Raw genomic sequence first — 72089 nt, 5'->3', positions numbered from 1 at the left:
ATAGGAATGGTTATCGTTGTAGGATGTGTACTGGAGTCCTGCTTGGCTGTTATAGATGTCTTCCATGGTTGTGTCGAGGTAGGTTTTCCTACTCAGTACCGTTAATTGATTGTGAGTGTTACTGTTTCATATCTTTTGTTATCTGCTGATCATCGGAGGTTGGGTGTTGTAGTGACGGTGTTGGTGTGGTTGTGTTGTGACGGTTGTGGTGTTGTGACAGCTGTGATGCTGTGTGTGTGTGATTGTGGTGGAGTCACTTGCGGGAGTAGCTTCACACCCTAGTTCACCCTCCGTGGAACCCGTCACGGGAGGGGATGTGCATATTAAGGGTCAGGGATTGTTAGTCGCTCGTTGATGAGCTGGAATAGGTGGGATGGGTTGCGGTCACCCACTGGCGGCGAGGATTACCTGTTGCGATGGGTAATCTGGCAGGGCTACACACTTTGGTGGGTAGTCGGTTACTGAGCGAGATTGGAAGACTGGGTTAGAGGATGATCAGCTGGTTACATTGCTTATCTGTTTTACATTCGATTAGTTGGTACTGACCCTGTGTTGTTTTGTGGTATCTGCGGTGATCCATTCGGGGATGGTGAGCAGTTGGCTTAGCAGGTACTGTTGACTGTGGCTGCTAGGATTGGAGGGATCGAGTCGTCACGCAACCAGTCTAGAAGAGTTGTGTCAAGAGTTGTTGTAGTTTTACTTTTGGTCAAAAGAGTTTGTATTTAGACGTATTGTATAAGGTACATTAATATTTTATAATCGTTCTTCTATTGTCTAATGTGATCTACTTCCTCGGGAAACCGAGATGGTGACACCGTCATATACTGGGATGGTCCTTGGTAAGGCGTCCTGGTGTGCGGGGGTGTTACACCTAATACTGCGCCCGACCAGACACAGGCATAGCCGGTTTTCCGGCTAATTTTGTACCTCCTCCACCCTTTGAGGCGTCCTCAGTCATGGACCAAGGACGCCATGACAGTTTGTTGCTTGAGCTTGTAGAGAGACAGGCTTGTATGGAGAGGGACATAGCTCTTACTTTGTTCCCTCTATACGAGTATCACATGAGGCGACACCGTCCTCTTCCAGAGGGTTGGCCACACCCGTCCTTCTACCGGTACCCAGCAGAGGGGTACCCTGAGTCAGCTAGTGAGGAGGAGGAGGAAGAGGACCCAGCAGCGGCGGCAGCGAGAGCTCAGGCTGAGGAGAGGAGGAGAGAGAGAGCAGGAGGAGGACCCGGACTTCACGGTGACGGTGGAGGACGTGACAGAGGAGGCTGACGAGTAGTTACTGGTCTACTCACTTCCCAGTTTTTAGGCTGGTTTGGGGAAGTTCGTGTTTTGTATGTACATTCTCGTTCTTTTATTTTCTTTTGTCTCCTTTTTATTTTATTGTTTTTTCATTCATTTATTGGTTGTGTATTCCCGTTCCCCTGTATATATCTGCTGGTGTATGCTGGAGGACAACGAGGGCGTTGTCCGTTTTGGTTTGGGGAGAATAATGCATCCTTTGAGTCTGCATTTGCATTTGTTTTGCATTCACGTTTCTATTTTCAGCTTGCATTGTATTTATTTGTTTAAAAAATCATAAAATCCAAAAAAAAATAGAAAATTTCAAAAATTAATAAAAAAATTCACGTTTATTTTTGCATATAGGTTGAGTCGGAACGGTTGATTTCCGTGATGATATTGCACTTTAACTTGTCATTTTACTTGAGCCTTGCACTTTCATTGACGGTTATTAGCTAAGTCTTACGCATAATCTACGAGTTTTTGTTCGAATTTAGCTGACTGTGTAGACTTGACCTGATAAATTGGTAACCTACTTTACAATTTCTGAGTTTTAGAGCCTTATAACTGGCGACATTCATGACCGGTTTACATAGGAATTGATAGTAGTACTCCTTGCATAGCATGTTCATCATTTTTGCACTTTTATGACATTCGATTTCTTGTCAATTGCATACATTCGGGTTTGTGGTCAGTGTCACATGCAGGGAGGTGCTTGCAAATTTCCCTTTTCTTACATTTTTCACCCATTTAGCTCCACTTAAGCCAAATTTATCCTTTTTGACCCATTAGCTACATCCAAAACTAAGTCTGTCCAGTCAAGCTAGTTTAGCGTGTCTTTTATGGTATGTTTTTCCGTCTGCAAGTTTGGCCCGTGTGATTTTGATGGAGTTGGTGGAAAATGAAGGAAGGGAAGATGAAAAAAAAATGAAAAAAAAAAAAGAAATTGAAAAAAAAAAAAGAGAAAACTTGAAGAATGAAAAAAAAAAAAGAGGTTGATTCACGTATGATCAGAAGAAAAGAAATAAAGAAAAGAATGAAAAATTATTATTTGATTTGTATTAGTTGTCTAATCAAGACCGTATTAAAAAGGGAAGTTTGTGACGGTCTTCTCCTTGTTCTTATTCATACATTTTTTTTGAGGATATAGTGTATTTGGTTAGTGAGATGTGTGCCAATGAAGGGCACTTGTGTTTATTTTTCAGTCAGTTGAGATTCGGACCTTATATGGTCCTGTTTAGGAACTAGCTTGACGCTTTTACCTCCACATTTTCCATAATTTATTTTGCCTTTTCTCACCTGAACCTCACTTTCCTATACTATTTGTAAGCCCTCGGCTGTGACAGACATTGTTGGTTGGAATGTGTGCATAGTACTTGAATCGTCTTTCATTTTTGTTGCATGCATGCATGTTATGTAGGTCGCAGTTTAGGTGAGTGACTGTTCTCTTTCTCTCTTATACATATACAATTCACCCTTTGCTTCATGAGAAAAGCGTGACCACGTGAGAGTCCGATTTTGTTGGTCTCGCAAGGTCGATAGGTCAGCTTTATTTCTGAACATCTTATAATTTGTTTGCGTATTGACTGCTGTAGCTGTAACTGTTGATTTCTGTTGCATTAAATTGGTTCAAGTAGACGAGTTATAGCTAACTCTGAGTTATCATTTCCGTTTCATTAGTTTCCAATTAAAACAACAAAGCAACAAGTGTATCCCTTGTTTCCAATTAAAACAACAAAGCAACAAGTATAGGCATAAATGAAAGTGTCCCAAGGATTGAACTTCCACATTAGTACATTACACATTCCAAGTATTCAAAAATCAAGGTGTCCCACGGATTGAACCTTTCAACGCATATTGAATACATGAAGATAACATACACATAGACTCAATAAACTCTTAAAGTTACAAACTTGACACTATTGACCGCCTTGTGTCCATATCTTTTCATGAGAGTATAGGAAGCCAAGTCCAAGCTTCTTGAAGCGGCTACACTTCACACTAAAATAGGTGAATCTTTCATTGTGCACCTGCAAAATGCACTTTGTCAAAGATTTCATTAAGAAGTACGGAGTATTAAACTTCAACCTCTTGTCATGCAGGTCATGCACATACCTTTCGGGATTATAACATGTGCCTCAATCTTCCACAATAAGCCTTCCACATTGAACTTAGCCTCTAAAATTTGTTAGAGGGAAGTTGGGTATCTTATCATAAAGATCTAGACGGACTTTAAACCCATCCCAATTACCGACTTTATAACCAAGTCTTTAGCTAATCCCTTCGTCAAGTGATCAGCCAAATTATGATGTGTTCTCACGAAATCAACGAAAATAACTCCTTGAGTAATCAACTCACGAACCGCGCTATGTCTAACACCAAGGTGTCTAGACTTTCCGTATTAAACTTCACTATAAGCCCTAGCAAAGGTCGCCGAACTATCACAATGGATAGAAATAGGAGGAATAGGTTTTGGCCAAACCGAAATTTCATAAACCAAATTCCTTAACCATTCCGCCTCTTTACCGGCAACAGCTAAAGCAATGAATTCCGACTCCATAGTCGAACTTGTTATACAAGTTTGCTTCTTAGAAGCCCATGAGATAGCTCCTCCACCAAGCAAGAAGACCCATCCACTAGTAGATGAATGATCCTCCATGTTGGTGATCCAACTAGCATCGGAATACCCTTCTAAAACCGAAGCAAATCCGACATAGTTCAAACCATAATCCTGATCGGGACCATTTGGTGTTCACAATTAAGCATATGTGGTCGTTGGTCAATGGTCAATACAAAACACAATTTATACTTCACAAACAACTCTACAATTAGTAAAGAGGTAAGTAAAGGTCGGATCCCAAGGGACGGGTATTGAAATGAAGATTCTATTGTAACTAGTGGTGTCTAGGGGTGTCACAAATTGGGTTGATGTAGAAGGTTACTAAACTAAAATAGCAATGAAAATAAATTAACAAAGTAAATGAAATAAGGGATGTAAACAATTGATTAAAAGCACTAGGGTGTCATGGGTTCATAGGGGAATCATGGGATATGATCATACAAACATGTTCTCAAATTATAAGCAAGCAATTATTGTTGTGATGGATTGAGTTGGGTTATATCTTACAATCCTAGGAAAGTTTGGGTCCCGGAGCCGAATCTCTTGGATTGTACAACACCTACAAGTCGACTTAATCTTCCCTACTTAACACATGCATGGTCTAACAAGACTCGAGTTGGGTTATGTCTTACAAGTCAAGTTGAAAGGATAGAAGATGATAGTAAATGCAAGGATTCATAGGCTTAGCATTTCATCAAATATAACATGTGCATGTATTAAGATCAAAACAAGCAAGCAAATAAGATATGAAAGCATATTAATTTAAGCATGAATCATTCCCCATGTTGTTTTCCCTAATCACCCATTAAACCCTAGCTAAGAGACTACTCACTCATTATCATATTGATCATGCTAGAGAGGTTGTCAATCATACTAACATAATGAAACATGATGAATAAATGAAAGTAATTAGCAATAATTAAAAAGAGATTAAGAGATTATACCTACTAATGATTCCAATAATAAAGCAAGAATAATAGAAGTACTTGAATCCTAGATTGAGAGGTTGTCAATCTCCCAATAATAACCCAAATAATCTTCAATTACCCAAAATAAAGTAAGAACAAGAGAGAGATTAAAGAACTAGAACTTGGATTAAAACTTGATTAATATTTGATTACAATATTGAAGAGAGATTTGATTGATATTAACTACACTAATTATTGATAAGAAGAACATGCTCCTCTAATTAGACTAATGGGGTATTTATAGTGAAAATTAGGGAGGATGCATTAGGGTTAACTAAGGGCTAAACTAGTAATTACACTTTTAAGTTGAGCAAGGAGCCTCCGGGATTATCCGAGAGAAGGGCTTCTCCATTTCGTAGCTTGAAGAACGAAAGCTGTCTTTGTCTTTGTGATCCGTGCGGCTGGGAGTCGGGACGGCCGGATCTGGGATGGACAATCCGAGCGGATCAAGGAACAAGACGTTCGGACTGGGCATGGGGAATCCGAGCGGATTCCTGGTAAGGACGCTCGGACTGGCAAGGACGGACGGATTCTCTACAATCCGTTCGGATTGTAGTTCAGCAGCTTTCCTTCTTCTTTTTCTTCCCTTTTCTTCATGAATTCCTTGGGGATTTCCTTGGGGACTCAAGGATCCTTTTCTCAACAATGCTCTTCTACTATGCTATGTACAAAGGCCTTCTAGTCTTGTCTCTCCTTGATGCTTGGTCATTGAATATGATCAATTTAGCCTTGTTTTGCCATGAAAATGCAAGATTCTTACTCCTTTCCTACCAAGGGATCAAAATCTCAAAGAATATGCAAAACAAAGAACTAAAGATAAGAAATGGCCCAAATAGGCACTAAAAAGCATAGAAACAATGGTAATTCGGGGGCTAAATATGCGCCAATTATGGTCGCATCAAATATCCCCAAACCGAACCTTTGCTCGTCCCGAGCAAAGAGGTGACAAAGACTAGGGCCAATACTAAACTAACCTAATAATAATAGCCGATATGAGACAATTAGCGGGTCTCACTCCGCCCCTTCAACTCACAACAAGACAACCATGAGGTAGGATGCCTTCTTGCAAGGCAAGGTGGGTCTTGCCAAAATGGCGACACATCCAAACTTTAAAGCACACAAAAACACATAATGGATGCATCTACAAAAGAATAGCCACTTTCCTCATCTAAGTGGCGGAAATTATCTACAAGGGAAGCAATTCAAGGGTACACAATCCTTCATAGATGCAATTTGTTCAAACTACTAAGCCTAGAAGGATACCAATAAATCACCTCCAAGTTGTGTCAAGCTAGGGTACCTTTGTCCTCAATCGTTAAATGCTTTTGTCAAGAATAGACTCCCTATGGTGTTAGAAACACTGGAGGATCGCGGAATTCCCCCTCTTGCCTAGACAAGAAGAAGGGTCGTCCCCTCTCTACCATGCACAAAAATGGATATGATGGATAAAGGGATCAATAGATATTTGAGTTTCTTTTTGGGAGTTTGCTTTTGTTTTTGTTTTTCCCCCCAATTTCTTGTGGCATTTGACATTTGAGAACACTTTCTTTGCCATTCTTTTTGATTTTTGGCATTTCAATACTTGACAACTTTTATTTCTTTTTGAACATTTTCAAAGTCACCCCAATTAGTAACGAGGGTGCCTTGTTTTTGAAGCTTTAGGAGTCTATTTTTGCTCCTCTTTTCTTTTGATGCATTTTTGCAAACTTTCTTTCACTTTTCATTTCATTGAACTCAAATTGATTTCTTTTTGTGCCCATTCCCTTTGATGACAAAAATGTGGTAGAACATGGATGAATGATAGATGGATGCATGGTTTCAAGGGTCACCTTGGAATAAACGGTAGCCAAGGAGTTATCACACCACAAGGTACTCTTGACTCGGCCTTAAACCATGGGTCAAAGGATACTAGCATGACACATCCTAGGGTGTTTTACAAGTATTCTAACAAGCAAAGTCTTAAGAAGAAAAAGCATCTACTAGGGCCTATATACACTTGTCAAGCTTCCCAAGTAGACGGTTTCGCAAAGTTTTTCTAACATGCAAACTACATGCCATGATGCAACTATCATATAAACATCCTAATGCAAATGATTCTACCAACTAGTATTCCAAATAAACTAGATGCAATCCTAAGTTCACATTGTTTTACCGCATCAATCAAAATAAAGCCACATAGTCATTAACATAAAGAGGAAAAAGGAGATTGGAAAGATCATACCATGCGGTCTTCAATATCCTCATGTCTCGGATGTGGCGTAGTCAATCAAAGTGAACAAGGATAAACAAACACAATATATACAAGACAATATATACAAGGGAAATGAACTTGTTTTTGGATTTTTTCAATTTTTCAAATTTTTATGATTTTTGAAATTTTTTCAATTTTTATGGTTTTTGAATAAAAGTTAAGTGTTAGAATTCCCATCCCCACACTAATATGGGCATTGTCCTCAATGGCCAAAATGATGGAAATTATGCAAAGATGATGCATGATTTCTATACTAAATGCAATTCTACACTAAGCTATACTACATGATGCATGGTTTTTGTTATGACGGAGAGGATAATTTAAATTACCTCCCGTTGCGTATGCATTAACTTCCCCAAACCAAGTAAGACACTATTGCTAATGTCAAAGCATGGGGGAGTTCATGCACATGCTATGCTATGCATGAAACTAGATTGTCATTTTGGATTTTCAAAAATGGGAACAATAAGAGAACACCTCAAAGGAACCGAGGTGTGAGTCCTTTGATGTTGCTAGGACTAAACCAACAATGATCAAAATGAAAATAGAATACAAAGAGATATAGACAAACCGTGGGAGAGTAGGAATCTCCAAGGCTAGTCTTCCATCATGCTACTATCACCATCACTTCCCTCATGAGAAGTGGTCACATTGCCACTTTCCTTGGCACTTTCTTCTTTGCTTTCCTCATCACTATCTTCACCATCTTCATTATCTCCTTCTTCATCATCTTCACTTGCTTCTTCCTCAATGTTATCATCAAATTCCTCATCATTTCCAACAACCTCATTGCCTTCCACCATGTCCCTTGATGCACCCGGAAATAAGGCTTCTCTATCCGCCCAACTAGGCAAAGGACAAGATGGATCAAGGAGTCCTTGCCTAGCTAGATGTAGGAGGGGAGGATATTGAGCCAAATAAGCATTCTTCCGATCTTCATAAGCTTGCTTGTGCATGGCTTGCATGAGAAGAGTTACATAGTCTTTCCCAATTTCAACTCCTTGCGGTTTGAACTCTTCATAAACATAGGGGTAAGGTGGTATAACAATGGAAGAGGAGGGAGTTTCATGATCACCCTTTTGTTGTTGAATGATGTACTCGGCTTCCGTGGATAGGGGAAGTAAATAGTTGGTCCGGTGGACACTAAGACGGCAAATCTTTGCGGGTAGAGTGAATGATCGAGCCTCACTTGTAAGCCACCCATACTTGGTATCAAGGGGATTGTGAGCAACCCACTTAAACTTGTTGATCAAGGTGGACATATCAATAAGATGGCCACCATCCTTAGCTTTGTACTTGCTATCCTTATTGAAATTAGGATCAAAGTGCTTGGCTAGGACCGTGACAAGGCCGCCATTAACAATTACGGTTTGACCCTTCTTCCCACTATCTACATGGAGCCATCTATCAACCAATAGCCTCAAAGAATTGTAAGGCTTGGTGTGAATTCTTCCAATATTCAAAGTTGATTCAAGGAGGATAAAATCGAGTCCCGTGAAATGATTGGTGTCTTTCCTAGCAATGATGGTATTTCCCACAACTTTGTGCCATATTCTTATGCCCGGATGATGGACCAAAAGAGCACGACAAGCTTTAAAATCCTCAAATTTCTTCCCGGAGATTGCCTCCCAAAGAGGCTCGGGATCATACTTCCCATATTGCTTATAAAATTTATGTTCATCACTAATACCCAAAATTTTACCCAATTCCGGAAAGGTAATGCGTCTACTAGTGTTAGCTAGACGAAACTCAATATTTTCCCTATTCTCAACTTTTGTCACCTTTAAAGAACTTAAGAATTCTAAGACAAGGGAGGGGTATGTTATTTCCTTCATTTCAAACAATTTCTTTAAACCCATGGCATTGAAAAAGACTCTTGTTTGTTCAAGAACACCCAACTTCTCTAAAGTATCTTGGCATATGAATTTGGTGGATTGAATTTGTTTCATAGCAAACTTGACAAATGTATTTCTATGGGAATCGGAAATGAATGTTACCTCCGGATAATGCAAGAGTTGATTAATTACCGGAGTAGAGGGTGATGCTTCCATAGGAATTTGTTGAGGTGGTTGCACTTCCAAGCTTGGTGTTGATACCACCATTGCCAAAGCTTTCTTCATTTGTAAAGCTTTTTGCCTTTGAGAGAGAGTTGTAGTCTTTGGTGCCTTTGTTGCCTTTGCCTTTGCTTTTGTTGCTCCCTTTGTTCTTGCCATTTGATGAGTTAACCAAGAAAAAGATCAAAAATCTTCAATTTGTGGAATGCTCAAATCGATTTTGAAGGTAAAAGGCTTTGCCTTTATGAGAACAAAAATCAATTCAAAGGTGAAGATTTTGTGCTTGGTTTTGATTGTTAATGAAGATGGAGTGATTGATTTGTTATTTGAAAGATGGTTTGATTTGATTTTGGTGAGTTTTGTTGAGGGTTTTTGTTTTTGAGATGGAGAGGATGAGGGTTTTGATGTTATGGGTAGTGTTTATGAGTGAATGAATGAATGAATGAAGGTGGGGTGGGTATTTAAAGAACTCGACATTTTCGAATTGCAGGGACAATCCGTGCGGATTAGACGCAATCCGCTCGGATTCTTCAGCTTCAAATTTTCAAAAATCCCGCCTAGAGACGGGCGGATTTTGAGAAATCCGTTCGGATTCTGCTGAGATGAGACGGGCGGATTTCGTGCAAGACGGACGGATTCTTGTCCAGAGATTTTTCTTTGTTTTTCTTCAGCTGCAAGACGGGCGGATTGATCACAAGACGGACGGATTCTGAGAGACGGGCGTCTTTCCAGGAATCCGCTCGGATTCTTTGACAGTCAAGAATTTGCAGTTTTCAGCTCAGCCCAAGACGGGCGTCTTCTCAGCAGGACGCTCGGATTCTGCAGACGGGCGGATTCTCAGGAATCCGCTCGGATTGGTCCTTGTGCACACGGATTCAGGTCCATCCGTGTACCAACGCATTCCCTTATCATTCTTTCTTTCTTTCAAATCTTGTGTTCTTCATTGCGGGGGCACTACTAAGGCATGAATAGCCTAGGCAATTGCCATCCCCACACTAAGGTAAAGCACTACACATCAATTAAAATCATTAGTCCCTCCCTCACTTCTCTCTTTTCATGACAATTATTTTGATCAAAGTAAAAATAAATCCAAAAATGACAAAAATGCAATACAAAAATTAAATGTAAGTTAGGGAGTTAGAAATATTTACAAGTGGTGGTTTAGGGAGGACTCCACCAAACTCTCATTCTTGATGAGATGTCAAGGGGGCATGTTCAAGGTGTTGTTGATGTTGCTCAACACCTCGAAGAAGTAATTAAAAGCTTGTTCATTGTTGTGGTAGAGGTCCTCAATAGACCTTGGCCCTTGTTGTTGATCATGATCGATGGCATGCCCAATGTAGGGATTAAAGATCCCTTCAAATTCGTTGTCCCAAAGACCACAAACTTCATTGAGTTGATCATTGAAAATCTTTTGCTTGGATGGAGACAACTCTCCCAATTTCTTCTCTTGGCCAATGAGGCCATCTTCTTCTTCCTTGGTTGATTTTGATGAGCTTTGCAAGCTCTCCTTGTCAAAATTTACTTGCTCTTTGAATGGAGCATCTTCAACTTTCTTCCTCCATTGGAGTTCCGATTTCTTCTTTTCATCTTTTCGGCTATAATGATCAATCATGAAACATGGCTCATGCAAACGAGGAGCTCTCATGGTCTTGTCAAGATTAAAAGTTATGCTTTCATCTCCCACTTCTAGAGTGAGCTCTCCATGTTTCACATCAATCACCGCACCCGCGGTGTGTAGGAAAGGTCTTCCTAAGATGATTGGAATGTTGGAATCTTCCTCCATATCAACAATGACAAAGTCCACCGGGATGAAAAACTTCCCAATTCGCACGGGGACATCTTCCCATATCCCTAATGGTGTCTTCGTCGATCTATCGGCCATTTGAAGAGTGATATTGGTACATTTAAGCTCTCCCATTCCCAACCTTTTACTTACCGAGTACGGCATGACACTCACACTAGCCCCTAGATCACATAAGGCTTTGTTGATCGTTGTGTCGCCAATGGTACACGGTATTGAGAAGCTTCCCGGATCCTTTAATTTTGGAGGTGAACTCCCTTGAAGTATTGCACTACTCACCTTGGTGAAGGCGATAGTCTCAAGTTTCCGGATCGACTTCTTCTTTGTGACGATATCTTTCATGTACTTCGCATAGGCCGGAACGTGATTGATTAATTCCGTGAAAGGAATTGAGACTTCTAAGTTCTTCACAATTTCCATGAACTTTCCAAGTTGATCATCAAATTTAGGCTTGGCTTGACGACTTGGAAAAGGAAGTCTAATCACAATGGGCTCCTTTTCTTTGGCTTTGTCTTCATTTTTCTTTGAGCTTTCTTCTTTTGATGATTCCCCTTCTTTGGGACTTTGCACCACAACTTCATTCTCACTAGCTCTCACAACTTCATCCTCAACTTGCTCCTTCGGTGCTTCATACCTTGTACCACTTCTCAAGTGAATGGCACTAACCGTTTCATGTCTAGGGGGATTACCTTGAGGTGGTAATTGCCCCTTTTATCTTTGTGAGCTCGAAGATGCTAGTTGGGTCAATTGTGTTTCCAACATCTTGGTGTGAGCTAGAATGTTGTTGATGGTGGTATCCTTTACTTGGCTATCTTTTTGCATTTGGGTGAAAAATTCTTGTTGATTCTTTTGCATTTGAAGGACCGCTTTTTGGACATCAAAACTTTGGTCATTGTGGTGATTGTATGGATTTTGATTTTGGTAGCCTTGGTTTTGATTGAAAAAGGGTCTTTGATTTTGATTTCTCATGGGTGGTGGAGTGTATGTTGTTTGAGGGTTTTGGACATTTTGGCTTTTGTATGAGAGATTTGGATGGAACTTGGTGTTTTCATTGTAAAAATTTGAATAAGGGGTGCCACTTTTGTAAGCTTGGAAAGCATTGACTTGTTCGGTCGTTCCCCTACATTCACTTGAGTCATGACCCAAGGTTCCACAATTCTCACATATCCCGCTTGGGATTGATGAGGATGCCGTCATGGCATTGACATGATGCTTTGATGATTTTGAGTTTTCCTCAAGTCTAGCCATAGCTTGTTCAAACTTCAAGTTGATTGTGTCAATGTGAGCAATAAGTTGAGCACCCAATTGAGTAACGGTGTCCACTTCATACTTTCCTCCTCTAGTAGCCTTGCGAGGCCTACTATATTGCGAATTATGGACCGCCATTTCCTCAATCTTGTTCCATGTTTGATTGTCATCAACTTCGGTGAACATTCCATTTGATCCCATATTGAGAATGTTCCTTGAATCTTCATATAAACCATTCCAAAATTGTTGCACTAAAAACCATTCGCTAAGTCCATGGTGAGGACATGAGCGACAAATACCTTTGAACCGCTCCCAAGCTTCATACAAAGATTCTTCATCCCTTTGCTTAAAACCCGTAATTTGAGCTCTTAGCATATTGGTCTTTTCCGGTGGGTAGAATTTTTTGTAGAAAGCTAGAGCTAGCTTCTTCCAAGAATCTATTTCAAGGGTGGCCTTATCAAGGCCCTTCAACCATTGCTTTGCGGTGCCGATTAACGAAAAAGGAAATAAGACCCATCTTATTTGGTCTTGAGTCACGCCCGTTTGAGAGATAGCTTCACAATAATCACAAAATGTTTCCATATGAGAATGAGGGTCCTCACTAGGCATTCCCCCGAATTGGCTCCTCTCAACTAGTTGGATGAAGGCGGACTTGGCAATAAAGTTTCCGGTAAGATGTTGTGGGGTAGGAGTACCATTTGGTAAATCCTCCTCGGTGGGTATAGAGTGTGACGAGAATTTAGGCATTGTAGGTGGATTTTGTGTGGTATTGTTTAATGGGTTCTCTTCTCCTTCTATTGCGAAAGGATTGACAAACTCACTAGTGGGTTGAATAACTTCACCAACACCTCCCAAATTCCTCCTAACAAGTCTCCTATTATTCGTCAAGGTTCTTTCGATTTCACGGTCAAAAGGTAACAAATCTCTTTGTAACCTTCTAGACATGCAAAATATCAAACAACTCGAAAACAATTAGAACAAACCTTGAGGAGTTTTACTTCCCCAAGGTGAAAAAGACACAACTAAAAACAATAAAAGAAATCTTAAATCAATTAAACACCGTCCCCGGCAACGGCGCCATTTTTGATCGGGACCATTTGGTGTTCACAATTAAGCATATGTGGTCGTTGGTCAATGGTCGATACAAAACACAATTTATACTTCACAAACAACTCTACAATTAGTAAAGAGGTAAGTAAAGGTCGGATCCCAAGGGACGGGTATTGAAATGAAGATTCTATTGTAACTAGTGGTGTCTAGGGGTGTCACAAATTGGGTTGATGTAGAAGGTTACTAAACTAAAATAGCAATGAAAATAAATTAACAAAGTAAATGAAATAAGGGATGTAAACAATTGATTAAAAGCACTAGGGTGTCATGGGTTCATAGGGGAATCATGGGATATGATCATACAAACATGTTCTCAAATTATAAGAAAGCAATTATTGTTGTGATGGATTGAGTTGGGTTATATCTTACAATCCTAGGAAAGTTTGGGTCCCGAGAGCGAATCTCTTGGATTGTACAACACCTACAAGTCGACTTAATCTTCCCTACTTAACACATGCATGGTCTAACAAGACTCGAGTTGGGTTATGTCTTACAAGTCAAGTTGAAAGGATAGAAGATGATAGTAAATGCAAGGATTCATAGGCTTAGCATTTCATCAAATATAACATGTGCATGTATTAAGATCAAAACAAGCAAGCAAATAAGATATGAAAGCATATTAATTTAAGCATGAATCATTCCCCATGTTGGTTTCCCCTAATCACCCATTAAACCCTAGCTAAGAGACTACTCACTCATTATCATATTGATCATGCTAGAGAGGTTGTCAATCATACTAACATAATGAAACATGATGAATAAATGAAAGTAATTAGCAATAATTAAAAAGAGATTAAGAGATTATACCTACTAATGATTCCAATAATAAAGCAAGAATAATAGAAGTACTTGAATCCTAGATTGAGAGGTTGTCAATCTCCCAATAATAACCCAAATAATCTTCAATTACCCAAAATAAAGTAAGAACAAGAGAGAGATTAAAGAACTAGAACTTGGATTAAAACTTGATTAATATTTGATTACAATATTGAAGAGAGATTTGATTGATATTAACTACACTAATTATTGATAAGAAGAACATGCTCCTCTAATTAGACTAATGGGGTATTTATAGTGAAAATTAGGGAGGATGCATTAGGGTTAACTAAGGGCTAAACTAGTAATTACACTTTTTAAGTTGAGCAAGGAGCCTCCGGGATTATCCGAGAGAAGGGCTTCTCCATTTCGTAGCTTGAAGAACGAAACTGTGCTGTGCTGTGATCCTTGCGGCTGGGAGTCGGGACGGCCGGATCTGGGATGGACAATCCGAGCGGATCAAGGAACAAGACGTTCGGACTGGGCATGGGGAATCCGAGCGGATTCCTGGTAAGGACGCTCGGACTGGCGAGGACGGACGGATTCTCTACAATCCGTTCGGATTGTAGTTCAGCAGCTTTCCTTCTTCTTTTTCTTCCCTTTTCTTCATGAATTCCTTGGGGATTTCCTTGGGGACTCAAGGATCCTTTTCTCAACAATGCTCTTCTACTATGCTATGTACAAAGGCCTTCTAGTCTTGTCTCTCCTTGATGCTTGGTCATTGAATATGATCAATTTAGCCTTGTTTTGCCATGAAAATGCAAGATTCTTACTCCTTTCCTACCAAGGGATCAAAATCTCAAAGAATATGCAAAACAAAGAACTAAAGATAAGAAATGACCCAAATAGGCACTAAAAAGCATAGAAACAATGGTAATTCGGGGGCTAAATATGCGCCAATTATGGTCGCATCAAATCCATGGTTTGCTTCAAGTATCTCAATACACGTTTTACCACAGCCCAATGTTTAAGACTAGGATTACTTGTGTATCTACTCAACTTGCCAACGGCAAAGGCGATGTCGGGTCTTGTGCTTGTCATAGCATACATCAAACACCCAATCACTTGAGAGTACTCAAGTTGTGAAATAGCTTCACCTTTATTAGGCATAAGCTTAACACTAGGATCCATTGGAGTGTTAACCGGAGAATAATTTCCATGATTGAATTTCTGTAACACTTTCTCAATGTAATGAGATTGTGTCAAAGAGAATCCCTTGTTCTCACGCTTGATCTTTATACCAAGTATCACATCCACCTCACCCATGTCTTTCATGGCAAAACTTGATGACAAGAAGGCCTTAGTAAGGTCTACTTGAATTTGGTCGGTACCAAAAATCAACATGTCATCAACATATAGACAAATAATGACTCCATTACCGTTGTCATCAAATTTGCTATACACACATTTATCCGACTGATTTAGTCTATACCCATTAGATAAAATAACCTCATCAAACTTGTGATGCCATTGTTTAGGAGATTGTTTAAGTCCATACAATGGTTTAATTAATTTACAAACCTTATGCTCATTACCGGGCATAATAAATCCTTCCGGTTGTTTCATATACACCTCCTCTTTAAGCTCACCATTCAAGAACGCCGTCTTGACATCCATTTGATGGATCACTAGATTATGAATTGCAGCAAGTGCAATCAACAACCTAATAGTAGTAATGCGAGCTACGGGAGCATAGGTATCGAAATAATCAATCCCTTCCTTTTGTCTAAAGCCTTGGATAACCAATCTAGCTTTAAACTTGTCGATAGAACCATCAACTTTCATCTTCTTTTTAAAGATCCATGATACGTGCATTTTATATAGTCTTTTTAGCCTTATTTTGCACGTATTTCTATGCACGTTTGCACTGTTTTGTATTGCATTATGCCCCGAATTGGCTACTTTGGTTTGTTTTGTCTGTTTTGTAGGAATGAACCTGAAAGTGGTGGAACCGTACTCTTTTCGTCCTATTTTGCATGCATTTTGAGGAGACGGGGATTTTAGAGCGAGATACTACATTGGGATGCGTGAAGGAATGGTCAACGAAGCAGTCGGCGACAAGTTTGAAGCTGATTTGGAGGAAGAACACTCGATCGAATGGTTTACTTGGTCGATCGAGTGATTTCATATGCTGAAGAGGTCGATCGAGTGTTTTATTTCACTCGATCGAAAGGCTGTTTTGAGGCTTTCCTCGATCGAGTAACAATTTTGCTCGATCTAGAGGATTTTCTGCGGAAGTCCTCGATCGAGTAGTTTTATACTGCTCGATCGAGAGGTTATTAGTTTTCATGGGCTTAATTAACCCGTGTTACCTTATTTTCGTTAGTGGACTTTGTTTTTCTATTTAAGCATCGAGTAATTAGGTTATTAAGATCTCCTTTACACTTCTTTTACTCTTAATTACGTTTTACACTACTTAGAACGCAGCTTTTACTCTCTTAATCTTTCCCTAAAACTTTCTACTGTAACTTTGCTCTTGGATTACTTTGCTTGGATTTTTGGTTGTTCTTTACGCTAGATAGCTTGTTATTGTATTCTCTCTTCTCTATTAATCTTAATCTCATCATTTGTTGCTTTAATTACTTGTTTCTCTTATCATTAATTTCTGCCCTAATTTAGTTTATGCCATATTTTAATTATTTCATCATGCATTATATTAGTTCATTCATCATTGTTATTATTGACAACATTAACGATATGAGTAGCTAAATCCTTTCATGTTGGGATTAGGGGATCTATGGTAGAATTGTGACGATGTAGCGAATAGGCTAGATGATTTATTTGTGAGAATCTGTACCCATGGCAATATAATTATAATACCGACTTAGTTGAGTGCACGCTTCTAAGTTACCCATTAATCTGGTTAAATTTATTCCTGGATCGGAAGATTGGACTAAATAGACCTGTTATGAATAGTAGACTACCCTGACGAGGACGGAAGTTAAGTTAGTGGAAATCTAGGATAGAAAGTGGACCGGAAGGACCTTTCCAGTATCCGTCTCACAGTAAATTATCTAGGTTGTTTGCAGTTGAGTCATTAGACTACCATAGTGAACCGAAATCCTGACATGCGCTCTCTTTATTGATCATCTTTATTACATTTTCTGCCTTTTACTACTCTTTCTTTACTACACTTTCCTTTAAGCCTTATTAGTTTAGAAAACCAATTTTAAACCCCCACCCCCACCCATTTGTGATCAAATAAGCGGACCTCTAACAGATATCTTGCCTCCCTGTGGAGATCGACCCGACTTCCCTAGCTATATTAGTTAGTGCCAGTTGGTTATTTTTTGTAGGTACACGTCTAGCCTGTCAATCCACTTGCAACCCAATGGTTTACAACCACGAGGTAAATCCGCAAGCACCCAAGTGTTATTGCCCATTATGGAGTCCATCTCATCATTCACCGCCTATTTCCAAAAGGAAGAGTCATGAGACCTCATCGCCTCATCAAATGTCTTAGGGTCCTCATCAATGTGAAAACAATATGGATAATAGTTTTCACATCCATCCCTTGAACCTTCAACCAAATAGGTATGAAAATCGGGACCAAAGGATTTAGCAATCCTTTTTCTCTTACTCCTACGAATTTCAGGTGTTGCTTCTTGAGTTGTGACATTGTCACTTCCTTCAATAGATCCACTAGAACTAGGTACTAGATACCTTGGCTTCGGCATTGATGAGAAACGACTCTCATCAAATATCGCATCCTTGACTCAATTACGGTGTGAACCGAAACAGAATCATTAGGTTCAATTACATAGAACCTATAAGCCTTTGAATGCGCAGCATATCCAATGAATATGCAATTGATGCCCCTTTCCCCCAAGGTTTTAATCTTGGGATCGGGTAGTCTTACAACAACCCGACAACCCCAAACTCGAAGATAATTCAAGCTAGGTTTCTTTTTGTACCAAAGTTCATATGGAGTGTCTTTATTCCTTTTGTTAGGAATCCTATTTAATAAATAGCAAGCCGTCAACATGGCTTCACCCCCAAAATCCGTCACTCAAACCCGAGTAAGACAACATGGAATTAATCATTTCTTTTAGGACTCTATTTTTCCTTTCCGCTACACCATTTAATTGTGGTGTATAGGGAGGAGTTACTTCATGAATGATACCACTTGACTCAAAATACAATGGGTCATAATATTCACCACCTCTATCGGAACGCAACCTTTTAATCAAAACCGATTGTTGCAATTCCACTTCATTTTTAAAGACCTTAAACTTATCAATTGCCTCATCTTTAGTGTGAAGTAAATATATGTAACAAAACCGACTAAAATCGTCAATAAAAGTCACTACATATTTTTTACCACCTAAAGACGGATAATTGTGAAAATCACATAAATCACTATGACATGTGAGATTCTAGACACATTACCAAATGATTGCCTTGTGATTTTTGTCAACATACAAGTATTACACTTATTAATGTTCATGTTAAATGATGGAATTAAACCATCTTTAGACATAGTTTCCAATCTTTTATAATGTACATGTCCTAATCTCACATGTCAAAGATATGAAGTACTCCCTCCGTACCACACCAAAGGTAACGTAGGGAAAAATGGAGTATTTAAGAAAAGGTGGAAAAAATAAGGGTAAAGAGGGAAAAAATAGGTGGGGTATATAATTGTGGGTTGATAGGTGGGGTATGTAATGGCATTTTGTGTAAATATCAAATGGGTATAAGGATAACTTGGTAATGTTGTGGGCCAAATAAGGAATGTTACCTTTGGTGTGGTACGTCCGTTTATAGTAAGTGTTACCTTTGGTCTGGTACGGAGGGAGTATCATTCATAGAGGAAGCAATAAATATGGAACTTTCATTTGGAACAACATTCAACATAAACATGCCATTACAATAATAACCAAATCCAATCAATATACCATGTTTAGATAAAACATACTTATTAGATTCATATACTTGTTTATAACCAAGTTTACTTAAACAACTACCGGGATACAAGGTTCTTTCTAATTCCGGGTACATGTAATACATTATTTAATTTTACAACATTTCCGGAACTAAATTTCAACACCACCATGCCACGGCCAACAATAGGAGTGGTAGACTCGTTCCCCATAAATAGAACGGATCCATCCTTCACTAGTTCATAATCCTTGAACCAATGTCGATCCTTGCAAACATGATTGGTTGCACCCGAGTCTATCCACCATGCCACTACATCATCTTGCACATAAAATGCCTCAGAAATTAATGGTAGATAATTCACAACCGAATTAAAACCAATGTCTAAAATCTGACCTTGATTAGTGGGCAGACCTTGGTCATTAGACCCTTGTCCTCCTTGGCTAGTACTTGCACCCTTTTTCTTTTTTTGCTTTCCAACCTTGCAATTTGCTTTCAAATGCCCGGTCTTTCCATAAATCCAACAAGCACCTTTTGGTGTCTTGTTAGACTCGTCATTGGTGTTGTTAAAAGGGCGTTTTTTCCCCTTAAATTTGTTCTTGAAACCCTCTCCCTTTTCCATCATATTGACGGAAGAGGATCCCATGACATCCTTACCTTTTCCTTTACCACCATCTTGCGCCCTTAGAGATTCCTCTATGTGCAAGTGGCTACCAAGTTGAACAAGACTCAACTCTTCCTTTTTGTGTTTAAGCATATGTTTAAAATCCTTCCAAGAGGGAGGCAATTTGTCTATTATACTAGACACCGAGATAGATTCATCCATCTCCATCTTATGTTGTGCAAATTGTCCCAAAATCCGGAGCAATTCATTGTATTGTTCCATTACCGGTCTAGAATCAACCATTTTATAATTCATGAAATTTCCAACAAGGAACTTCTTACTAGAAGCATCCTCATCCATATATTTAGATTCAAGTTGATCCCATAATTCTTTAGCGGACTCAACATTTTGATAAATGTCAAAAAGAGAGTCGGACATACCATTCAAGATGTGACCGCGACATATGTAGTCATCATTCTCCCACTTGTTTCTCTTTCGTTGAATTTCCGCAAGAGTTTCATCCCCCGCAATCTCCGGCATAGGAGTACTCAACACATACACAACCTTCAAAGCGGTGAGAAGGAAGTGCATCTTCTTTTGCCAACGACGGAGATCGACACCCTCAAATTTCTCCAACTATCCAAACTTGGTAGTCATATCCTTGATTGAATCCATTTCCAAATGCAGAAAATACTCTAAGAATGTTGTTTTTGTATTACAAAAGTTTACAAACAAGTAACTACTATAAACAAAGGCACTAAAACAGAAATGAAAACAATATAAGACGGTTTATTACACCAAATCGAATCGTGTTGAACACACTTTCCTTAGAGTATTTCGACCCTATAGTCTTTGGGTTACACGAAATCTCTATAAGATAAGACGATTCTTTTGTCTAAGGCAAGAACAATGAACAATGAACAATAAGAGAGTTTAGATTTTACTTTGTAAAATGTCAAAAGCACGAAAATGCAAAATCAGTGTGTTCGTCTAACTCCCTCACACACTATATATATATATATATATATATATATAGTATTAGGATCATGTAAGTCCTACTCTTACATGTGAGTCCATAAGTCTCATCATGAGCCTTTGTAAGTCCTACTCTTATATATATGCATGCATGTTAAATTCACATACAAAATATAATAGGGTTATTTAATAGGAATACTCTGAACTATTGAAGTGCTGCTCAAAATACTACATACTCTTTTTTAACTACCAATAAACTCAACTATTACCCTTTTTACTTTTATTACAATATGGTGACCGGCTACCTCCTAAACAGGTGGATAAATTTTTAACGCACCTTTAACCCCTCTCTTTGCTTTTCATTTATCTGTTAACCTATTAACCTTATCCCTTACTTTGCAAACTAAACCCAGATCATAAAAATTCTTCCTCAATTCCTTAATTCATTCAATGAATCAATCAAAACAATTCACAATTCAACAAACACAAAAATGGCGTCAAAAACAAGGTCAATTAATTGTATACATTGGATTATTGCCTTGATAATTCTCATTGGCAATGCTATGTTTTGTACTGCTAATGTTCCTGGTGATAATTTTTTATCTTTGGCACTACGTTTCCTTGCCCAAGTTTGTGTTAATTTTAATCCCACTTGATCGTTTTAGGATAAACCCAACATTTCTGGACCGACAACGTTCCAATAATCAAACTAATCGCTCCCCCATAAGCTCTTAGTTTCTTGTTTTTCATCATTTTGTGGAATTTACAGGTCTTCAGTTTCATCATAATAAGAACATTTACCTTCGAAATTAGCTTGATTATTGTGAATTTGATTTTATTGATGATTTTTGAGGTGTAAAAAGTTTAATTTCTCGGAAAAATTGTTGGTTGAAAATGATGCAAATGTTGGTAACAAGATTGTGTTTGCAAAAAGTGTCACTGGTAATTTTAGATCCATAAGAATTTGATGAAGATGGAGATGAGCGCTTTATTTGATGAATAACTAAAAATCTAGATGCGGTAAATTACAGTTGAAATGAAAGAGAAATAAAAATTTGGATAAAAATGGGTAAAGGAAGAAGATGAAAAATCAGGAAAAAAAAAAAAAAAAAAAAAAAAAAAAAAAAAAAAAAAAAGGCCAAGGAATAAGATGAAGATTAATAAAGGGGAAGAGGGTAGGCTAACGAAAATTACCTACTACAACAAGTTAATAAAACATCAATTTTGTTCAAAGTGAAGAGGGGTATTAGTTGGGTATATTGGTAGTTAAAAAGGAGTTCGTAATATTTTGAGCAGCACCCCTATAGTATAGAGTATTCTCATTAAATAACCCAATATAATAATCAGAGGATAAGTACGTTGGTTTGTTACCAACCAATCAAAAGCAAATGCAACTGTCAAATAATAAACAATCACACGTGTAACAGAGAAGTCACACAGCCCCTGTCGGGGACATGCAAACCCGATTGGGGACGTGACCAATTTCCACGAGTCTCAAATTTTGTTTCTTAATTTTCGTTAAGTATATGAAATACTTTAATTCCGAGTATATAATCCCGATAGAGGACATAATATACTACGACAACACTTATAAATAGTGTCCCTTATCCACTTTAACCATGTACTCGATAAATCCGATTATATGAGCGTACCCTCCGTATTCTCCTACTCACATTATATCGATTCCGAGCTCAAACCAATTTTGACATGAAAACCCGAATGCACTTAAATGTGTACTTGTGATCACAATCACTAACACCAAGATCAATAATATCGACATTACTCTTTGCTATTGCATATCTATATTCTTCTCAATTTATACTAAACTTAATATTTAAACTAACTAATTAGCAAATAAACACAATGGTGAACTACCAAAATCTCCGACATGGATGAGTCCAGTACCACCATCATGCGCCATTCCAGCATCAGCACCCCTTAGCTTCAACCTTGTATCTGCCCGCTGGGAGATTCGACACCCATCAAAGCCTGCCAAGATTCATACCATGGGGACCGGGATTGGGAGTGCTCATGAGCTGAGTACGGCCTTTTCTCCGTATGTAGAAAATCCTCTCGTAAATTACTCCCATCCATGGATAAGAGATGACCTTTATATTTCCCATTGCAGTAAAATGTGTTGCATATTTTCGAAATATTTCGAATGGCCTTCAGCTCGGCACAAACTCTCATGACAAGGAAGGCCTTTGGTGGATTTTGCTCTGGCTTCATCTTATATTAATTTTTTCAGTCATTAAACATGAGGATCTTTGTTAGAACATTACAATTGATTGCTAAGCCCATTCCGTCACCATAAAAATGAGTAGGGTAAAATTATGATGAGATTAACCCATATTCCTTGAGTTTATTGGGCATCCATTTTATTCTGATTGCGCAAGTGATTAAGTTTTACGTATCTATGAAAAGTGAAAACACAAGTACAAGGAAAGCATACTGAAAGCAAGAACATGGATAGCTTTCGGTTACCAAGTAGAGACAACACTTGCTTCTTGTGGACTCATTTGAAGAAATGTAGGCTTATTATTCTCTTCTTTGCTAGGCTTACCATCTTCTTTGCCCTTCAAGAAACTCGAATACCACTTTTGAGATAGTTTAGGGTATCTAGGCAATCTACTGTCACTGAAATCAACGTAGTATAGACCAAATGTTTTCTCGTAGCCATATAAAAACTCGAACACGTCTAAGAAGGACCATGCAAAGTACCCGAACACATTAGATCCATTTCTGCAAAGAATATGAACAGAGTAAGAAATTATAGACTGGAATAAACAAACTATGCACTCAGAGTAAAGTGATCAACCCTAAGCTGTTAATTTGTTATATCAACTGCTTTGACTTCATTAGACCTTTAAGGATGATAAGAGTTTTGACTTAAAACAAGATTTGGCGGATCTTGGAATAAATGAAAAGAGGGGTCAAGCTTTAAAAAATTGATATCGTGTGTGAATTTAAGACTCAATCATTGAGACACGCAATAACTAAAAGAACATTTTAGCAATTATCTATAAATTACAAATTCATGTGGCCTGAATTTCAACTTGTGACTCGGTTGATCAATTAAAAGGAAGAAATCGGGGTGAAAATTACACAATTCACCTCTACCTCTGTGATAGTATTGATCCTACTTATATGCATACAGATTGCAGCGTACAATATGGCTATATGATCACGTTGATCGCCAATGTGCAACATCTTTAAGTTTCTATTGACAAGGGAACAATGTCCGAGTAGAGTCAACATACCTCACAGAATCAAGTAAGGCCCCAACGTGTGCCCTTAAGTATTCTACCCTTGACAGGTCGTTTACTGATGTAGTACGATAACTCGTCAGTTGACCTATTTGACATTTTCAAGTTAGTCTGGTTTTATTTGTTATAAGCTTACAACATAATTGTTATTACAACTATGTCAAATGAGATATTCCAGATATTTTTCATCGAAATAAATGTTGGGATATTCTATGGTGCAACCGTTAGTTTTGTCTGCTTTAATCATCACAATTCAATCTAATTTTCTCTTTATAAAAATGAGACTTTTCACGAGTGAATATAGTATTAATATAATAATTCTGCAGTACGATTTTATTACGACAAAAAAGCAGAGAAGATAAGGAGCAAAACCATTTTCATGGATTAAGATAGGAGGATTGTTGTACACATGCTTGAAGTGCTCCAAAACTCCTTGCAAACCCCAAGGTGTATTAATAAACGGATCCTACCACGAAAATTTGCAAGTAAATATTCGATAAAAGGAAGATCAACTTACAATAGAACATATAAAAAGGCCAACAAAGTATACTCACTCCAATTAAAGGATTAGTGTCGTTCAGATCTGTTCCAAGTTAAGCAGAAAACACAGTTAGTCATAATCATATGACCCGTAGATGAACCGAGAACGTACATATGTTGATGAAGTACTAGACACCATTTAAATAGAGCATGAAGAACAAAGCATGACAACAACAAGAACCAACATAACTCCATTGTCTCAATGGGTGCGACCTGTGATAGGATAATGAGATAGGATGTACGAAAACTTACGGTGTTATATGATTTATCAAAATTGAGCAATTGAGCAATTTAAGGATTGTCTTTGGCCAAGATGACTGCATAGTAATTCAATCCAATAAAATCAAATGTTTCCTTCAACATCTCAGAATCACTCTTTGTGAAAACAGGAAGACCAGTGCCGACTACTTTCTTGAGCGACACACAAACATACAAGATTAGCATTTTGTCGAACTATTAAAAATGAAAATTGGTTTTCAATTTAAGTATACAATTTGGTAAACTAACCAGTTTATGAAGAATTCATATGATCTGTGAGTAGCCAATTTATCTTCTGTTGAATTGCTGAATGGAGTGAAGTAGAAAGCGTATAAACTGAATCCCAATAATCCATGTTGTTTATCCTGTACAAAATGGGAATATTAGCAGATTCCATGCTGTTTATGAGTACGCAAGGGGTGAATGTACACGGTCCTACCCTATATTAATCAAACATGGAGGGGAATCTATTTCGTAATAACTCAAAATACAGATTGTGCGAGGATTGAATTGATCAAGTGCTACTTTACAATAATACTGTATGATATAAATATATTAGTTGGGCCTCAACCATCACCTTAAGGTTTTGGTTGAGATGGTTCATCTATTATGGTATCAGAGTCACTGTGACCAAAGGTCACGGTAACCACTCTTCAAGCCCAATGGGCATTAGAGTGAGCAAAAAGCACTTAACTTACAAATAAATAAGAACCAAGAGTGAGTAATGGATGCACCAAGAAGGCGATGAAGTCGAAAAGCAGACCTTATATTTTTGCTGATAGAGTCTTGCAACTGACGCATGAGCCAACAGCGCATGGTGAGCAATAAGATAAGGGTCAAATGACGTTGCCTTAATGTATCCAGTGGAACGATTGAGTTTGGATGGGGTGATCTCCAGAGTTTATAAGTGTTATAGGCAAATAAATTTGCCTCATTAATGGTGGTCCAATGCAAAACTCTGTCACCAAATTCTCTAAAGCAAACATCAGCATATGCTGTGAAGTCTTCCCTGTATCCAACAATCCAACATCAGTGTCTTACAAAGTTATAGGAATAAGTCTGTTCCTGAACTAATTTCTTAATACTGCTGTGCCCGCCACTCACCTAATGCCGAATCTACTCAATGCCATTGTTTTCGTTTCGTATGACCCATAACGAAAACATGCATTAACAATGGCAACGAGTGACTCCTATTTCATATTATAAATGGTGTAGGCAGTTTACCAGTGAGTCATGATGTAGAAAAAGGACAATTTATATAAATGTAGCAAAAACAAAATGAGAACTACTGTATATAATTAGGGTGGCGGGAGTGACCAATCCTGTTTCCGCCATGAGTAGAACATCATCCTAAAAGATACTAGCATAAATCAGGAAAAGCAGGACAAAAATGAAGGCGCATACAAAATGAAGTAATGAGCTGTGAATTACAGTACCTTGTATCTATGATACTCATCGCATGCTACATCTCCATTACCCGAAAAATTTCCTGTAACGTTTTCATTAGTCTAGCTTATGAAGTTGACGTTACAGAAATTCACCCAAACTACTCTTCCAACATCCTTAAATTAATTTTTGGCAAACTATCCTGCCATGCTTCTTTAAATTTATTCGTTTTTATCTACGCTTATTGACTTGATCGACCCGTACCTAAACAAATTAAGTCAAATAAAACCTGAAACCTGAATTCGCCCCGTTCGACCTAATTCAATAGGAATTTCACTGACCCGCAAACTGATATCTACACCTATATGACTCGCTATTTATATAGCAAAAACAAATCCAAACTGACCTAGCCAAAAGCAATCATATCCAAAATGTCCCGAACCAACACTAACCGGACTCGTATTGGACTTGAATTGTTTGTCAGGTCTACTGAAATTACCCATCCACCTTGTTAGGTTAGGTTAATGGCAGGATTTGTTTCATTCTCCTTACCTTTCCCCACCCGGCCACCCCTTGTACTGTTATAGTGTTATATCCGAACACACTCTTAGCCTAATATAAGACATACATACAATTCATTTACGGAGTATGTTTTTAGTACATTTCGTAATGCTGTCTTTAGCATTCAACAATTCCCAAAGTACAGGGGCGGAGCCAGGATTGAAAATTTGGGGTAGCAAAAGACGAAAGTAGAGTGAAGCCGTGAACACAATAACATAGAATTTTTTTATAAACAATTCGTTTTTTTATCGTCAATAAGAACTACACTTTCAATTTGAAAATACGAAAAAAAATGTTTTCGGAATAATTGACGTGGTTGTTGTGAAGGAAATGACGTTGCCTCAAATCCTAGGTAGTTAAGACCTTTCATCAAGCATTTGTTTTGCGAGAGCAATTCGTATGACTATCAAACGTAACTAATAAAAAACAATAAAACTTGGGAGAGACGGTCTTTCAATAAATTATTGAGGGACCAGTCTTTCGCACCCTTTTATTTGTAGTTCGTGATCTTTTTGTTGTTGATCGTGACATAGTAATTTCGTACCTATTTACATAATAAATGTGCCTATTTTTATCTTAAATCATGAATTGTACCTATTTTATTACCTTTTTTTACCACTTTTTCTTAAAATTGTAATATAGTCTCTCAACAAAGCATATTAAGAGACTGTCTCTAAGGAGACATACTCTGTTTTTTTAGGGAAATAGAGTTGGGAATTACAGAATAGGATATTAGGAGAGATATTATTATTTTATCTTAAATCATGATTTGTACCTATTTTATTACCTTTTTTCTTAAAATTGTAATATGGTCTCTCTCAACAAAGCATATTAAGAGACCGTCTCTAAGGAGACATACTCTGTTTTTTTAGGGAAATAGAGTTGGGAATTTGAGAATACGATATTAGGAGAGATATTATTTAGGTTAAAAGATAATGTGGGTACCATATACAAGCAATATACAACTCAACACGTGAAAAAAATTGCTTATTGTAGGAGTCAAACCCGCATCTCCTCCGATATGTACTTGTAATTTACCACTAGACCATGTACATTCTGATGCTACCCTAGAAACGTATTATTTATTTACCCTTTGACAAATATCAGCCATATATGGAGTAGCAAAATTTCATCTTCTTAGTCAAATTTTCGGGATTTGGGGTAGCGGCTACTCCATGCTACTATGGTAGCTACGCCTCTGCCAAAGTACAAGGATAAAGTTTTCCTCTAATGAAAACATTACTAGCTAACCCACTGACATATAGGGAGTATTTCACAATATTTCGCGTATTTTATGTTTTCTTGAAACCAAAATCAAACAGGGAACTTGAAAATCGATCACATCATAACAGAGGAAGACGTTAGTAAATTGAAACTGAACCAGAATGGGCATAAGTATCAGTAGTGCTGGGTGTTCGTCCATCTTCAAGCGCAGCTCCTTCCACCTTCACGAATCACAAATAATTAGTTTTCCTTCAAACTGTCTTGAACTTGAAGAAGTTCATTAAGAGTTTACGACTATCATTACAGGTATCACGTACTGTGATAAGATATTGTCTTAAACTTAAGACCGTCTAAAATGAAATTTTGTATTCCATTAATGTCAAAATTTGTTCATAAATAACACTTCCACCATCTCCTTTTACTGTCTCGAAATTTATCCAAAATAAATTATCGCCTTCTAAATTTAGTACAGTAAATGAAAATAATGGACATCTAAAATTGTCCTTACTTAGGTAAATACTACTGCATCCACATAATTAAATTATCCCCACTTCACCAAAAAAAAAATAATTAAATTATCCCCAAGTCTCCTTTTAAGTCAAGAGTTAATATTGTTATTTTCTCGCCTTTTTGTAAATATAATCCTAATTCCCAAAAGGAGAATGGAACCGTAAATATAATCCTAATTCGCCTTTCTCGCCTTTTTGTAAATATAATCATAACTCACACTTTTTATTTTGATTTTGATGGTAGCCTGGTAGGAGTAGGCCAGGTGCTTGCATGGGAAGGGCACTCCTCAATAGAAGAGGATCCTCTCCATTTCTTTGCTCATTTCCTCTCACAAAGATTATTGTACCCCATATTCCAAGAATCCTTACTCCTCTTCTCTCAAAACTAGTCTTACATAAAAACTGTTATAGGAGATTTCCTTGTAAAATACATTAGCGACCCTTACAACGATCTTAAACTACAGATAGTCTTGTTTAAACATAAGACGGGTCAAATCCTATTACATGGGTATATAGGACAAATGTTTTGCTTTTCCCTATGCAATTTATTTGTCATATTCATCCATATCCGTATATTTAACCCTCTTTTAGTTAAGACTAAGACAAATATAGCCGTCTTAAATGAGAATTTGTGCTTAAATTATACTCCCTCAATCCCAATTTTGTGGTCGTTTTGCTTCCAAAAAAAGGTAAACAATTGATCTGAACAGAAGAAGTAAAAGTAAAGGCAGAGTACCTGATAAGCAGAAGTACCGGCACCAAAAATGAAAGCAGGAGGGAAATCATGGCGGTACAACTGTTTGGCAATCACACAAAATTGTCCAGCGTAATTTAAGAATCCGCAGTAAAGAAATAGAGGAAGTAAAAATTGAGATACTTTTAGCTTCACCATTTTTGGGTGCAAATCGTTACCTATACACGTAACACTTGTCTATGCTTTTAATGTTAACACAGAGTAGAAATTTCTATTCTGAAAATTTATTCTTCGTTTCAGAGATATTTTTCCTGAGCGGTCCCCCTTTCAAAGTCCCCATTCCGTGTTTTTTTTTTTTTTTTTTTTTTTTTTTGAGATTTTGTGTTTTTAGAAATTCATCATCAACTAGTTGGAAAGCCCGTGCGATGCACGAGGCTCCCATTAAAATTATCTGTACAAATATATTCCTAAGTTGATTAAAAAAAAAAGTCCAACAATGTTGAATCATTAATGTAAAAAAAATGTTGTTGGTGTACGTAGTTGTACAGTTGATCACTGTTAAATTATTAGTGCTTTTAGCATAAATGTTTTGTCACTTTGAGGGATTGCATGTTGCACCCTCTGGCGGATATCTGGGTGTTGACCACCTCGTCCTTCTCGTCCTTGGAGACGAGCTTATGCGCTTCCCCCCGGTCCGAGACATACATCAGTGTCAGGGCCCGAATTGACATTACTGCATCAGCCTCGCTCAGAGTGACGCGGTCTATGAGGACGTTGTAGGCGGACGAGCCGTCAATGACTACGAACTCAGATAGGACATTCTTCGCCGCACTCCCTTCGCCGAACATCACCGGCAGATCGATCAACCCTGGGGTACCAGGCGGCCCGGAAAAATCGTACAACGGATTGGTGCGGGGCTCAAGTCTTCAACCTTCAGACCGAGGTTGAGAAAGCACTCCCTGAACATGATGTTCGTGTAGGCGCCTGTGTCAATCAGGCACCTCTTGACCAGGTGGTTGGATATGTCCAAGTGGACTACGAGTGGGTCGCTTTGAGGGGCGATGACTCCCTCGTAGTCCTTCTTCCCAATAGTTATATCGGGGATGTTGGAAGCGGGAGCCGCTGTGTTGGGCACAAAGTTGATGGCACGATACGGCTCGTTCAGTGCCGTTTGTGCCCATGAGCGGACCCACCGTTCTCGTTGCCCCCGATGACAACATGGATTACTCTTATCCGTTCAAAGACGGATTTCTTATCTGAACCGTCGGTCTTTTGGCCTTTGGCAACATACTTGCCGAGGCTCCCCTTCCGGATCAGTTCCTCAATGGCATTCTTCGGATGCGGCGGTTGTCGATAAGGTGCCGGTGTGGCCGTGGTACTCACAAAGATCTTGGCTCGTGTCACCGTCGCTCCTCTACCGGGAGGCCTCTCCCACTTCGACCCTCGTTCTTGCTCGGGCGAAGACCTCGGCGGCGACGCGACCGGGGTGTGATCATTGTACCGCTTCGGCGGTTCGTTCCCGAACTCCCCGGCGTCCGCCGAGTTCTTTCCTGGTGGACTGTCGACCGTGACCTATTATTGTCACGGCGTCTTTCATCCGGGTTGTCCTCCCGGCGGCTTTTTCTTTCTGAGTGCTCGGCCTCGCTGGGGCCTACCCAGGTTTTGTGATAGTCTTCCACCTTGATGGCCTGGTCGGCCATCTTCCTAGCGGCGTCTAAGCCCAAACCGCCGCACTTGATGAGCTCGTTTTTTAAGTCTCCCCTTGGGAGACCTTTCATCGCCGAAGGTCATTTGTCGGCTCATTGTTCACTCACGAATCTCTTGAACCTTGGCGTCGAACCTCTTTACATAGCTTCGGAGAGACTCGCCTCCCTCGCTTGATAGTCGGGAGGTCCGATGTCTCCACGGCCCTTCTTTTATTGCAAGAGTCTTGGGCTAAGAAGGCGTCCTTTAGGTCGGCGTAAAGATATCCGAGCCGTCGGGCGACCCCTTGTACCAACTCCGAGCCATCCCATGCAAGGTTGTTGGGAAGACTCGGCACCAGACTTCGTCGGGTTGCTCCCACACCGACATGTACGACTCAAAGGCCTCGGCATGGTCGGTGGGGTCGCTATCCCCTTTGTATGTGAACGCCGGCAACTTTAGCTTGGTTGGCACGGCGGTTTCAAGGACGTAGGCATTGAGGGGGCTGTCGACCACGTGTCGAACGACACGCGGCGATCGGCTCCTCGCATTCCTAGTCCGGCTCCTCTCCCCGTGGCGGGAAGGGCTTCTTCTCCGACTCTGGTGAGTCGGGCTTCTTCTTCGACTCTGGGGAGTCGGGCTTCTTCTTCGACTCCGGCGAGTCGGACTTCTCTCACTCCTCGACGCAGGCCTCGTCGGTGTTGCGGCGACGCGCCGTCCTCCCGCGGGTCCGGAAGGACTTAGGTCTACCACTAGCACTTTGGGCTCCTCCGGCGTCTTGACGGGGCCAGCTTCTTCCAGTGCTCCATTCAAGTCTCTTGGAGTCACATTCTGGGCCCTGGTCTCCTGGACGGGTTCCGCCGCTCTTGTCGGTGTGACAGTGTGAGCCGGCGTACTACCAATTAGGTCCGGGAGTAGCTTCGGTTTTCTTTGCATCAACCACATGTCCCATGATGGTGACCTGGTTGGCGGCCAGCGGCGTATCTGCTATTATTGGCATCCGTACTCGGTTGAATTACCCGGCCGGTGGAGGGTCTGCGCAACTCCAGAATTGTGGACGGTATCATCTTGGTAGAATTCGGTTTCGTCAGTCACGAATACCTCTTGTTGTTTTGACATCTTCTCAGCTTTTTGGGTGGGTTTTTGTTTTGTTTTTTTTTTTTTTGTTTGAGAATGAATGTGACTAGCTTCTAGTATCTTTCCCCACAGACGGCGCCAATTGTTCCGGGTGTAATTCCAGAGCAGTTATTTATTACCACCCGTGCTTGTAGAATGACGTCTTTAATTGAATCCTCCCTGCGGTCTCCTGAAACGATGAACAAACTGAGGGCTCGGCTTTGGACCGAGCGAACTCACTCCGACGCTCAAGTCAGTAAACTTAGAGAGATAAGTTGTTGTTACTTGGTGAAGTATATATTGTAGAGAGATAAGGAAGATATTACCAGATGAATAGTGATTCTTAGGTTAAATTGTGGATCTCCTCCTCAATGAGAGTTGAGGAGTATTTATAAACTTTCACCTTTTGTCACGTAGTGGCCAAGTGGCTAGCAGGTGGAAAGACTGATCTACCCCTCGGCCGAGGGACCCATGGCAGGCCGGCGGGCCCTGTTGACTCACCGCCGAGGGGTCTTGGATTTGAGTTCGCGGATGTGTGCCTCGGCTGGCTTGTTGCTCCAGCCGGGACCCAAGAGACAGGCCGACAGGCTGCGTCGGTTAGGCTGTCTAAGCCGTTGACTTGCTGTGGATATTGTTCCGGGTGTAATTCCGGAGCAGGTATTCGTTACCACCCTTGGCTCTGTAGAATAATGTCTTTGGTTGGGTTCTTCTTGCCTTTACCGTTCCTCTCGGCCTCTCCTGCAACAATGAACGAACTGAGGGCTTGGCTTTGTGCCAAGCGTACCCACTCCGACGCTCAAGTCAGTAAACTTAAAGGATTAAGTTGTATGTTATTTAGAGCAATATATTGTAGAGAGATGAGGAAGATAATACCAGTTTATGCGTGATATTAGGTCAAGTTGTGGATCCCCTCCTCAATGAAGGTTGAGGAGTATTTATAGGCTTTCACCTTTTGTCACGTAGTGGCCAAGTGGCCAAGTGGCTAGCAGGTGGAAAGACTGATCTACCCCTCGGCCGAGGGACCTATGGCAGGCCGGCGGCCATGTTGGCTCACCGCCGAGGGGTCTTGGATATGAGTACGCGGGTGTGTGTCCCGGCTGGCAGATTGTCACGCCGGGACCGAGGATAACAGGCCGATGGGATGCATCGGCTAGGCTGTCTAAGCCGTTGACTTGCTGTAGATATCTTTGACCTTGCTCAGTATGTTGACTTGGTCAGCGGTGCAGAATATGCCCCATCAATTTGCCCCCAGCGTAGTCTATGCCGTGGTATGGGCTCCGATGTGCGTTTGAGCGTATATTCTGCGCAAGTAATTTGGAAAAAATTTCTGCATCGGCTTCTTCTTCGGCGGCCTCTGCTTAGGCCGTACCATATCCCCCCTCCACATGGATGTGTAAAGGGCATCCGATGTGGAAAAGAAAGTGACGCTGGCCGATACCAGGGTTGAGAGTGCCGGTTGCTTTTGATTGCCCCCGACCGGCGCTACGTAGCTTGGTTGATCGAGTGGCCGGCGGAGAACAGATGCTTGGGATTTTTGCTGAGGAAGGTGAATAGGCGGAGAGATATGAATGGGCGTGTTGAAGACGCTTGGTCACTTTTGCATTGATTGACATCTAACTGTTGCAACGATTGACATCCCATGGTTGCATGTCCGACACGTGTCTGCACGCTGATTGGTTGACGCTTCATGGGTACATTCATTGATTGGTCCTTCTTCATGGGCTTTTCCCTATAAATAGGGAAGTTGCTCCGAAAAATTGGCCACCAATTTCATTCTCCAAAATTTTCTTCTCTCTAAACTTCCAAGGGTTTCTTTGTCTTCTAATTTACAGAGTTTGTTACTCCGGCGAGCGTTTTCTTCAAGGTAAACAAACTTTCCAATTCTTAATTTTTAAGTTCATTGTAAACATGTCTTTGTTGATGGGCCTAGTAAGCGGGCCACGGGGACGACCTGCGACAAGGCCTGGGGGCCCTAGGTCTCCTTCTCCCGAAGTCGATCCTCGTATTCTGGAGGAATGGGAGGATGACTCCGATGTCGATGATGAGCCAGACGATTTTGATGATGATCTTTGAAAGGGCTCGTCCTAGTAAGGCGAGGGAGTACGTTATGGATCATGGTGACGCCTGTAAAGTCCGTCTTGACTGTGCTTGGACCCATAAGTTAGCCCATTGCTCGGTGAGATATTTTTCGAGAAACATTTCTTCTTTGGTGAGGGCTACGAAATTGTTATCCGGAGGAGGGTCGTTTGTCTGTTGCCCTCCCCCGGGCCCACACCGGCGTATACATGCGGCACTTGGAGTACGGGCTCCGATTTCGTGAACGAGCATGTTATGGCCATTATTAAGGCCATGAACGTTCTTGTTGCCCAAGCGCACCCATTGGCTATGAGGACCATAGTCGGCTTTGTCGGCTTTGTCTCTTCAAGGGGGAGGTCCCAACGGTGAACTTATTTCGCCGACTTCATTACCTCCAGCCGTCATTCTCTGGCCGCGCCGGGTGGTACAGTGTGCACACGGAGAAGGGTTATGTCTCTGCTGACAAACTTTCCTCTTGCAAGGGCTGGCAGGGTCGGTGGGTGTACGTTAAGGTCTTGGGATGACTATCCGCCGCTCGCGACTTTCAAAGACCGAGTTAATTTGCGGTGCGAGACTAAGGCGGAGCATGACGGATGGGTCTCCGGAAGAAGCTTAAAATGGACGTCGGCAAGGTCCTTCTTACGGAGGACGAAAGCGCGATGAGGCTTTTGAGTTGGACAAGAGTGGGCTGCCGAAAAGATGGATCCCCCCGACGCAGATCATTCTTCAGGATGAGCCGCTTTGCCATGTCGGCCTCATACCGGCCCTAGCGCGGGGTGAGTGGGGTCGGTGTGAGGCCCATCACCGTTCTCATTGTGTTTTTGAACTTTGATTTATTTCTTCTACTTAATTCGTGCTTCGTTTCCTTCGCAGGCCATTTTGGACCGGACACTCGAGGATATCCTCCGGAGAATGGGGTGAACAAAGATAAGACCGTTGTTAACTTACGTCCCAAAGCTCTCCCCAATGACCGCAGGAGGTCGCCGGCGATCTCATGGAGCGGCGGTGAAAAGCTTGAGTGCGGTGGAGACCCGGGCGAAGGTCGTTAGTAACGTGCCGCGCCACACGCGAAAGACGAAGTCCTCGGCGGTGGTGGCGTCGTCATCGGCTCCGCATTCCATTCCCCCTGTTCAGAAGAAGACGGTGGAGATCGTTTGTATCTCCAACGGGGATGACTCCGACGAGGAGGAGGGGTCGCCCCTTGTCCAAAAAGAAAGCGCATCACCGTTGATTCTGCTGGCGACGAGGAAACGCGTCTTTCGGCCAAGAAGGCCAAGCACGGTATTGTTCTATCGTGGCTTGATTTAGCTGGTTCCTTAGGCGCGCTGTGTAAAGCTCTCGGCATATCTGCGTATGTCGATACTTATGCCTACTTTAAATTTTGTAGATCGGCCATGATCGCCGCCGCTCTGTTGGGCGGCAAGTGGAGGGGAGTTCGTGCGGGTGGTGATCAACACGTCACCGTGAACTCTTCATCCCGAAGGTTTCCTTCTCCCACTCTGAGCCGGTGATCAAAGGGTCATTCTTGTCCCTTCATCCGAAGGTTTCCTTCTCCCGGCTCATAGATGAGGGCACGGAATCGATCAAGGAGTGGCGAGGTGGAACAGATCTTACGGTGCTCGTATCGTAGAGCGGGAGAAGGCCGTGGCTCAATCCGCTTTTGAGCTTAATGCCACTAAGAAGGTGGCCGTGAAGGCAAAGCAGGATCTTCTCAATGAGCAGAGGCTTAGGGGAGATCTTTGAGAGGCTCTCTTGGGCGAAAGAAAACTTAGCGGGGACGTTGAAAAGGAGGTCCTTCTTTGAGAGAGCCAAGGCCGAGGCTGCGGCAAAGAAGCCGCTAAGTCGCTGGAGAAGTGTAAACTTGTTCGGAGGCGCGCCGACCTCTACCTCCAGCAGAGGATGAATCCGGGGACTGTTTAAGGCCCGGTCGGAGGTGGTTCGGAGCAAAGAGGCCGTTATTAGGCAAAAGGAGAAGGACATTGAGATGCTTCAAACCGTCATGCTCCCTAACATGTGTCTTGGTTAGGGATTTGGCCGAAGGAGTCGCTAGGGAAGTGATTGAAGAGCTCTTCCCTCTTGATGGTTCCTTTCCGTGGGATAGATATGACGAGCTGCTTGATGACAAGCTCGAAGCCAAGGAGAAGGCCGTGGCGGAGAAGGCTAAAGAGGCGGTGAGGGAGAAGGCGGAGAAGGAGGCGGTGCCGAGAAGGCGACTCTTCCGAGAAGGCTAAAGAGGCCACGGAGGAAGCCAAGCGGGCAAGGGTTTGAGGCCGCCGAGGCTAAGGCCGAGGTCTTTGAAGCCGAGGCCGCTAAGAGAGTCTTTGGGTTACCCGTCGAAGAAAGTGCCATTGCTGGCGATGGTGAGCAACAACGGACATAGGGAGATAATATCGTAACCTTTCGTCTTTTGGCTTATGCTTGTAATTTCTTGTAATTCGTTGAACATTCTTAATAAGAGTTCGTTTCTTTTGCCTCCGGCCCGGCCGAGGTTTTTACCTCACTTCTTTTTCTTACGCTAGTATTTGTGCGTCTCGATTGTACCTCAGCGTCTATGTCTGCGTCTGGGTTGTCTCCTTACGTTATTAATTGAGTGTCTCTTTTGTTCCCGCCTCGGCTTGGCCGAGGCGGTCTAGAGTGCGTATCTCAGTTGTGTTAACGCTTCTAAGGCATTTTGATTGCTTTGCAAGTATCAAGCTATTTGCGGTCGCGATTGCCGCTCTTGTCGATGTGACAAGTGTGAGCTAGCATCCGCTTCTTATTCTTCGGCTGCCGTGGCGTCTACCACTTGGAGTGACTGCGACGGCGTCTAACCTCTTGGGGTGACGGCCGTGGCGTCTACTACTTGGGGTGACTGCGACGGCGCCCGCTTCTTCATGGGACTACCGTGGCGTCTACCACGTGGAGTGACTGCGACGGCGTCTAACCTCTTGGGGTGACGGCCGTGGCGTCTACTACTTTAGGTGACTGCGACGGCGCCCGCTTCTTCATGGGACTACCGTGGCGTCTACCACTTGGAGTGACTGCGACGGCGTCTAACCTCTTGGGGTGACGGCCGTGGCGTCTACTACTTGGGGTGACTGCGACGGCGCCCGTTTCTTCGTAGAGACTGCCGCTCTTGTCGGTATGACAGTGTGAGCCGACATACGCTATCGATAAAGATCGCCGCTCTTGTCGGCATGACGGTGTGAGTCGGCGTCTGCTTGCTTCCTAGTGACTATGGGAAGAGCGAACATTCGATGGAAGACTTGGATGATTTTCATTTAGATAAAAACATGCGTCGGGGTGCCCACAATTTGTTTTGGACACCTCGCCGCTACATAGACTATTCCCGAGACTACCGGCGTCTAATGGCCTAGTCGGCCACTAGTTACATCCATGAGGTCGCCCTCTGTTGTAAGGATAGACCTTTCCCTTTTTCGATTTTTTTGCCACTTTGAGGGATTGCATGTTGCATCCTCCGGCGGCTATCCGGACGTTGACCACCTCGTCATTCTCGTCTTTGGAGACGAGCTTATGCGCTTCCCCCGGTCCGAGACATACATTAGTGTCAGGGCCCGGATGGACATCACTGCGTCGGCCTCGCTCGGGGGTGACCCGGCCTATGAGAACGTTGTAGGCGGACGAGCCGTCGATGACCACGAACTCGGCTAGGATGTTTTTGGCCGCACTCTTTTCGCCGAAGGTCACCGGAGTCGATTGATCCCAATGGTACCAGGCCCCCCGGAGAGAAGTCGTATAGTGGGTTCGTGCGGGGGCTCAAATCCTTGACTTTCGTGCCGAGGCCGAGGAAGCACTCCCGAACATGATGTTCGTGTAGGCGCCGGTGTCAATCGGGCACCTCTTGACCAAGTGGTTGGATATGTCCAAATTGACTACGAGTGGGTCGTTTGTGAGGAGCGACGACGACTCCTTCGTAGTCCTTCCTTCCAATGGTTATATCGGGGATGTTGGAAACGGGGGTCATTTGTGTTGGGCACAAAGTTGATGGCTTGATATAGTTCGTTCAGGTGTCGTTTGTGCCCATGAGCGGACCCTCCGTTCTCGTTGCCCCCGATGACAACATGGATCACTCCTATCCGTTCAAAGACGGATTTCTTACCTGAACTGTCGGCGTCGGTCTTTTGGCCTTTGGCAACGTACTTGCCGAGGCTCCCCTTCCGGATCAGCTCTTCAATGGCGTTCTTCAGATGCCAACAGTCGTTGGTTAGATGGCCGGTGTGGCTGTGGTACTCACAGTACTGGCTCGTGTCACCGTCACTTTTTGGCTTGGGGGGTCTCTCCCACTTCTGGCCCTCGTCCTTGCTCAGGGCGAAGACCTCGGCGACTGATACGACGAGAGGGGTTTTTTCACTATACCGCCTCTGGTGGTACGTTCCTGAACCCCATCCGGCGCCCGCAGAGTCCTGTTTCCTGGAAGATTTGTCCGACCGTGACCTATTATTCTCACGGCGTCTCTCATCGGACCGTGAGTCGTTGTTATCACGGCGTCTCTCATCCGGGTTGTCCTCCCGGCGGCTCTTCTTTTCTGAGTGCTCGGCCTCGCTGGGGCCTACCCAGGTCTTGTGATAGTCCTCTACCTTGATGGCTTGATCAGCCAACTTCCTAGCGGCGTCCAGACCCAGGCCTCCGCACTTGATGAGCTCATTTTTTAATTCTCCCCTTGGGAGACCTTTCATCAGCGCGAAAGCCGCCAATTCGGGATTAATTTCTCGAATCTGCTGAACCTTTCCGTCGAACCTCTTCACATAGCTTCGTAGAGTCTCGCCCCCCTCCTGTTTGATAGTTAGGAGGTCTGACGTCTCCACGGCCCTCCTCTTATTGCAAGAGTAATGGGCTAGAAAGGCGTCCCTTAGGTCGGCGTAATAATATACCGAGCCGTCGGGGAGCCCCTTGTACCAGCTTTGAGTCATCCCATGCAGAGTTGTTGGGAAAACTCGGCACCAGACCTCATCGGGCTGCTCCCACACCGACATGTAAGACTCAAAAGCCTCAGCGTGGTCAGCTGGATCACTATCTCCTTTGTATGATAGAGGTGGCAGCTTGAGCTTGGTTGGCACCTGGATCTCAGGACGTAGGTCCGAGGGGGCTGTCGACCACGTGTCGAACTATACGCGCGACCGGCTCCTCGCATTCCTAGTCCGGCTCCTCCCTCGTAGCGGGAAGGACTCCTTCTTCGACTCGGACTTCTCCTCCAACTCGCCGAGTCGGACTCCTCGGCTCCTTTGGGGTAAGCCTCGTTCGTGCGGCGGGGACGCTGTCCTCCCATGAGTATGGGAAGGACTTAGGTCTACCGCGCCCACTTTGGGCTCCCCCGGCGACTTGGCTGGGTCAGCTTCTCCTAGTGCTCCGTTCAAATTTCTCGGAGTCACGTTTTGGGCCCTGGTTCCCTGGGACGATTTCCGCCGCTCTTGTCGGCGCGTGACGGTGTGAGCGGGCGTATTACTAATTAGGTCCGGGAGCATTTTCGGTTTGCTACGTCAACCACATGTCCCATGATGGTGACTGGTTAGTTTGGCGGCGTGGCGTGTCGGTATTATTGGCATCCGAACTCCGGTTGGATTACTCCACCGGTGGAGGGTCGCATGACTCGAGAATTGTTCAAGGTATCATCCTGGTAGAATGCGGTTTCGTCGATTCTGACTGCGTCTTGTTGTTTCGACATTTTCTTAGCTTTTTGGGGTGGGTTTTTGTTGGTTTTTTTTTTTTGTTTGGGAATGAATGTGACTAGCTTCAGTGTCTTCCCCATGAGACGGCGCCAATTGTTCGGGTGTAATTCGGAGCGGTATTCGTTACCACCCTTGGCTCTGTAGAATAATGTCTTTGGTTGGGTTCTTCTTGCCTTTTAGATTTCTCTCGGCCTCTCCTGCAACAATGAACGAAGGCGAGGGCTTGGCTTTGCTTTGTGTTGCAGCGTCTACATTCCGACGCTCAAGTCGATAAACTTAAAGGATTAAGTTGTATGTTATTTAGAGCAATATATTGTAGAGAGATGAGGAAGATAATACCAGTTTATGCGTGATATTAGGTCAAGTTGTGGATCCCCTCCTCAATGAAGGTTGAGGAGTATTTATGCGCCACCTTTTGTCGCGTGGTGGCAAGTGGCCAAGTGGCTAGCGGTGGAAAAGATCGATCTACCTCGGCCGAGGGACTATGGCAGCGGCGGCCATGTTGGCTCACCGCCCAGGGGTCTTGGATATGAGTACGCGGGTGTGTGTCATTTTGGCAGATTGTCACGCCGGGACCAGGATAACAAAGCCGATGGGATGACGGCTCATTTATCTAGCGGATTGACTTCTTTGTAGATATCTTTGACCTTGCTTCGTATGTTGACTTGGTCGGTCGGTGCGAGAATACGCCCCATCGATATCTTTGACTTGCTTCAATATGTTGGTAGTCGGACGTGGTGCGAGAATATCGCCCCATCAAAGGGCATAATAGATCATTATTGTTGAAAAATTATTTACCATGTTAAGATTAATATCAATGATGATTTTGTTTCACTGATTAGGTCTTTGCTTCGAGTAAGAGATAGACAAATTGAGGTGATTAATGTTGGGTTTAATCAATCTTTATCATCGATTATTAGGGTTACAGTAAAGAGTTAAATTCAACATGAAATGGTAAGTCAACGCCAGAAAGTTGACTTTTTTTTTGTCGGAAGTGATTTTTGGTAGTCTTTCGCGAAATGAAGAAATGAAAGGTAATTGAAAGCCAAAAATAAAATGAAAGATAGTTGTTCACAAATGACCCTAAATAAAAGGTAGTTTCTGACAAAAAACTCTTCTAAAAAAGAAAAAATCGGCTTCGTTTAAAAAAAAAAAGATGATAACAATCTACTAATCTTAATCGACTAATTCATGGAGTACAAATTAGTCAAACTTTCTAATAAATTCGGTCATTTCCAAATAGTCGCCTATTAGAAGGTACTAATTATTAGGAGATAATAATAAAATCAAGAATACAAAGGGAAATCAGTCCAAGCACCAGAAACATGACCATTCTCACAAACATAAGCCCTAACAACAGGATCGCCATCTTCATGAAACCCAAATCCCCTCTTCAAACAAAATGCAGAATGCAAATCCCAAGTATCCTTACACCCACAAAACGCACAGTTTAACTCCACTTTACTCCTCTGCCCATCGTTTATCGTCCTCCATACCCTCGTTCTCTTGAAATTCTTGAAAACTCCGCGAAACACCATGTAATTCCTCTTCTCTTCCATATGAACGCACCCTGGCCAATCACTTAGGTACAGACAATCTTCTCGAAATCGACTCGCTAACAGCTTATTCCCTTGTTCCCTGCTTAAATTCCACGCCCCCGACGCCAAATGCGCTCTTAACAACCTCGTTTTCGCCTCGCCGCCTATCGCTAACTTCCTCTTCTTCATATCGCCTCCGGCTTCGCCCTCGCTTTCAACGACCGCGATCGCGGCGGTCGCGGTCGTTGATTCCGAGGATGTTTCGGAATTGTCGTAGATTGTGTCGTAGTACAAGTCATCATACAAAGTCCACGTGTCACCGTTGTCGACTTCGTTACTGGGAGCGACATCGGCGGCGGCGGCGGAATTGGAACCGGTGGGGGTGGGGGTAGGAGTAGGGGTATGATGGTAATTTTGATCAGGGCCGAGTTCGCGGAGGAGGCCAAAATCGGAATTATCGAGGAGGACGCCGGAGTGAAGGAGGCCGGGGCAGCAGACGGCGATCTTGTAGAGTGAAGACCACGCGCCGGCAGGTGAAGTGGACGGCGCGTGGAGGTCGGTAGAGAGAGTGGAGAGGCACTTAGACTTGCAACACACGGCAGAGATTAGGGAAGAGAACTTGTTACACACGCATGATAGTCTAGCCCAGCTTCTTGGGTCGTCTTCTAATAAGAAGAATATCTTTAAAACGACGTCGTCAGAGAGTTTTGAGAATGTTTTGTCCGACATTGCTAATTAGAAAGAAGAAGAAAAGAAGATATTTAGCGGTGGTGTTTGTGTTTGAGTTTGGGCGTGAATCAAAATGTGGTGAAGAGTGAAGGAGTTTGAAGCATGAGGGGATATTTGGTGGAATTATTTATTGACTCGCAAATTCTTGTTTTAAGACGGATTTATCTATCTTAAATTTAATACGGGTCTAATAAAAGAGATATGATATGACAAAAAAAAAGAGCTCCTAGGAACTAGTAAAACAATTTGTCTTATCTAATTATGTGGAGTACTTTGTATATTTAACCATTTTATTTATAAGATAGATATTCCCGTTTTAAAAGAGACTAACCGATTCATTTATTATGACAAGTGGGAGAGGAGTTAGTTTGGGAATAATATATGTATGGTTTAAGTGAGTTTGAGTGATGATGACGTTGGGAAATATGTGGTTGATATGTTTGGGACGTCCTCGTTTTAGAGGTAGGGCCACATAAACAACTTAAACCATTCGTTTTCCATTATTCACCTCTAAAAGATAACACCCTCATCTAATCTTTGGTTCCTTTAAGCTAATCATTTTTCAGCCTTTTCTTTTGTTTCTCCATTTGCAAAATTCCAAGTTCCAACTTATGATTTTAAGGGATTGCTCTTGCTCACTCTTCATTATAATTGCATAGTATATTCGTATGAGATATGGAGTCTAAGACAATATTGTTACCAGGGACGAAGCTACACATATCAATTAAACGGGCATTTTTTTTCAAAAAAAAAAAAAACTATGATTAGAAATATAGCTTAAGATTGATGGATCAGGCAATTGGTAGAATTGAACCTAAATTTAGTCCCTAATTGTTGTTGTACTATATTCTTTACACAGTTTTTGAAATTGTATAGCTAGTACTTACTTTGTTCTAGTGAATAGTGTATATTTACTTTATTTAATAATGGCGAAATAAAGTAAATGTAAACTATTAATTGTGACAGAGAGTATAAAAAATGAATATAGCCTTTATCTGATGAAAAAATAAATTCACTATCAGCTTGTTTTACAAATATCTTCCAAATATATTGTCTTTTTACCTTCTACTCGCTACTAATTGTAAATTCGTAATGCTAATGGTCCACTTAAACTAGTGTTTGTATAAACTAGGGAGTATGTGAATTCGAAAGAATTTATAAGATAAGGGGAGTAATAGTTTTACCAATTGAGGAGCTAATAACATTCATTTTTTTTTTCTGAGTGTAAATAGATTTATAGTGACAATCCCGATAGCACATTTGTATTAATTTGAGAAGTGGAAGAAAATTAAAATACGGAAGGAGTCGTTAATAAAGAGTAGCAAGTGAGAAGTCTATGTACATCTGCATATAGTTGTTGACATGGTGGCATAAATGAATCGTGAATTCACAAGAAATCGTGCATCTTTGGAAATGTTTTGTACATAAAGATTGGTGAATATAGAATGAGTGGTGATCTCTAAGTGGGCTTTAACAATAAATGGCGTCAAAGCTTTGTTCAAGATATTGTCTCAAACTTCTAATCATTGTTTAGTGAAGGCATCAAGTTAGAGATTGTCTCAAACGCTCGCTATCAATATTCCGTTCTACTCCATGCTATCATAGTTTTAGTAGTTTGTATTAATAATGTTGTTTTAGTCTTACACAATGGATGTATTATGGGCTCTGAGAGCCAAAACATCATGTAATACATCTTTTTCTCTCCGATAAAAAAAAAAAAAAAAAAAAAAAAAATGCTCATTTTTATTGACCCAAAATTCAAACGAACAAACACTAATTGTAAAACTAGTTCCTAATTATCACAAAATCTCACTTTAGACGGAAAGTTGTAAACGGGTCAAATATATCATAACTTATATAATAAGACAAACAACAAGTAGGATAGTGGGGATTACTATTCATGCAAAAATAAGATTATTTGACTCGACTATATCTTTAGACGGATATACCCCTCTACAATGAGACTAATTGCCTAATTATAGTCTTCTATGTAAAATTAGCAAGCTTGCAACGGGTCAACTACTACACATGTGGGTAAATAAGACAAACAGATTGCTACTCCCTAGACACTTTGTTTTTGTCTTATCTATCCACATGAGTAAATATACTTAACCCGTCGCAAGCTTGTGACGGATAGTGCGCGTCTTCAAGGTGAATTTGTGATAAGAGAATTTGTAATGTAAAATTTGTTGGAAGAGTTTGGTATCAAGGTAAAGTGGAAGAAATAAGCAAGGACAGACCATGTGCAACTCTTTATCGGGTTTGGTTGTTTGTTAGGTCAATGAATGAATGTGTGCGCCTTGTATTTTTCACTCAAACAAACAATACATTCACAACCACAAATCCACAAGCCTTAATGCCTAACAACAAAGACATTGCGTCGAGTGGGCATCCTCTACTGCTCGATGCTTTAAGCACTGTCTCTATCACATTCACAATCAAGAATCTATACGTTGCACCATAATACTACTATCATACTCCTTAGCTTTTCAGCAAATAGATTACCTTCGATGGTGTTTAAAAACGCAAAACTAAATTCCATCTCAATCCCTTTGTTAGAGTTCAAGAGGAATTCAATTCCAAATTTCAATTTTTCAATAATTTAGAAGACTGTAGAACTGGAATTGAGATTAGGCATGGGAGGTCGAGAATTCGATCACAATAGTCATGGTATCAAATGACTGTTGTACTGCAGGAATTGAAATACCCCAAACTTTAAATAGGTCGAAATTGATAAGAATTGAGCCAAATATGAAGTCCAAATTCTAAAATTTCCCAAACGCTTAAAATAAGTCAATTATGGAATCCAATCCCAATTCTTGATTCCTAAGAGTGTGTTTGGATTGAGGGATTTAGAGGGAAAAGAAAGGAAGGGAGAGTATGGAATTTTGAATCCCTTGTTTGGATAACAAATGAGGGTAGAGAGAAATGGAGGGGGAGAGATCCAGAAGGATTCAATTTTCCTCCTCCAAGCTTAATCAAAATCTCTCAACAATAGGCAAGATTTGGAAGGAAATTGTATCCAAACACCCACACCCCATTCCCCCTCCCATTCCCATTCCCTTCTCTCCCTTTCCCTTCCCTCCTTCCCTCTCCCCTCCCTTTCCCTCTACCTTTGCTATCCAACGGTGGGTTCGGAGGGTTATGAAGTGCGTTTCATCTGTGACCTTTTCGGTTCTGGTGAATGGGACCCCGTCTGAAGCGTTCCGACCTGAGCGAGGCTTACGTCAAGGGGACCCACTTTCCCCCTACCTCTTTATTCTTTGTGCGGAAGCTTTGTCGAATCTAATGAGAAGGGCCGTGGAGAGTAATTCCTTACACGGGCTGCGTGTGGCTCCGTCTGCTCCGACTGTCTCACATTTGTTCTTTGCGGATGACAGTATCTTCTTTGTGCGAGCAAATGTCAATGAAGCGGATGCTATAAATAACATTCTTCGGAGGTATGAGGCAGCGTCTGGTCAGCTGGTAAATTTAGACAAAACTACGGTCTCCTTTAGTAAAGGGGTGACAGCTACGGTCAGGGAGCAGATTACGGGAAGGCTTGGGGTGGTTGAGGTCGAGGAACAAGAGAGATACTTGGGGCTTCCAACGGTCATAGGACGATCCAAAAAGGCGATAACTGACATTCTTCGTGATAAACTCAGCAAAAGATTACAAGGATGGCGCGGGAAAATTTTGTCGAGGGCTGGTAGGGAGGTTCTTATAAAGGCAGTTGCCAATTCACTTCCTACCTATGTAATGAGTGTTTTCAAAATCCCGTCGAGTTTTTGTGATGAGCTGCGGTCAATGGTTTCTCGCTTTTGGTGGGGACATGAGGAGGGGAGACGTGGTATTTCGTGGGTTGCTTGGTGGAGGATGTGTCGGCCTAAAAGCGATGGGGGTTGGGCTTAGTGATTTTGAGCTTTTTAATAGAGCGTTGCTAGGAAAAAAAAGGCTTGGCGACTAGTGACTTCCGGATTGTCTATGGGCTCGGGTAATGAAGGCGAGATATTACCCCAATTCTGATTTTTTGGCGGCAAATGTAGGGAATGGACCAAGTTACACTTGGCGTGGGATTGTGGAGGCGAGGGGAGTCCTAGACTACGGCCTGCGAAGAAGAATAGGCAACGGGCATGATACTTTGGTGTGGGGGCAAGCTTGGATTCCAGGGACCCAGACTGGGAAGGTCATAGCGCCTAGTGTGACGGGGATGGAAGACTTGACGGTGGCAGACTTGCTAATACCGGGGGGAGGAGGTTGGGATAGGAATTTGGTGGACTCGGTTTTCTTGCCGTTTGAGAGGGAGCGGGTTTTAAATATCCGGGTTAGCTCCTTTGCCTCCCCGGACACGTGGTTCTGGGATAAGGAAAAGGATGGGGAATACTCGGTTCGCTCGGCTTATGCGGCTTTAGCAGGTCACAGCACTAGTTCGACGGAAACTTCGAGTTGGGAAAGGGAACGATGGTTATGGAACCGGCTTTGGAAAATTCCTGTGTGGCCCCGTGTCAAGCTTTTCTTCTGGCAATTGTGTAGCGAAGCGATAGCAACATCAGACAACATAGCAGCTCGGACCAAAGGTGAGATCTCTCCTTGTTATTTTTGCTCCTCTGTTAACGAATCTTGTTTACATTTGTTTCGAAATTGTAGTGTGGCGGCTTGGGTGTGGGAGGGACTGGGCCTTAATTGTGCCGAGGAGGGGGAAGGTGGTGGGTTACGGGAATGGATAGAGGCGTGCTGGGGTAATTTTTCCATGGATGATTGCGGGAAATTTATGCTTGGTTGTTGGGCAATATGGGAGTGCCGAAACAAGTGTGTGTTTGAAGGAACAAGGGTGGAGCCAGAAAGGATCATTAAGAGAGTGAGGGATGTGATGGTCGAGATGGGGGAGGCTGAGGTTGACAGCAGGAGACGGAGGGCGAGAGAGAGACGGGAGGTAGCTAATGAGGAAAGTGAAGGTTGGCAGCCGGCAAGAGGAGAGTATGTCAAACTGAATGTTGATGCGGGGGTCAAGGAAGGTGAGGGGGTGGGTACTGGTGCCGTGTGCAGGGACGGACAGGGAAACATTCTTTGGGGAGTGTCCGTTGCGCGTGAGGTTACTTGGGACCCAGGAATAGCGGAAGCGGTGGCGGTCTTAGACGGTTTACAGGAGGCCTTGGCCAAAGGACACCAACACGTGATGCTCGAGAGTGATTTGTTTACAAGTTATCGAAATCTTTGAAGGGAAAGCAAGGGACGAAGTACCTTATCGTTGGCTGTGGATGACATTCTTGGTTTTTGTAATAATTTTCAGTCGGTCTTGTGGTCACATACTAGTCGTGTAAACAATTGTGTCGCTCATGCCTTGGCACATGCTATTCCTAGAGTTGATGGTAGGGTAGAGTGGTCTGATGTTCTTCCTCCGGCTGCGCATACAGCGGCCCTTTGGGCGTTTTCCCTCAAAAAAAAAAAAAAAATCTCTCAACAATAGGCAAGATTTGGAAGGAAATTGTATCCAAACACCCACACCCCATTCCCCCTCCCATTCCCATTCCCTTCTCTCCCTTTCCCTTCCCTCCTTCCCTCTCCCCTCCCTTTCCCTCTACCTTTGCTATCCAAACACACCCTAAACATATCGTTGAGGGAAATAGAGATATCCAATGTCCAACCCTTTAAAATTCCATACACCGTCATCTTTACTAAAAATCACCTCCTTTCATTTCCCCTCCCGTCCCTGACTCCCTGTCCCTCCCGAACTCATCCCCCAATCCAAACACCCAGCAAAGATAACTCTGATGTGTTGAGTCATGAGTTCTGGATACCTGCCAAAATTACGCAAAGTGACCACGTAGTTAAACTCAAAACCTAACACATTGGCTTACTAACCACAGGGAATTAAAATTAATGAAAAGGTGCTTTGATTCTCAAGTACTCCGTAGTAATTTGTTGCCTAACAAAATTCAGAATTTAAAGAAAGATTCAGTCCGTCCTCACATAACAAAGCGTCAAACAGTAAAAATAGCTCCAAAAGTCCAAACTGTAATTGAAGTTGCAAGCTTTACTTGCTCCATTAGCCGTTCTTCCATAACTCGGGAACTTGTGAGTTTGAAGCAGCTTGGTGAACGAGCCAACACGATTTTCACCTGTTAATGTAAACGTGTTATACACTATAAGATTCTAGATTTAAGAAGAAAAAACACCCTAGTGGTTCAAGGACTCCAACAAATAGCGGGGCTGCGGGGGTAAGAGAGAGTATGTCAGTATATATGTACACGGCCTACCCTTTCTACTCCCTCCCATCCAAACGATTCTATCCACTTGCTTTCTGGAGGTCAAACTTGGTAAACTTTGACCGTAATTACGTAAAAAAGTATGTAACTTTGAAAGATAAAATTAATATATCTAGATTTGTAACGAAAAAAAAACACTTACAAAATTATATTTTTTGTAACAAAAAGTTATGTATTCATGGAGAAAAAGACGGTCAAAGTAGTGCCTCGAAGACCACCCAAAAGCAAGTGGGTAGAATCGTTTGGATTGGAGGGAGTATTAAAGAGGGAGTTGTTATTTCTAGACCATCTATAATGAAAATTGTGTAGAGAATAGCATCAAATTGTTCCTACTCCACAATAAAAAGAAGAGCAAGCAATTCATTGATCCATCTTTTTATCCCATCATAATTAAAAACTAAGACTACCGGAGCAGGAATAAGCAGAGTCCAACACTTGTACCTTGACAGGCTCTTGCTCCTGCTCCTGCTTCTGCTTCTGCTTAGGCTCTTCTTACCCTTGCTCGGGCTCCTGCTCCTGCTACGACGGGGACTGAGGCTACGCTTCTTGGGGCTTTTGCTCACATTTTTCTTACCCTGTAGATAAAATACAAAACAGTAATGCACAGTTCTTAAATAGAATCATTGCAGCCATACAAGGGACCATATCTTTACTGTCTTGAATAAAAGACAAAACGCAATGTGTTCACAGATGATGGAATGTACAAACATTTTAACCAGCTCGGGATATAGAGAAATATCAACTAAATAGGTTATATCACGATTCACGACTACGGGAGGGTGAAAAGGTGGCCTCCCATGTGAGTGTAAATGAGTAATACATTCATTATCTTCAAGTTTTGTTAGGGTAAGAAGTAGGGAGGAAACGAGGCGGAGGGAGGGCAGGGGGAAAGGAGAGACATTGAGAGAAGGAAGCCTTGGGGCTCTCCTCCCAAATGTTTGTCACATTGCAGGGATCCAAACAACGAATGAGGGGGAGGTGCGAAACTATTACCCCCTCTTCATTTCCTTGTATTCTCTACCACCACAGGCCTCCAATTTTCCTTCTATTTCCCTTCATGACCCTCACTAAACTATCCTCAGCCAAAAAAAGCCTTACAAAATATAAGCACACTTACAGGCGGCAGTGGTGATCTGGATCTTGACGGAGATCTGCAAAAGTTCCAGAAACAATGCAATTTAATATCCACGTATCCTTCTCAGACCTTGACCCAAAAGCCTTGATGCCTCTTGCACTTTAGGGTTACCAAATCCATAATTGAGAGTAAACAGAACAAGGGGAAGGGGAAAAAGGGAAAAAGATTTTTATGGACATGAGGGAAAAAATGATATACTCTACCGCAACCAACAAAGAAGAAACCACTTGAAAATATAAGCCTTTTGGAACAGCTCCATACAATAATTTAATGCATGCAGTATCCTTTCCAGAATGTACGACGAAATCCATAGAATCCAAAACGCTCCAAAATCCCACTAGCTTTTAGTTCCCAGTATTCCAGCTACCAGCTTTAATATGCCAGTCCATGAGCTTCTGTATCCAATCTAGCACCCATGGGATATGTGATGCTAAACGTATTAGAACAAACAGGCTATGAAGGTACCTAAAGCTGCGACTCAAAGAAACAGCCGCATACCTCCATAACAAAAGCAGGAAGTCTCGTATGAGATGGACTCACATATGAAACCAACTCAAATACTTGTGTATTCCTCATTCAATTATATAGTTACTGGGTTGGCCTCACATGTCCGACAAACTCATACGGGTTTTTGTGACAAAAGAGCTGAAACATCCAATCCAGAAGCCATAGTATTAGATCCCAATTTCAATCATGGTTGCGGTATCAATTGTCTCGTTTAACCTCGCTAAATGCGGTAAAATTCGATCACGGTCATCTTCCAAACCTTTCTAAAACGAGTGTGATTTGATGTCGCAGCCTTGATTAAATATCATGCCAAAAGCTAAAATTGTGATCTTCACATTGCCTTGCATATCTAAGCAAACATATGCAAGATTCACATTGTACAAAATATTAAAATAAGCAGGAAAAATGAATGCAGTCAATCACACTCCCTTTTTTTCTTCAAGAAACCAACAAGGTTCCTAAGCTAATAATTGCAGTCAAACAAACAAGTTCACATGATTAACCTTTTTTTATCAAGACGTACAGTAATACTCCTAAATTAATAACAAATAGTCCTACTGGTTACGCTAAAGCTCGTGGCATGACTCCTCACCCAGGCCACTCAAGCTCGCAAACATTAATACAAACCCCACCATAATCGCAAAAGATACAAATAAGGTTGTAGAAGGGAGGAGCGCAAAAACAAAATCTCATAGAGTATTTAAATGAGAGGACTCCATGGTCAATGCATGTTATGCACTTATGCATTCATGATCAATCCGGTTAACTTAGAAGTTAGAACTCATACAAACCATTCAAGATCATCAAAACAACTGTTGCAGGATGAAAAGTAAAAGCAAGATTTATCGTCATGCAAGCAATTCCCCAGTATAATGCTCCCGCTCAATGTGAAAAATCCATACCTCGACACAGGAGGAGACTTTGACTTTGATCGAGAACGGGATCTAGCAGGTGACCGCCGAGAAGCCTTCTTCAGTGGCTTGCTGCGCATCATAAAGAAACGGCAAATAAGAAACAGATTCTCAAGCCAACGGAGGTATAGTACTATTAAGAAAAAGAATCAAAATTATGAAACATACCTTGGACTACGACTCCTGCTATAACTACGGCCACGGCTGCGGCTGCGGCTTCTGCTCCTACCTCTTCCGGGACTAGGGCTGCCTTTATATTCTTTGACCTGAAAATGAAAGAATATTAACAGGGAAAAACAGAAAGAAACTCTGCCACGAATCCCTGCATGTGGAGTTGTATACAACTACTATAGTAGTACCAAAGAGGTTATATGCACTATTTTCAATTTTAAGAAAAAGAAACGGAACAAATACTGCACCATACCCGCACATATGCCCGAGAGAATGCATTTTTGAATTCTGTGTCATCAAGCTTCCTGATCTGAAGCACAAGGCAATCCACAAAATTATCACTAAAAATCCTAACAATTTTAGGATGCATACACTGACAGGTAAATGGAGTACTAAGGAATAAAGAACAGAGGCAGCAAGCATACAGCATTCTTCATGTCTTCATAATTTGTGTAGTCCACAATTCCCGTTGTTCCTGAACAGAATTAGATCACCTTTAATAAACAGGATAGACTATAAAGAGAATTGAAATTCCTATTAATCCACAACAAGAGTAATTGTTGTATCCTTGTATATGACATAATGCCCTTATTCGACAGCCTCGGAGAATACAAATAACAAACTTAGGCTGACAATATCTTAATTCTTACCACCACCATCACGGAAAACTTGGGAGAAGCAAACATCTCCAGCCCTACGCATGTGATCCTAGATAAGAAGAAAATTATGCACAACAAACAAGGTAAGATGAAGGCACAAACACAAGACATTCATGTAATCACAAGGGTGAGAATGAACAGCTTGAAATGACTACAAAACATCTATACCTTCAAATCTTGCCAGGAAGCAGAGTTTGGCAATCCAGTAATAAGCACTGCATTGATCATAGGGGTAAGGAAGATATCTCATTTACCAACCTGAAATTTGAACAAATATGCTGAAAAGAGATATTACCTCGATATTCAGTGTGTTTTGAGACACCACGACGATCTCCACTATTATTATTAGAGCGTGCAGTTGATGATGAGTGACCACGCCCACCATGGGCCAGCTCAACCTGTGAAACCACAAGGACCTTAACACAAATATATAAACGCAAAGCCTCAACTTTAAAGCAATAGAATATAGATGTAGTCAACAAACCCGAAGACGGTGGCCATCAAAGTCATAGCCATCACGGCCATCTATAGCATCTTGGGCATCCCTGGCCTCCTCAAACTGCAAGAAACATTTGCCAGATAATGAACAATATTATCTATAAACATAAATTAATGCTCTTCAATTGATGCAATGATGGTGTTATTTGTCTAAAATTGAAGATCCTTCCAGTTTATTTCAATACGAGCTTATTTCAAACTGTACCTGTGTTACCTTCGCTCCACATACCAACTCATTATCCTTATGACTTTACCCCTCCAACAATACATATACATACATATACTTCTCATTTGACTCAAATAGAAGACCTTTATTTCAGCATAAATAACCAAACATCCTCGTGACTAGGGGTGATAATGAGATGAGACAGCTCGCCTGGCTCGATAACTTTACGAGTCAACCCAAGCTAACGTTGGCTCCGCTCGGAAAGCTAGCAAACAACTCGAATTTGTGTGATAAGATAATATGGTGCTCTTATTTTATAAAAAAAATTATCATGATTATATCTTTTTATAACCATATCAAATGTTTTCATTGATTTCCCCTATGAGGTCGAGCTCGCGAGCATGGTAATGAGCTCCAGTTTAGTTTCATGAACACAAGCCAAGCAAGGCCAAACTCGGGCTCGGCTCGTTATCACCCTACTAGTCGTGACTTTACCCATTTGGCCTCAACAAAGCACCCCATGCCTTGTAATTTGATACAAAATTGAATCATAGTAAGGGTTACCTCAACAAAAGCATAACCGGGAGGCCTAGGGGGAATCTTCAAGTCCATGTGCTTAATGGGACCATATTTGTAAAACAAATCTTCAACTTCTCTCTCCCTGATATCTCCAGGAAGATTACCAACATACAACGTTCTATCAGATCGCCCACTCATTTTCCCTAATATATACAACCACCACACAATTAATTAATTAATTAATTAATAAAGAAATAAATAAGATTACCAGATGAAGAAAGAGGAAAATGAAGACTAATTAAATTAAGAGGTGATGAAGATTAGCAAGAAAGGGGGAAAATTACCAGATGAAGAAAGAGGGATTGATTAGGTCTGGAGGTCTATAGCGGCGGATTTGTATTATGGAGCAACAACAAGGTTCAATGTGGGATACACACAATGTCGTCTACAGTATGACTTGTTTACGACTGACCCAAAACCTATGCGGGTGGGTCAATCTAATTATGCTAGGCTTTGCCCGGCTTTTTTTTGGATCCACTTATATTGACTTTTGGGCTTTTTTTCCGGAAAGAATTAGGGGGTGTTTGGTAAACACTAGATTGCAAAAAAAATCAGCATATTTGGGGCTTTTAGCATATTTGACCAATCAATATGTTATTTGGTATGTTTGGTAAATAGCATATTGAAATAGTAGATTGAGGTCGAATCTACTATTTTACAATATGCTGCTCTCCCCAGCATATTCTAACAGTAGATTGGAAAAAAAACCATGTTCACCTTTTTACCCCTTAAAACATATTGATCCTACCTTTATTATAGAATAATTAATTTAGTCAATAATTTATTTATGTCCATATTTGTCATTTTACAAAGGATTAAGATAATCTGCTAATTCAAGTATGCTAATTACCAAACACCTTAAACAAAATCTGCTAATCAAATATGCTAGTCAAACCTGTCAACAAAATCTGCTAATTATAATCTGTTTTTACAATCTGCTTCTGCCAATAATAATCCGTTGTTTACCAAACAAAGCCTTAGTAAGGGTTTTTGATTCAAATCAAACGAAACAACAAATGAGATTTTTGGGTTGTTTGGTTGATTAAGGAACTTAATTTTTTTAGGAAAATACAATTCATGGAAATTAAGTTCCTTCATCCAATTCGGGTGAATTTCGGAAAAGTGTTTGGTTGCTCATGTAGGAATTAAACTAGTATTGGTGCCCGGCTTCGCCCGGGCTACCTCTACTTACCATTATTTTTTTTTCATTAAATAAAATTACTTAAAGTTGCACAACCCATAAATTTATCATTAATATATTTTTCTATGACGTATCCTAAAATTACGATGAAATAAATTTCGAGACAAATTCACTACTCCCGCTATTAATATTTTACTCTTATTAATGAAACAATAGTAATAACATTTCACTATTTACCCGTAATCATTGTTACTTTCACTACTCCCGACGTAATTATTGTTACTGTTACTACTGCCACATTAATATTGATAATTTCACTACTCTCGTCGTAATTATTGTTACTTTCACTATTGCCACATTAATATTGATTATTTCACTACTCCCCTTGTTGTTTCTACCACTTTCACCAATCTCGCTAATAATATTGTTATTTTTACTATTCAAAATGAGTGATTACTATCATATAATTATATCCAATGTTACTACAATTCTTTTTTTTGTGAAATTACTTTTTACTACTTAGACATGCAATTTTAAGATGATTATATATTTATATAAATATATTACATATATGCATTAAATCAAATCGAAAGAATTATGCAATATTATATATTATGCAATCTAACTTGAATTATTTATAACCTACTTATATTATATTTTTGTATGTTAAATAATTAACATCTCTATACATCTAATAAACTATAAAGTTTAATAAAATTGCATATATTTTAAATTTAATATATAATTTTATGATGATAATAATTAATACCATAAGCGTGCATGTTTATACTAATTAATTATTTTATTTTAAGGAAATTGACAATCTTCTAGTCTTCTATAAATATTTAGGAAAATTACCAAACATCTTCTTTCTTTTAGTTTCCTTGAAATTGACCATCTTAATTAATTATTTTATTTTAAGGAAATTGATCATCTTAATTAATTATTTTATTTTAAGGAAATTGCCATGTTTTAGTCTCTAACAAATGTTTAGGAAAATTACCAAACTTCTATATAATTTAATTTTAACCCAAGCTATATAATATTTGCATTGAGATCCCTTAATCGGGTCCATCACACGGTGCTAATGATTTAAAATTATATAGTATAATTAATTTGTATAACTTTCTTTAATTACATTGAAGTCCCTTTGATTTCTGGATTTAATATATAGTATTGATTCCACAGGAACTTCCAATTACCAAGGGGGGGTAGGTAAGCAACTTCCCACATCATGTAAGCATTGGAAGTTCCTGGGAAGTTCTAATTCCTACATTTTCCAAAATTTATGGCAACCAAACAACCCATGTTTTTTTAAAATCATGGGATTTTTCAATGCCTATGTTTTCTAAGTGGCAACCAAACGACCCCTTTGTGATCTTCTTATTTAAGAACTTCTTTTCCATTATCCTTTTATTATGTTTGATTAATGTGTCTTGAAAATCATTGATTTTCTTGCACCTTCCTCATCCGAAAGGGTGTGATAGGTTGATTTCTATCAATCTAGTTTCCTTACCTTATCAAAAAAAAAAAACATCAACAATTAGGGATGTCAACGGGCAGGGTGGGTGGGTGCAGAGCAGGGGTAACCCGCATCCATATCTACGAACAATAATGTGTACTCATATCCGCCTCATGACCCGTGTGGATGGACCTTTTCAAACCATCCCCGCCCCGTGGGGACCCGTTGACCCGCCAAATTACATATCTCATCACAAAACAATTTCTAAAAATATAAATCTTGAATCTAAAACAAACTACTCCCATACTCTCGTACAACTTATACAAATAAGTTTCCGCAAAATAGTGTAACATTCAATTAACTAGTACATAAGTTTTTCAAACCATGAAATAGTTTTACAAACATTTAATTGAGGAAATAGATCGATGGAATTTGAAGATTATGGTGGTGGGGGTAGGGGGAAGGGGTATTTGGGTGGGTGAGAAGTAGATGGAATTTGTCCAAGTTTCTGAAAAAACGGTTTGGGCCTTTTATCCTCTTTAAGTTATACTCCCTACATTCAACTCCAAATGGTACATTTCTTTTTTCACGTTTGTCAACGCACATTTTGCATCGTAAATATCTTTAGCTACACTGTTTTAAAAATTATAAAAATTTGATATTTTTAATGTACCCCTAAAGACGAATATAACAAGATCCCACATGAATATATTTTATCTTATATATTGGGAGAAAATGAGAAGATTCCTCTTACTTGTGAATAGTGTACAAAGGAGAAACATACTATTTGGAGTTGAATGGAGGGAGTAAATTTTATTTTTATTTTTATATAGTATAGTTATTACTCCCTCTGTCCCGGTGAATTGTTATCTATTCCTTTTTACACAAACATCAATGCATGTGAAACAAACCAATAAAATAAAGGAATTATGGCCACATGCATACACTAGTCACTTGTTCAATATTTGCCCAAAATGGAAATAATACACACCAAAATGAAAATAGATAACAATTCACCGAAACGGAGATAGTATTTATTATAGCTGGGTTGGAGACTTGGAGATGAGTAAGGTGGGGTATAAGCGGAGCGGGGTGGTATGGGGCGGGTCTCATGTGATTCCAGCACCCGCGACGGATTACACTTTTGAAATCCATCCACGCCCCCACCACCTATCAAATCATTACCGCGGGTGTGGGGCGAGACCCGCCAAAACAAGCCCCCACTGACATCCTTATCAATAATGTTTGGGAATTGGGAGAGATCATCTATTCAACTATGTCTATTAAGATGTCTACCATAGCACTACTGAATAGTGTGAGCTAGAGGAATATGCCGCTTTATTTATAGTCTTACAAACAAAAGAAAACTCCAACTACCTCAAAAGAACTACAAATAAAGAAAATGTCATCATAAAATTAAATAAACATTGTTTCTTCCTCGCTTTTGTTTTTTTTTCAAATCCTTAATGACACTTACCGAGTCTCCTTGAATAATCATTTGCGTATAGCCTGCATTCACCGCATCTTGGGAGTCCAACCGATAATGCATCTGCTTCCGCCATCTTCAATTCTCTCCCTTCCTGCCATTGAATTGACACCACTCTCCTTGACACCTCCCTACAAACCACCCATTGTCCTTACTCCTACTCCCTCGATAACTCTAGCATCCACGTGGATTTTGTGTATCCCCACCTCTTGGGGCGCAAACCGCATCATTGAGGCGCAGAGACAAAAGTAGATAGCTTGTCTTCAGAACCTTGTAACTTGACATGTATCGGAATAGACTCCACCTTACTGTCAACAGTACCATCCTCACTCAAGCTAACCACACCCAAATTATCCAGATTATTACCAAGTGACCCAAGTGACCCAAACTGGATGTGCTTCAAAGTATCGTTCAAAGATCCAAGTTGCATATGCCCCAACTTAGACTCGAGAGAGATAGAAGAACGACTATCTGATGCTCCAACAGTCAGCATAGTGCCTTGAAGGACATAAATAATTCCTTCCTTGACACCCCTTCAAGGAGTGATGGGTAAGACAAGGGACTCAACTTTGGAATATTTTACAAGTAAGGACCTGAACTTTGAAACTTTTCAGTTAAGGACTTCAAATAACCTTTCCGTCATTTCTAACGTTTGTCGACGTCAACTCCTTGATGTCTAATTGTCTGTTAAAGCCAACTTTTATTTATCCCTTTTCTTTTTTTTTTCCTTTTTTTTTGCTAATTTTAATTTGTCTTCTTTATTTTAGAACAATTCATAACTTTTAAGTCTTCAACTAGTTTTGTGACCCGTGAGAATCACGGGTTTGATTGTTTTTGTTCTTTTTTTTTTGCGGTATTGTTCATGAAGGCGTTATTCGGCTTGTTTGTCTTCTTGCTTATTATCTTGGAGATATGTTGGTACGATACCTAATCAAGGTAACAAAATAAAGTGCATGAAAGGTTGTAAGACAATTTAGTAATTTAAAAAAAAATTGTTAATTAATATATATTCTAAGGGTTAGAATATATAATGTAACATGTCACCAATACTTATAGATTCATAATACAATTTGATATTATGATACATCATAATAATAATTAAAAAAATGAAAAACCCAACAAAAAAATAAATATTCAAGTTAAAAGAAAATTGCAAAGAAGTTCCATAATAATTATTTCCAGATTTAATGCATTGTGATTGATATGTGAGTATATATGTCATCCTCCTGCAATTTCAATACAAACACAAAAATAATAACTAAATAAAATTATAACTATTAATTAATTTAAAACATAATAAGAATAAAAAAGTTAAATAACTCATTTGGTTATATATGCATACTTTACCTACCAACTTTTTGGATAAAAATGAAAAGTAGAATTGTTGTAATATTTATATAAGGAATTTTTTGTAATAAATTATCTAATTAATTTCAAGAATTTATTTGAGAGAAGAAGAATTGATTGTGAACTAAGGGTGAGATACAAAATTATGGTAAAATAAATACAAAGTATAATAATTGTGAGGAAAAACAAAAAGATAATCTATTAAATAAATGAAATAAAAGTTAAATAAATAAAGTAGGTAGATTGATAGCAAATTTATGAGAGGAATATAAAGAGTTTATATTAATTTATTTTTTTTGTTTGCAACTAATATTTTTTATTTTGTTTTTATTTATAAGCATCTAACACATTGTATTTAGAGATTACCTCTAGTTAGATAATCAATCATTAATATAAGTGAATTATTATTAACCAATAGCAAAATTACACGTGGATTAAAAAATTAAATGCTTTAAGTTGTCTTTTAACTATATTGTATAGAAATAAATACAAAGTATAATAATTGTGAGGAAAAACAAAAAGACAAACTATTAAATAAATAAAATAAAAGTTAAATAAATATAGTAGGTAGATTGATAGCAAATTTATGAGAGGAAAATAAAGAGTTTATATTAATTTATTTTTTGTGTTTGCAACTAATATTTTTTATTTTGTTTTTATTTATAAGCATGTAACACATTGTGGTTAGAGATTATTTCTAGTTAGATAATCAATTAATTAATATAAGTAAATTATTTTTAACCAATAGCAAAATTACACATGGATTAAAATTAAATGCTTTAAGTTGCCTTTTAACTATAGTGTATAGATAGATTATTCTTTTATAGCTCTAAATTACTTCAAACAATCATATTAACGGTAGTAAAGCTTCATCATTATATAATGTCATTGAAAATTTACAACGCGGTAGTGGTACATTATATCAATAAGTCTCTAAAAACGGATATTTTCGTCTTAAGATTAAAAGGGGCAAATAATATACACTTGCATAAATTAGACAAGTCGTTTGCTAATATCTAAGCATTTTGTTTATGTCTTATCTATGCAAATATTATGTTATTTAACTCGTTTTAAGCATAAGATGGATAATGTCGTCTTAAATGAGATTTTGTCAATTAATACTTATCGAGTTATTGTACAATTAGATGTGCTTCTTTGTTCATCTTCAATTTAATAAATTTAGAAATGTTGAAATACTTTTCAAGGTAGTTCTTTACACTACTCCGTATCTAATTTCCATTATAATGGAAACGATCGGCAATTTATGCGCTCGAGTTTGGTTTTAGATTGTATGATTACGTTAGAAAAGAAGATAGGTAAAACCACAAAATATGGGACATGTTTGAATTTTTTAATTATTATTCAAATATAATTGTTATAATAATAATAATATTAATATTCTAATCAGTCTGCATATTAAACATCTAAATTTTTCTCATAAATTTTTCAAAACCTTTTTTTTAGGGCAATGCATAATTATGGTGTACGACCTGTACGTACTAATCCAGACGATCTCAGCTCAAGCTCGCAAGAGTTAAGATTGTAGCTCAAATTCGAGCTTGTCTTTTAGCACAAAGAGTACAAAAATTGTAGCTCTACCTCACTTTAAAAAAGAATCACACTTTAAAAAAAAATTAAGTCAATTCAAAGGTATCGACCACGTTAATTTTTGTATAGATCAAGCTATTTTTGTATTTAGTATTTATCAAGAGAGTTATCTTTTTTAAGAGAATGCTCTACTTTTACATTGAATGCAACGGGTCCCAGATTGTTCTTCACAAAACTTCAACAGCCATGAGCCCATGACATTTAATGGAAATCTAACAGAATATTAACTGGAGTCCCTTAACTAGAAAATATAGAAGTAGAGGTCATTAACGAAAAAAAGATGCAAAGTTCAATCCCTTATCTCAGGATTAACTCCCCCTTCAAGTAACAGAAGAACCTTTACCAACGCACAACAATCTACCATCACCTTGAAAACTGTAGCCCTGATCATCTAACATCTCAAGTGATACAAGATTTCTCTTCAAACGTGGAACATGCCTAACACCTTCTAGAAAGATAATAACACCATCGCATGTCCTAACCTGAATAGTACCAACTCCAAGCACCTCACAGATAGACCCGTCACCCATGGCAACATTGACCCTATGTGAAGCTTCATAAGAAGTAAAACATTCCCTAAAAGGACACATATGATAAACGCATCCCGTATCCAAAATCCAACTATCCGAAAAACGTGGAACAACATCAACAACGAGAGCATAATCTTCTTCAAAATCGTATTTAGCAACCTTTTGTGCAACAGTAGAAGCACCAGCTTCCTTCAACTTAGGACACTGATTTTTTCAATGACCGAGTTCCTTGCAATAATTGTAGATATTTTTACGAGGACCCTTAGACTTGGCTTTACCATTGCTATAACCCTCCGAATTAACAACAAGCCCCACAGGACTACTGTCTACAACACCACCTGATGCTACTCAGCGCAAATCCCTAGTGTGAAGCGCTGACCTCTGTTGGGAAATGTGTCCTCAACAATAGTGCGATCACATGATTTAAATATCATTATTAAATCTCATTTTAAGAATACATGTGGGATGTAATATTTTACAGTTAACTGGTCCACACATATCGGTAATGATTGGCTGACTAGAGTTTGACATTACCGTCGTGCGACGGTGGTGATCAGTTGATCCCCTTAGGTCATACCTATAGGGAAATACTCTTAATTGATTATTTAATTAATCGTATACCGATACGAGTTAACTAAATTGCTTAAAATTGACGGATGATTTTGTGAGTATAATTTACGTATCTTATTGTAAATATGATTAAATGAGACACGGTCTAAGTAATCGAATTGTTTTATTACTTAGATGAAATCATTGTTTACAGAAACAATTGGAACGGAATGAATAAATCATTATAAATACAGAATGTTGTAATTTATAATTTGGAAACATTTTTGGCACGAATAATTACGAATTACTAGTCAATTTTGTAAATGACATATTTTATGAGTATGTTGATTTTTAATATGTTAAAAATATATTACATTGTGACATGTCATGTAACATGTTACATGTGAAAAAATTGACAAATGACAAAATAAAATGGACCATCCATTTTATTATGAAATCTTAGAAATTAGAGGGAGTATTGGGTTAATATTGTGTTTTCATATTAGTGGAAAACATGATGATTAAAGACTACCTACTAGCCTTGCAAGCCTAAGCTTTTGAGAAGAGCAAAAACAAAAGGCATTGGGCATACTACCCAATGCTCTTTTTCGGCCATCCCACAAGAAAGAGAGAAGAGCTTTTCTCTTTCATATCATTATTCATTCTTCCCACCTAATTTTCTAGAGTAAGAAAATGCAATAAAAACTCTCTACAATTTATGATAATTCTAGAGAAATAAACTCACATATACTCCCTCTTGACCGAGATTTTCAAGAGTGAAATGCAATTTATTTTGTGTCAATTTTATAGTAAAACTAATATTATTACTAGATCTAAATAATATTAGTTATTAAGAGATTTCCTTGGGTATATGCTTTTGGGAGGGATTCTATACTTGAATCCTTGTTCTTCCATTTGGAGAGCTCAAGAACAAGTGAGTAGGAGAACTCATTTGTGCCCATATATCCGAAAATCACAATGTAAGATGATGGTTTCTTCTTTATATTGTTTATTAGTTTGCATGCATAAGATCTAGAATTTATTTTATGACCAAATAAATTTGAAACATATATGAATATGTTAAAAATGAGATATAGATTTCCAACAAGCGGTATCATGAGCACAAGGTTGTTTGCATGCAAATCGGTTATTGTTTTTCCGAGTTATATGATTAACAAACAAAACTTGTAAATTTGTGATATTATGATATATCACGAAAATAATTTATGCATGTTAAAGATTCTGATCCTAAAATGTATTTAGGATATTTTGGTTAATTTATGGATTTTATTGTTCATTTTATATAATATTGGCATTAAAATGTGATTTTATGATAAAAATGTCATTTTTGGACGAAAATTAGCTAAACTTCGAATTTTTCAGTGGTTTTTGGATATGTTTTCACATATATTATTTTTAGTTGATCTGGAAATTTTCATAATTTTATGAGTTCTTATGCTCGAAAAATGGATTTTTCATTATTAAAATCGGATTTAAGTGAAAAATAAGTTAATATGAGATAAATTTCGAATCTGGTCATAGAAATTTAGTATGTTGTCACATGCAATTTTACAAGATGTGTGTAAAATAATTGGTTATAATGAAGTCTTTATGCATGATTTATGGATTTTTGATGAAAAATAGCATAAATAGTGACTTAATTAGTGAATAATTGCTAAAACATACTTCATGACTAAGGAAAAATATCACATGTTGCATTTTATTATCTTTTTCAGATCTAAAATTGAAAAGTTGGTGAATATAATTTTTCTCATGTTTTTATGATTTTTATTGATAAATCCGATAAACCGCAACATTGTTTTTCCCGATAACTTTCGAGATTTTTAACCTAAGTTTTTGAATATTATGAGTGTCATGGTATTTTTCCAGAATGTTCATGAGTTTAAATTTCAAATTTTGAATTTATTTGAAATCTTTGTGATTTATTTGAAGTTTATAGCATTTTTATTGTAATTTTGAGTCCTTTTATGAACAATATTAAAAAAATATGAGTTAATTATGGTCAACTGGTTAGTGAAGACTAATTTTTAGTCCTAAGAATTTAGGGTAATTAACTTGTGCATAAATATGATTTTATGTAATTTATTGTGATTTTATAATGGTTGAATCACGCAAATCCGTAAAAACCGATAAATATACAATATTGGCTCCTTAAAGGCTATTTAGCATAAAATTGGGCATGTTCATACATATTATAATGCTGTATTTTATTTATAATTGTCATAATTTTATTTTATGTAATTTTGAATTATGTAATTTTGCTTAGTATGGCCTTAGTTTTTAATTGGTATTACCCAAAATGTATGGGAGTATCGATTCAGTTGTAATTTATTGTGATCTCGTATCACCGTTTTGTAATTTAATAGATTTATTTTATTTTAATTACAATTGTATAATAGGAAATTATGTAATTTATTATGTAATTTATTTATTCCGGAGTTCCATAAAGACGGGTTTCTTCAAGAAGGTGATACATAAAGACGGTGTTACCTCGAGATGCGTGCCTTAACCGAAGATCAAGGGACCAATGGAGTTGGTTTCCGAATATGTAATAGTTAAATAGTTTTTCTATTTTAGGAAGGCCATACTAGGATTATTTTATTTATGCTTTGCATTTTATTTATATGTCGCATGCATCGCTAAATCGCCATAACTAAAACATGCATTATCTTTTTATCGAGTTTATCAACCGTGTCAATTACAATTATCGTAGTTCACCGCTTTAGTTCACTTAAAACGTGATAGATAATAAATTGACATGACCTCTCGCTAAAATAAACAATTGAGACATAGCCTTACCAAATAGTAGAAACCATGAAAACCTATTTCGCGAGGGAGTGCACTCGGCTAACCCGGGGTACAAACCTTGTTACGTAGGGGAAGTGGGTGATAAATGTCTATCCACCGAATTCATGTTGATGAGGGTTTCATAGGCTACCCCGTGCCCAAGTTAATATGGGTTTGGATCATGGACACATTTATTCGAAATTTGGATTGAACTCAACAAAAGTTTTTGATAAGGGTTTCATCGGCTACCCCGTGCCCTTGTCGAATGTGTTTTGGGCTATAGATAAATATTAGAGTAATTTTATCGACCGAGAGTTCTAAAAGTAGAATCGATTAAAGAGTTAATCCACCGAGTTATATTGATAAGGGTTTCATCGGCTACCCCGTGCCCAAGTTAATATGAATTTGGATCTTGGAATCATTTATCATAGTTGGGTAGAGGTCACTATGTAAATGCTATACTTGTTTACAAGTATTATTATAACGATGAATGTTTTGTTTTCATTATTCCGTTATCATATTGTTCTATTTCTTTACCACAATTCATATACGATATCATTTCAATTTTTGATTCAAAACTCCATTAAAACATCGTAACTAAAGACAAATATGAATTTTCTTCTAAAACCTCATGTTATCCATTGGAAGGATCTCTTGTAAAGAGTATAGATAAAAGTTATTCATTATCAAACAGGTTTTTGATTCTTGATTAACACATCTACTTACAATGAATTGTTTTTCATGTACTTAAATGAATTAAGTACATTGAAGCGATAAATTGTTTTGGTAATTAGTTTTGTCAAGAATTCGTAATTGACCAAAACAACGCAATCACTTCAATGAAAGTTTTAAGACTAAAACGAACAAATGAAGAGTGATCTTCATGAATTCAATTTTGCTTCTAAAAGCAAAGACTCATTGAAATAAGTGGGAGCATTCTCTTAAACCGTTAAGATGAGAACGAGGTTCAAGAAGTAAAGATTATAATGGAATTGATACAAGGTAATGTTAAAGGTAAAGTTGTTGAGAATAGCGATACTAAACCTATCAATCCCGACCGATAAAGTTTCCACTGTCTTAAATGTTGGACACTAGAAGGGAAACTACCCCAAATTATTGAAGAATCAACAAGTTAGTTGTGGGACATCTAATGGGACCTTCTTCTTTAAATGTTTATTTGATTAAACATAAATTTTGCTAGTGCCACTTCGTCAATATTAGAAACCAGTGGAGGTTTTCATCATTGTATTTGGACACATAAGATGATTAGAATATGACGACTAGCAACAATAATGTCGAGAGATAGAGTAATTGTGTACTCAATCTAGTTTTTGGATTTAAAGTTGTACTTAATTGTGACTATTAAGTACATAAACTCTAAATAAGAATATAGACTTGTTAAGATACAAAAGAGGTTTTCACTTTTGTGACCCTATACACCACGATTTGATGTATGGCTAGCCCATTATCAAGGTGATTATATTCTAAACCAAACTAGAATGATATATCATGTAGATGATGTAAGACTCAAATTGGTAACCCAAGATTAAACCTTAAATTCTGGAATGATGAACGCAAAGAGTTATCGAGTACTCTTGAAACCATTAGATTGTTAATGGTATATGCGTATCTTGTATTCAAAGCAAGATATCTCATGCCTTTTGGTTGAAAAGGATATCGAGGTTGTAAATCATCGATCCAAAATAGGTTGATCATTTTCTTTTACCAACGATTTAGGTTGACACTAATGTGTTCACTTAATAAGGTAAATAGAGAAATCTTTGAAGAAGTTCAAAAGTTCAAAGAAGCACGATTTAGTCGTGATGGGATTATCAAAGTGAAGACTTTGATATAAGCCAAAGGAAATGTGATATAGTATCACAAGTCAATCTCTCTTAGCACGCATTATGGAATAATGTGTGGTTGGATAAGAAATCAAACGCTATTCGATATGGTTTGGACTTCAATCAAGTTACTTTGAGTTACTTGATCCTTTTGGGGAATTTATCATTTTTGTCTAAATTATTTTCCACTAAATCATATGAGATATGAAATGGTAATGTACCATATTTGTAAGTTTTCACAAGAAACAAATGCTCATTTTTCTTTTCAATTATCACGAGTACGACGGGTTTGTGACTCGTGAAGCTGTCTTTCTAAAATACAAGGTTATTTTTAGAAGACAGAGTGGGAGAGATTATTCAAGAGCCACAAAGAATGCCACAAAGAATGTTATGTCGCAAGAAACTGGTCTTTCTTGGCTACATGAGACGTTTTGTGTAAGATATTGTTTCTTTAAAACCTAGGAGGTTAAATTCGTCATTTGTTGAAAATGATGAATTCATGCTACTTTTAAGAAAGTAAAGAGCTTATAACTTACAAAGAAATTGTTTGATTCAAGTTGATTACTTCTGGAAAGTAATGAACATATGACTTACATAAGAGTGTTTAACTCACAACTCAATACAAGGCTTAGAGCCATGAAAATCCGAAATAAAAGGCTTGATTAGTGACAAAGGGTTTTGCACTAATAAAGACAGATTTCAAGGTTTGATTTGTTGCAAAGGGTTTTGCACCAGTTGAAATGCTTAAGTCTATTTGGATCTTCTTCTTAGGGATTGTGTTTCATTATGAGGATACACATACAGCAAGTGAATCTAAAACCCACTTCTTCAATTAGAAAGAATGTATTCAATACATGTCTTGAGTTTAGTAGATTCTTGCAATCCTAAGATAATGTGAAACTTAAGAGAGGATCTTAAGTAGGACATCAATGAGTTGGAATCAACATTTTGATCATGTGATAAAACATTTATCGATAAGTCGAGAAGTTGTGTTTATACATGGAGTTTAGTGGGAGTTACGGAAATTTTAATTAGTCCGATATGTGGATGACATATTGATCATTAAGAATGATTTAAGACTTTTGGAGTATTGTAATACATCTTTAATATCCGGATTTATGAAGATAAATCCACATGATATTAGCGTCAATAAGAAGTCTTATGTTGATAAGATTCATGACTAGTTCAATTAAATTGAACATATTTGATTGATTTCATTTGCTTCCGCTGCCGAATCAATTAAAAAGAAATGATGTATAACACTTCATATGCTTTGAGTATGATGAATTGTTTTCAAAATCGAATTTAAGTAATCTTTACCAAGTAAGCCATAAAGATTACCCTTAAGTACTTGAAGAAGCATTAAGAAAGTAAAGCAAAGTGTTTATGATGCAATTTTGTGTAAGGGTGTTACACAAGTGACAATTGACAATTGAGATTGCACATGGTTTCCGACAAAACCATAATCAAAACACATCAGGATGGATAAGATACCATTGTGGCAATGTTAATAAAGAAGTAGATTTTCTAGAATCGTTCTAGGCAATAAAGAACAATGAGAGATATTTATAACGGAAATTGAGTACACTTGCAATCATGAGATGTGCAAGAAGGATGAGTCCCGCACACTGTGAAAACAGTGGGAGCTATTCTAAGGCTAGAGGACCTATGTCTTGATTGGATCTCGACATGCACTCAGAAAGTTTTGTAATGCAAATGTATACATTACAAAGGAAAACGAGTATGTAGTAAGGTTGAGTAAGGTACAAGAAGTTGATAAAACCTACTAACCAAAGCCTTTTCATAGGCTTAACATGATGAGTCATGTCATTTCAATTAAATTGAAATGAACAACTACATACAAGATCAAATTAGATTATAGAACATGAAATAGTAATCAGGCATTGACTATTGATATGTGATAATCGCATTTGTCGTTCGAGTTTTTACTTTAAAACTCTTTATTATACTTTATTACATCCAAACGGGTTGTAGAGACAATTGAACCCCGTTAAAGTGAACACGGATTAGCATGGTATTCGCCCATAGTCACTTGTATGAGGTGACATCTCGAAGTGACTAGAGTGTGATGCGATTGATGGCAAGTTCAAGTGCCATAGAGTCATGTGAGATGACTAGTCGATCACATAGGCAGACTGTTAGGAACACTTTGTCGGGCCTTATGACCGCTTATAGAGTTCTGGCAATTTATATAGCCTGGTCGTGGCGAGAGCTACTATAGTATTCTAATGAGTCGATTCTTTTGACTAAAAAGACCTTCGCCTAAGATGGCACAGATTTGATTAACTTTGATTTGTGTTACTACGACCTTCGTAAATGGGGTCAAATGGGCATATTTTGGGTTATGATGGCTGTGGCTAGTCGAAGGGAATAAGTGCGATAGGAATTGTCCACCCCCTTGTTAGGGTTAAAACAATATCTCAGGGCCACTCGAGGAGTAATGAACTGGAAATGCGTGGCCACGCTCGGAAGGTATCCAGAGTGGATAAATCCGGTCAAACAGTTATTCTCCAGATCGAGGAAACCACTCTCGATATGATCACTTGCAAGTACGACCTGAAAGACACCTTGCATTGAGTGGGAGATAGTAATAGGACAAGAGAATTGGTGACGCACACTTGTCGAGGACAAGTGGGAGATTGTTGGGAAATGTGTCCTCAACAATAGTGCGATCACATGATTTAAATATCATTATTAAATCTCATTTTAAGAATACATGTGGGATGTAATATTTTACAGTCAACTGGTCCACACATATCGGTAATGATTGGCTGACTAGAGTTTGACATTACTCTCGTGCGACGGTGGTGATCAGTTGATCCCCTTAGGTCATACCTATAGGGAAATACTCTTAATTGATTATTTAATTAATCGTATACCGATACGAGTTAATTAAATTGCTTAAAATTGACGGATGATTTTGTGAGTATAATTTACGTATCTTATTGTAAATATGATTAAATGAGACACGGTCTAAGTAATCGAATTGTTTTATTACTTAGATGAAATCATTGTTTACAGAAACAATTGGAACGGAATGAATGTTGTAATTTATAATTTGGAAACATTTTTGGCACGGATAATTACGAATTACTAGTCAATTTTGTAAATGACATATTTTATGAGTATGTTGATTTTTAATATGTTAAAAATACATTACATTGTGACATGTCATGTAACATGTTACATGTGACAAAATTGACAAATGACAAAATAAAATGGACCATCCATTTTATTATGAAAGTCTTAGAAATTAGAGGGAGTATTGGGTTAATATTGTGTTTTCATATTAGTGGAAAACATGATGATTAAAGACTACCTACTAGCCTTGCAAGCCTAAGCTTTTGAGAAGAGCAAAAACAAAAGGCATTGGGCATACTACCCAATGCTCTTTTTCGGCCATCCCACGAGAAAGAGAGAAGAGCTTTTCTCTTTCATATCATTATTCATTCTTCCCACCTAATTTTCTAGAGTAAGAAAATGCAATAAAAACTCTCTACAATTTATGATAATTCTAGAGAAATAAACTCACATATACTCCCTCTTGACCGAGATTTTCAAGAGTGAAATGCAATTTATTTTGTGTCAATTTTATAGTAAAACTAATATTATTACTAGATCTAAATAATATTAGTTATTAAGAGATTTCCTTGGGTATATGCTTTTGGGAGGGATTCTATACTTGAATCATTGTTCTTCCATTTGGAGAGCTCAAGAACAAGTGAGTAGGAGAACTCACTTGTGCCCATATATCCGAAAATCACAATGTAAGATGATGGTTTCTTCTTTATATTGTTTATTAGTTTGCATGCATAAGATCTAGAATTTATTTTATGACCAAATAAATTTGAAACATATATGAATATGTTAAAAATGAGATATAGATTTCCAACAACCTCACCTCATCTAGGGTCAAAGACTCTTTACCAACAACAAAGGACTCCACAAAAGTCTCAAACGAGTTTGGCAAAGAAACTAATAAAATTAAGGCAGCATCCTCATCATCTACCTTAACATCTAAATTACGAAGGTTAAGTAAAATAGAGTTAAGATGGTCTATATGGTCCTTGAGAGACATATCTTCTTCCATACAAAGACCAAACAAACGCTGCTTAAGAAGCAACTTGTTGGTTAGAGTCTTTGTCATATACAAAGATTCCAACTTCAACCACAAACCTATAGCAGTTTCCTCATCGACAACTGTTGCGTGCTCATTATATGCGATTAAACTTCTATTTGGCCACGCATTTAATTGCAATTTATATCTTATCTATTATTATATTCCCCGTGTTTGGTACTTTGGGTACATGTTATGGTTTTTACAGGTTAATCGCCCAAATATGGAAATGTGAGCCAAATCCTATCAACAAAGGTGAGATGAGCTCCCGTTCCTAGTCTTGATGTAAATGGAGCTCGAAAACCATTCTTTTGGAGTCCTTAATGAAGTAAGGAAGCTTATCGAGCAAAAGAAGCGCTCCACATTACTAGTGCCTACTTTAAATAGCCATACCTAGAGTTCTAGTATAGATAATCTAGTGATTCAAATTGGAGATGAAAGCTTATCCTTTTAGCTTTCTAACGCCATGAAAAACGCTTGATTTTCCCAAGTAACAAAGAAATGACAGCCATTTGAAATTTGGTGTGCGCTGCAGGAATTGCGCGACGCTTAATGCTCGATCGACTTATACAGGTGGTCGATCGACCACCAATTAGAAATGTCGATAGACAGTCCTCAATTAACACAGGAAGAGCAATTTGGAGAGCGTGCAGCCATTGTCGATCGACCTTGTGTGGGTGTCGAACGACCTTAGTTGGCTGTCGATTGACCTCAAGCCTTTGTCGATAGACATGCTCCAATATTGATTGATCAATGCACGTTTTATACGTTAGTCGTTCTTGTTTTATTTCCTATTTTTGGGCTTGGACTATTTAAGCTCTTGTAAACCTTCTATTAGGTCATCTCTTCTTCGACTGAAAACATTATTACGTTACTTTCTTCTAAAAACTTTTAGATCTAGAATAATTTCTCCCTTCTTCTCTATTTCTCATAGTAGGATTACTAGTATAGATCCCGCGCATGCATGCGCGGTATTTCTAGATCATTTAGTTAACTAGTTTGGATGCCCGTGCGTTGCAACGGGGTAATTAACTTAGTAACAAAAAATTGGTTATAAGGTCTTAATATTTACATCTTATGTTTAATCATTTATTTAGATATGATCAAAAGTCAAAACATCTTATTTAAGAGATGGAAAAGATGTTGGGTTGATGCCTAAGTTCCAATTATGCCTCATATTTATAATCATAAGACCACCACAACTTATGTTAATCTTTCGGTGTGGGACAATTCTATTAATTTTATATAATCCCACATTATTTTTCAATGTGGGACATATAACATACTAAGAAGTACACAATTTTATATATGTACAAATTATATGAAACCTATACGTTAATAATAGCATTTTTACCACGAATCAAATTATGTTATTTTCATAATTTTCTTCACGATATTTTTTGCCAAATGAAATGTAAAGTTTTTATATAAAAATTTGAAACATCACTTGAATATAATATAGAAAATAAATATTATAATAATTAAAAGATTCTCCACTTTATTTTTTACATCAAAATATATTATTTGTAATACTTTCCTAAATTAATTTTTAGGATCACCCATCTTATGATAATTTTCTGATGTGGGACAATTCAACTATTTATATGTAGTATATTTACCACATCTACATTATTTTTCAATGTGGGACAAATAACACACAAAAAAGTACACTATCTTTTTTGCATCTATTTCGATATCCAACCCGATTTAATAATGAGAAAATACTATACTATCTATTTATATTCGTACGTTTTTTTCCATTTCTTTGTCATAATTAAAATATGTACGAATGATATGATTTAAATTACATTTTTTTTTCTAACACGACTTTTAAGATGTAATTGAGGTAGCAATAAAATGTATAAACAAATGCAAAATATTTTCTTTTTCTGGTGCGATTTTGATTAATGGTTAAAAATTATGATGTATTTTAGTTAGTCAAATGTAATGAGGCATAATAATTACCTATATTTGAAAGTTAAAAAGATTTAATTATACTATTTATCAAAGTAAAGAAACTCATTATTGATTTGTTTATGGATTCAAGATCTTTTTATGCAACACTTAATTGCGTTATAATTCATAAATTTTCTATTTTAGTGCAGAGATTATCATTATATATGACACATTAATAACCAATTTATGTATATTTAGCACCCATTTTATTTTTTAATTATGATTTTGTCTTAAATAAAGTTATTATACTATCGATTGTCTTAAAATAAACATTATAATATCAATAATATAGTAATATATAATCGCTTTTATAAATATCTACGTGATTAATATTTGTATGGTATTGTTGTAACAAAGGCTTGTCGTTAATACACTCTTATAAGAACTCTCTAAGATAATATTTAAGCGATTCAAAAGATTTTGGATTGATACCCCTAAGTTTCAAATATGGCTCCTATTTTTAATAATGTGATACTTCACCTCATG

The 72089-nt window shown here is 39.0% G+C and overlaps 4 protein-coding genes and 1 non-coding gene across 13 annotated transcripts; 2 read left to right on the top strand and 3 right to left on the bottom strand.

Moving 5' to 3' along the window:
- Positions 1 to 12499: 12499 nt before the first annotated feature.
- On the top strand, positions 12500 to 12606 carry LOC141617537 (small nucleolar RNA R71). The gene has a single exon (XR_012531132.1). It is a non-coding gene; the product is annotated as a small nucleolar RNA R71 (small nucleolar RNA).
- A 10200-nt stretch (positions 12607 to 22806) lies between these two features.
- On the bottom strand, positions 22807 to 29353 carry LOC141603696 (beta-glucosidase 11-like). Of its 5 annotated transcripts, none has more exons than XM_074422920.1 (10): positions 29098 to 29336; positions 28010 to 28073; positions 26118 to 26170; positions 25445 to 25690; positions 24931 to 25046; positions 24676 to 24834; positions 24438 to 24466; positions 24256 to 24349; positions 23878 to 23971; positions 22807 to 23359 (listed from the first exon to the last, which is right to left on the bottom strand). In XM_074422920.1, exons 1-4 carry the CDS (start codon positions 29251 to 29253, stop codon positions 25667 to 25669), a joined length of 297 nt encoding a protein of 98 aa, XP_074279021.1. In that variant the 5' UTR covers positions 29254 to 29336; the 3' UTR covers positions 22807 to 23359; positions 23878 to 23971; positions 24256 to 24349; positions 24438 to 24466; positions 24676 to 24834; positions 24931 to 25046; positions 25445 to 25666. The 5 variants fall into 5 exon arrangements, with proteins under 5 accessions (XP_074279021.1, XP_074279022.1, XP_074279018.1 ...); XM_074422921.1 differs by having other exon boundaries at positions 24676 to 24740; XM_074422917.1 differs by having other exon boundaries at positions 24438 to 25046; positions 29098 to 29157; positions 29274 to 29353.
- An 11364-nt stretch (positions 29354 to 40717) lies between these two features.
- LOC141603628 (phytochrome A-associated F-box protein) lies at positions 40718 to 42388 on the bottom strand. The gene has a single exon (XM_074422912.1). It carries the CDS (start codon positions 41861 to 41863, stop codon positions 40883 to 40885), a length of 981 nt encoding a protein of 326 aa, XP_074279013.1. The 5' UTR covers positions 41864 to 42388; the 3' UTR covers positions 40718 to 40882.
- A 3451-nt stretch (positions 42389 to 45839) lies between these two features.
- Positions 45840 to 47060, top strand: LOC141644118 (uncharacterized). Its single transcript, XM_074453572.1, has one exon. The coding sequence runs from the start codon at positions 45840 to 45842 to the stop codon at positions 47058 to 47060; it is 1221 nt and encodes a 406-aa protein (XP_074309673.1).
- A 631-nt stretch (positions 47061 to 47691) lies between these two features.
- On the bottom strand, positions 47692 to 53186 carry LOC141603644 (serine/arginine-rich-splicing factor SR34-like). 5 transcript variants are annotated; one of them, XM_074422913.1, is made up of 13 exons: positions 53019 to 53186; positions 52720 to 52877; positions 51976 to 52050; positions 51787 to 51889; positions 51660 to 51706; positions 51483 to 51540; positions 51258 to 51307; positions 51086 to 51142; positions 50830 to 50927; positions 50653 to 50733; positions 49226 to 49259; positions 48550 to 48683; positions 47692 to 47961 (listed from the first exon to the last, which is right to left on the bottom strand). In XM_074422913.1, exons 2-13 carry the CDS (start codon positions 52870 to 52872, stop codon positions 47958 to 47960), a joined length of 894 nt encoding a protein of 297 aa, XP_074279014.1. In that variant the 5' UTR covers positions 52873 to 52877; positions 53019 to 53186; the 3' UTR covers positions 47692 to 47957. The 5 variants fall into 5 exon arrangements, 4 of the variants coding, with proteins under 4 accessions (XP_074279014.1, XP_074279015.1, XP_074279017.1 ...); XM_074422914.1 differs by lacking the exon at positions 53019 to 53186 and adding an exon at positions 52943 to 52958; XR_012525539.1 differs by lacking the exons at positions 47692 to 47961; positions 48550 to 48683; positions 49226 to 49259 and adding exons at positions 49512 to 49649; positions 49742 to 49888.
- Positions 53187 to 72089: the final 18903 nt, after the last annotated feature.

The sequence above is a fragment of the Silene latifolia genome, chromosome 1, assembly GCF_048544455.1.
Source record: "Silene latifolia isolate original U9 population chromosome 1, ASM4854445v1, whole genome shotgun sequence".
NCBI classification, from domain to species: Eukaryota; Viridiplantae; Streptophyta; class Magnoliopsida; order Caryophyllales; family Caryophyllaceae; genus Silene; species Silene latifolia.
This window is presented reverse-complemented; position numbering and strand designations above follow the sequence as displayed.

Coding starts and splice junctions, on each gene's coding strand:
- LOC141603696 (XM_074422917.1), bottom strand. CDS start 26,137: ATGAGTATCATAGATACAAG. Junction 25,691..26,117: donor ATGAGTATCATAGATACAAG/GTACTGTAATTC, acceptor TGTTGGATACAG/GGAAGACTTCACAGCATATG. Junction 25,047..25,444: donor TCTATCAGCAAAAATATAAG/GTCTGCTTTTCG, acceptor CATTTTGTACAG/GATAAACAACATGGATTATT.
- LOC141603628 (XM_074422912.1), bottom strand. CDS start 41,863: ATGTCGGACAAAACATTCTCAAAACTCTCTGACGACGTCGTTTTAAAG.
- LOC141644118 (XM_074453572.1), top strand. CDS start 45,840: ATGAAGGCGAGATATTACCCCAATTCTGATTTTTTGGCGGCAAATGTA.
- LOC141603644 (XM_074422913.1), bottom strand. CDS start 52,872: ATGAGTGGGCGATCTGATAGAACGTTGTATGTTGGTAATCTTCCTGGA. Junction 51,707..51,786: donor AAAACACACTGAATATCGAG/GTAATATCTCTT, acceptor TGATCAATGCAG/TGCTTATTACTGGATTGCCA. Junction 48,684..49,225: donor CCAGATCACCACTGCCGCCT/GTAAGTGTGCTT, acceptor TTTTATCTACAG/GGTAAGAAAAATGTGAGCAA.